The sequence below is a fragment of the Phaseolus vulgaris genome, chromosome 8 (assembly GCF_051622355.1).
Source record: "Phaseolus vulgaris cultivar YP4 chromosome 8, ASM5162235v1, whole genome shotgun sequence".
Taxonomy (NCBI): Eukaryota; Viridiplantae; Streptophyta; class Magnoliopsida; order Fabales; family Fabaceae; genus Phaseolus; species Phaseolus vulgaris.
The window spans coordinates 46221711-46293799 of NC_143505.1; the positions used below are offsets into that span (position 1 = coordinate 46221711).

Consider the following 72089-nt stretch of genomic DNA (forward strand, 5'->3'; position numbering starts at 1 on the left):
TAAAACCAGGTCCCACTCACAATCGTGTTAAGAGTTTACTAGCAATATGAGGAGTACGAGGCAAGGATCTGCTGCGCCCTCTGGAGGGGACAACGTCACCATGCAACAAATCATGGAGACCATGCGCGCTCTCCAGGAGGCAGTAGCGGTGTCTAGGGTTGACATAGCCGCGTCACAGGCAGACAACGAAGAGCTGCGCAGAACCAACGAGGAACTGCGCAGGAGTTTGCAACAGGCAGGGGAGCGCGCGATGGATGAGCATGCCCCACCCAAACCACCTAGGGCACGCCCGATGCCGTTCTTGATGACTTTTTACGGCAAGTGCACCGCGTTTGTCAAACGTAATAATTGTCCCTAAGGACGGATATAAACATTTTCAAGATCACCTGATTGAAAACCCATTGTTCCTACCAATTCATAAAATGTATCCAAATGTGAATATGGATCCTCATGTTCTATTGCTGTAAATTGATAGGCACGGATGAGAGTGAGAAAATCGGGATTTATTTCCAAGGCCTTGGTAGTAGTAGGTATTGCAATACTAGAAAAATGTCTTGGTCCTTGGTACATGACATAATCTCCAAGTGAAGTGTCTTCTTAGTAGGTGGTGCTTGCTGTTCTGTCATGTTGCTTTCTTCCTAAAACATATTAGTGGAGAGAAAAAAACAGAGAACTTTTTTTTTTCTTTAAAAAGAATAAAATAAAATAAATTTGAAGATAAAAATAAAAACAAAATATGTAAAATAAATAAATAAATAAATAAAACCAAAAAACAAAAATAAAACAATAAAATGACGAAACTTGATGACTTTTTACGGCAAGTGCACCGCGTTTGTCAAACGTAATAATTGTCCCTAAGGACGGATATCGATCCCACAAGGAACAGTGAATTATCGAGTACAATAATCGCTAAATATAAAAACAGAACAATTAAAAGAGTTTTGAATTAATTGTGTTGGCACTGATCAATAAGAAAACAAACAAAGAATTAGTTGTTTCAATTGGAAAAATAAGGATTAGTTTCATCTCTCTCACTCTCAAGTATTTTGATTAGCATGTCAATATTAAGTTCTTTGATTGAAATTGATGCCCGTATAAAAATCATTTATATCGATTCCTCGCATATAAAATCCTTAAGAATGTCCCCTAACTATCGATCCCTCGCATAATTATAAGAACAACTTAGAACGAAGCTCAGACGTTTAATAGCAATTAACATTTCAAGTCTATTCCTAGCACTCAAATATGTTAAGTATTGTTGTTTAGGTCCGAACCCTAAAAATACCTCCCGGTCAGATTTAAGATTCTCAATTTGTCACGAAAAATTAAAAGTAAAACAACAATACCAATAATCAATCAAGAACTGAATATTAATATATAAAATATCACCTCAATACATAAGAGTTTGAGCAGATTACTCTCAATCCCAAAGGGTAAAATTAGCCACGCATACTTCTATCACCTTCCATTCTCCCAATTGGGTTACAATTCACTCTATGGTGTTTTCCTCTCAATCTGGCACACTAAGGTTGAGCCTCTAGCCCTCTATTTATCCTAGTTTTCTAGGGTTAGGTTGTTTATTGTGTCGCGCTAATGGGCTAAATGATAAAACATAAAAAAAGGCCCAATCTTCCTTTGCATCTTTTTCCATTCTGGGACCTTCTATCTTTATCTTTTTAGCTCAAATCATTCATCTTTAATCCAAATCTCCAATCTTCCTTAGAAATCTGCAATTAACACCAAATTTGGGAATAAAATACTCTTATTCAAATAAAGATCATAAAAAATGTAAAAAGGTATAAATTCATAAATTAGGGATTATTTTATATGTAAATTAGCAATAAATCCTCATAAGTGCCTATATTTTAATATGAAATATTACTGAAATTAGACACTTATCACTCTCCCCAACTTAGAATCTTGCTTGTCCTCAAGCAAAGTAAATGAATATATTTGAATTTAAATATCAAATAGCTTAATTCACTAAACAACAGATCAAATTAGAAACTTATGATGCTTCCAAATTCAAATATAAAAAATTATAGACACAATCAATTTCCAGATCAAATCAAAACAAATAAATGACAATTCATCAAGGAATATCTTCTCATATGCTCACGGGTAAGTGTTTCTCTCTATTTTCACTGAATCATAACAAATCACAGTTGCTTTTCATTTCATCTTCAAATCACAAACATATTAGAAACATGAATATTAAGGTCTTTTACAGGGTTGTAATGAGGCTGGGCTTCCAAAAAATATTGGTTTTTCTTAGATAACAAAATGCACATCTTAAAGAAGAAGAACATACCTACAATTCAATTATAGAGAACATATATGTTATCTAATTCCCACTTTCTTTCGATGTCACCTTTTTCCTCATTTTCTTTCTTTTCATGATTTTCATGAAATTTTTTCTATCTTTCTTTTTTTTTTATTTCTTTTTCTTCTTCTGTTTCTGTTTTTTTTTCAATAATAGGAAAAGATTCTTCATATTTTCAACTTTTTGAACTTTCAAAATCAGAACCAACCATTCCCTTTTCTATATGTATTGCATCTATGTTCTCCTTCCTTAGAGATGCTAAAGGGTAGAAAATTATATCAATAAAGGTTAAGGTGCAATATTAACAAAAAATTTCTTAGCCCAAAGGGGATATAAAAAAAAATTGGAATTCTAATATAAAGGTTGGCTTTTTGGCCCTGGCTCCTAATTAACACAAACAAATGCCTCAATCATCTTCATGATCTTTTATGATGCAACAAAAATAAAAATTAAGCAACCACAACTGTCAATTCATCAGTAAAACTCTCAAAACTGTTTAAGGTTCACACACTCACTTGGTTTAAATGGTCCCATTCCTTTTTGTCTTGTCATTATTTGTCCTAATCAATCATCCTGTTAAATTTTCATGTATCATAATTTTAACTACATTTGAATAGGGATTCAATCATATTTTCTTTTCTAACCTGTGTCTAATTCATCTCACTGTTTAATATCTAAACACAAATTCTTTTTTCCACAATTCAAAATTAATATTCTAGTTCTTTTTAATTTGAAAAAAAATAAACTAGAAAACAAACAAATTAAAACTGAAATTTAGTCAAGAAAGATAATTCAAGACTTAAAATTACCAAACTAATAAAACAGGAAATTTATTCAAAATAAGCAATAAAAACAAACCAAACAAATAAGCAAATAAACAGAAAACAAAATAACCGAAAAATAAAATAAATAAAATAAGAAAAAATCCAAATAACTGAAAAGAAAAGAGAATTAGAGAGATAAAACCATATTTTTGTTCAATCCTCTATTCTTAAGAAGTCATCCAGCATTTTGTTAAAATTTTTATCTACAGTCTTGCTTCATTTGCTGGATCTGCCCCCTGAATAATAGAACCTGTCCCCAGGTCAAAAATACATAACCTGCAAAATGATTAGGAGTCATATAGGATTTTTTTTTTATTATTCTTATTTACTTTTCTTTTTTATTTTTTATTTTAAATAAAATCAGCAAAGGTAATAAAACAACATAAAACTAAAATGTGGACTGGGTTGCCTCCCAGTAAGCGCTCGTTTAACGTCATCTAGCTTGACGCCTGTTTATTTCAAGGTAGAATATCTCTGTGATCCATCCTTCTGTACACATTCTTCCCCTGCATTAAAATTTTTAAGACCATTAAAAAGATTTAAAGTTACCTCCTCATCTTGAGTTCTAACTTGAAGTTCTCCTTTGTCGACATCAACTATGATTCTAGCAGTCTTCATGAAGGGTCTTCCAAGTATCAAGGGAACCTCCTCATCTTCTTTCATGTCCATCACAACAAAATCCACAGGAAATATGAATTTATCCACCTTGACGAGAACATCTTCAACCACACCATATGGATACTTGGTTACTTGATTAGCTAACTTTAAAGTCATCTTGGTGGGTTTAATCTCCAAATCACCTATTTTCTTCAGCATTGCCAAAGGAATTATATTTACGCTTGCTCCCAAATCCAATAAAGCATTGGCTACTAATAAAGCACCTATAGACACGGGAAGGTTAAAACTCCCTGGGTCCTTGAATTTTTTAGGCAAGCCTTTTTGAATAATGACACTGTATCTATCCTCCAGCTCTATATTTTTTTCTTCAATATAGCTCCTATTCTTTCGAAATCTTTCAAATGTTGAATCTTGCTTCAAATTTCCTGCAAAATAATTTTTAGGGAGCAATTTATCAAAGAATTTTCTTTCCTTCTCGCTTTTTGAAGGAGAATGAGGATATGATAAATCTTTTTCAAAAACTCCTCTCTCCTTATTTTCACTTTTCTTCTTTATTTTTTCCTCCTCGGTTCTCTCTTTCTCATCTTTTTCTTCTTTTTCAGCCACTACATTATCGCAATGCTCTTTTGAATTGGTTTGCCTATTGACTGAAAACTGGCCACTTTGTTCCTCCACAATTTGTGAAATTTGTTTGGTCAGCTGTCTCATCTGGATCTCTATACTCCTAATCATGGCCATGCTATTGTCCTGCGCTCTCACAATATTGTCCTGCGCGCTCACAATCTTTGTCAGAGCGTCTTCAACTTTATTCATTCTTTCAAGCATGGATGGATCCTCAACTTCAGGTGAATTGTTCTGATAAAAACAGTGACCATTAGGATGAACACCTCCACAAAAATCACACCTGATTGACTGACTTTGGCTTTGAGATGAATGAACAACATATAATTGTTGGGGCAATTTAGCCATTTGTGCAGTTAGTTGCTCAATCTGCTGTGTCAGAATCTTATTTTTAGCCAAGAGTGCATTTTCTAACAACCCTTTATTCTGAAGATCTTGTCCATCATGTTGGGCTTTATAATCAGTTGATGCCAATGCATCAATAATTATTGTCGCTTGTTCTACATCAAGGGTCATCATTGTGCCACCAGTTGCAGCATCTAGGAGCATCTTTATGTCAGATCTGAGACCATTCAGGAATATGCTCAGTTGAGAAATATCTTCAAACCCATGATTTGGGCATTTTCTCAATATCATCTTAAATCTTTCCCATGTATCACAAAAGACTTCATTTGCTCCTTGTCTGAACATAGAGATTTCAGACTTTGCTTTGATGTAGCGAGAAATTGGAAAAAATCTTTGCAAAAATTTTTCCTCTACATCCTTCCAGCTAGTGAGGCTCTGATTTGGAAGTGATTTGAGCCATTCCTTAGCCTTTCCTGCCAATGAAAAAGAAAACAAGCGCATATAAACATTTTCAAGATCACCTGATTGAAAACCCATTGTTCCTACCAATTCATAAAATGTATCCAAATGTGAATATGGATCCTCATGTTCTATTGGTACATGACATAATCTCCAAGTGTCTTCTTAGTAGGTGGTGCTTGCTGTTCTGTCATGTTGCTTTCTTCCTAAAACATATTAGTGGAGAGAAAAAAACAGAGAACTTTTTTTTTTCTTTAAAAAGAATAAAATAAAATAAATTTGAAGATAAAAATAAAAACAAAATATGTAAAATAAATAAATAAATAAATAAAACCAAAAAACAAAAATAAAACACTAAAATGACGTTAAGAGAAAATTAACAAAAATATTCAAAAAACAAAATATAGATAAAATAAAAACTAAAAACAGAATAAAAGAAAACTCTAAAAACAAAAAATAACGTACTAAAAAAAATAAAAAATAAAATAAATACCAGAAATAAAATAAAATAAAATAAAGTTAAAAAAAATTGAAAACTATAATTATAAACAACTAATATTCTAACTAACTAGCTTGCGTAGAAATAAAAACTAAAACTAATAATAAAATATAATTAAAATAAATAAATAACAGTTACGTAAACATAAATAAAACTACCTAAACTAATCCTAAAAAAACTAGAATAAAATATAATAAAACAAAATCAAAATCAAAATCAAAACAAAATAAAATAAAAATAAACTAAATTAAATAACGTAAAAAAAAAAGAAAATAATATAAAATCAACAACTTTCTTTTTTTTAAACAGCAAATCTATACTAAAATCAAATCAAATCTAATTTTAATAAAATAAACAAAATCAAAACAAATAAAAAAAATAAAATATTTACAATATTTAGGAAATTATACTCAACAAATCAAATCTGGTCCCCGGCAACGGCGCCAAAAACTTGATGACTTTTTTACGGCAAGTGCACCGCGTTTGTCAAACGTAATAATTGTCCCTAAGGACGGATATCGATCCCACAAGGAACAGTGAATTATCGAGTACAATAATCGCTAAATATAAAAACAGAACAATTAAAAGAGTTTTGAATTAATTGTGTTGGCACTGATCAATAAGAAAACAAACAAAGAATTAGTTGTTTCAATTGGAAAAATAAGGATTAGTTTCATCTCTCTCACTCTCAAGTATTTTGATTAGCATGTCAATATTAAGTTCTTTGATTGAAATTGATGTCCGTATAAAAATCATTTATATCGATTCCTCGCATATAAAATCCTTAAGAATGTCCCCTAACTATCGATCCCTCGCATAATTATAAGAACAACTTAGAACGAAGCTCCGACGTTTAATAGCAATTAACATTTCAAGTCTATTCCTAGCACTCAAATATGTTAAGTATTGTTGTTTAGGTCCGAACCCTAAAAATACCTCCCGGTCAGATTTAAGATTCTCAATTTGTCACGAAAAATTAAAAGTAAAACAACAATACCAATAATCAATCAAGAACTGAATATTAATATATAAAATATCACCTCAATACATAAGAGTTTGAGCAGATTACTCTCAATCCCAAAAGGTAGAATTAGCCACGCATACTTCTATCACCTTCCATTCTCCCAATTGGGTTACAATTCACTCTATGGTGTTTTCCTCTCAATCTGGCACACTAAGGTTGAGCCTCTAGCCCTCTATTTATCCTAGTTTTCTAGGGTTAGGTTGTTTATTGTGTCGCGCTAATGGGCTAAATGATAAAACATAAAAAAAGGCCCAATCTTCCTTTGCATCTTTTTCCATTCTGGGACCTTCTATCTTTATCTTTTTAGCTCAAATCATTCATCTTTAATCCAAATCTCCAATCTTCCTTAGAAATCTGCAATTAACACCAAATTTGGGAATAAAATACTCTTATTCAAATAAAGATCATAAAAAATGTAAAAAGGTATAAATTCATAAATTAGGGATTATTTTATATGTAAATTAGCAATAAATCCTCATAAGTGCCTATATTTTAATATGAAATATTACTGAAATTAGACACTTATCAGTTCTCTCAGGCGATTATGGATACTGTGTTACCAACCATGTCTATGGGTCCGAAAGTCACCTTCATAGGTGTAGAGGACCCAGAGGCTCACCTCATAGCGTTCCACACCCAGATGATGCGTACAGGAGGATCTAATGTTGTGTACTGCAAGTTGTTTATGAGCACATTGGCAGGCACAACGTTGGAATGGTTCATCAGTCTCCCTGATGGACACGTTACTACCTTCAACCAATTCGCAACGCTGTTCAGAGAGCAGTACCTTATCAACAGGGCTCCCCCTCCGATCTCTTACGATGTCTTTGACATAAAACAGTACCAGGGAGAGTCCTTGAAAGAGTTCTTGAACAGGTTTGGGGTCCAAGTGGTGAGGCTAAACCCCAAGGATGAAGCCATGACGATGCATGCCTTCACCAAAGGAATGTTACAAGGGCCCTTCAGTGACTCGTTGCTTAGGTATTACTCGAAGACGTTCTGCGAGATCAGGCGTCGAGCTATGGCGCACATCGCCGCGGAAGATCGAGTCACAGAAAAACGCGGCAGTGTCGGTCCTGTCCGACCTCGAGCAGCAGGTCGACCTCAACCCATGAGGGTGCACGAGGCAACAACAGAGAAGAAAGGCTCGGGAAAGTAGCAACCTTACGAGAAGCCCCAGAGTAGAGCGTGCACACGAGAAGACCTGCCCCCCAAGCACAATTTTCTTGTAGAGCTCAAGGAGCTGACCGCTATTCCTAACATAGCAGCAAGGCTGAAGATGCCCCCAAAGACCGACAAAAAGTTGGGGCCCAGCAAGAACACTTGGTGCGAATTCCACCAAGCATATGGCCACACCATACGAAATTGCTTGTCATTGGGATACCAGTTGGATGAGCTAGTGAGAAACGGCTTCTTGAAGGACTTCCTCCTAGAGCCATAGGGGGATCAGGCCTTAGCAGCCACGAGAGTAGATCAGGGGCACGAGGTGCCCATGGTGAGATCAACACCATCTCTGGAGGGTTCTCAGGAGGAGGATGCATCGCCTCCTAGTGGAAGAAGTACACACGAGAGGTGATGGCAGTAGAGGTACAGGAGGCAGATCAGACTCCCGATGTCGACCTCGTCTTCACCAAGGCCGACCGTCAGGACGTCGTTCCACATGACAATGACCCGGTGGTGATTTCGGTAGTGACAACAGGAAAGAGGATGCATCGCGTCCTCGTGGACCAAGGAAGTTTGGCGATGTGATGTTCTGGTCGACCTTTAACAAGTTACAGTTGTCTCCAGACCAGTTGAGGCCTTATACCGGTTGCTTGTATGGTTTCGCTAGAGACCAGGTGGAGGTGCGTGGACACATAGAGCTGAGGACGACCTTCATAGATGGCATGACTTCACGCACTGGAAACATCAGCCTACAATATAATTTTGGGTAGACCTGCTTTGAACAGGATTGGAGCGGTGGCCTCTACGAGGCACATGAAGATGAAGTTGTCTTCCCTCGAGGGTATGGTGATCACCATCAAGTTTGATCAGAATGAGGCTAAGATGTGCTACGAGAATAGCCTCAAGACGAAGAGAGGAGTGTTCACTGTTACCACTCAACCTCCGAGGGAAGAAGGGGTCACCTGCGCAGAGATCGCTCGGGAGAGACGGCCCAAACCTGCCGAGGACGTGTTGGAGAAGGAGATCGGTGGGAAGAAGTTCAAGCTTGGCAAATCCATAGGCCAAGAGACACAGGACCAGATCGTCGAAGTCATAGCTAGGCACCTTGATGCTTTTGCATGGTCCGCCTCAGACATGCCTGACATAGATCCTGACTTCCTGTGTCATCGTCTCACCATGGAGCCCCAAGTCCGACCTGTTCGCCAAAGAAGACGAAAGTTCAGTGACGAGAGGCGCCAGGTCGCCAGAGAAGAGACGGAGAAGCGGCTCAGGGCTGGCCACATCTAGGAGATTCAGTACCCTGAGTGCCTGGCGAACGTGGTGCCAGTGAAAAAGGCTAGCGGGAAATGGAGAATGTGTGTCGACTTCACAGACCTCAACAAAGCCTGTTCGAAGGACTCCTACCCGCTGCCTAGTGTTGACGTTTTGGTGGACAGTGCGTCTGGTTGCAGACTACTCAGCTTCCTGGATGCCTTTTCTGGTTACAACCAGATCATAATGCACCCTAGGGACGAGTGCAAGACAGCGTTCATGACAGAGTTTCCTTGCTATTGTTATAAGGTGATGCCCTTCAGGCTTAAGAATGCAGGTGCGACTTACCAAAGGCTGATGGACAGAGTATTACCGCCCATGATAGGGTGGAATGTCCAAGCATATGTGGATGACATGGTGGTCACCTCACAACAGAGGGAGCAGCATGTAGCAGATCTAGAAGAGCTATTCACCACAATAGCTAAGTACAGGCTGAAGCTGAACCCTGAGAAGTGCGTGTTCGGGGTAGAAGCATGCAAGTTCTTGGGGTTCCTCCTCACCGAACGTGGGATAAAGGCGAATCTTGAGAAATGTGTTGCGATCATAGCCATGAGGAGCCCGATCTCAGTAAAAGAGGTACAACAATTGACAGGGTGCATGGCCGCTCTCTCCGGATTCGTGTCGGCAGGGGGAGATAAGGGGCATCCTTATTTCCAATGCCTGAAGAGGAATAACAGGTTCGTATGGACTAGGGAGTGTGAAGAGGCGTTCCTAAAACTGAAGGAGTACCTGGGCAGTCCACCAGTGTTGTGCAAGCCACAACTGGGTACTCCACTTTGTTTGTACTTCACAGTTACAAAAAAGGCGATCAGTTCGGTCCTGGTGCAAGAGCAGGACCAGGTGCAGAAGCCAATCTATTTTGTTAGCAAAGTATTGCAGGAGCCTGAGGTGAGATACCAGGCCATAGAGAAAGCAACCCTGGCGGTAGTGTTCTCAGTGCGAAGACTTCACCACTACTTCTAGAGCTTTACCGTAATAGTGATGACAAACCTTCCAATTCGCAAGGTCTTACAGAAGCCGAATGTGGCAGGAAGGATGATGCGATGGCCAGTAGAGCTATCAGAGTTTGACGTGCAGTATGAGCCCAAAGGCCCTATTAAAGGCCAAGTTTATGTTGACTTCGTGGTAGAGCTCTCCTCGGCGGCCATGCACCAAGAAGGAGTGGGTTTCAGATGGGTACTCTTTGTAGACGGTTCCTCCAACCAACAGGGTAGTGGGGCTGGTCATCTTGGAAGGGCCAAATGGGCTACTGATTGAGCAGGCCATGCAGTTCGCTTTCAAGGCCAGTAACAACCAGGCAGAGTATGAGGCCCTGATCGCTGGAATGTTGTTGGCTAAGGAGATGGGTGCGAAAGGTTTGTTGGCAAAGAGTGACTCCTTGTTAGTCATAGGTCAAGTCACGGGAGAATACCAGGCTAAAGACCCTCAGATGGCCGCATATCTGGAGTACATCCAGATTTTGAGGGAGACATTTGAAGTGTTTGAGTTAGTCCACGTGCCCAGAGAACAAAATGCCCGAGCTGACTTGCTAGCAAAGCTTGCCAGTTCAGGAAAGGGGGGAAAACAGAGGACTGTCATTCAAGAGACCCTGAGAACACCTCAAACTGCCACAGATAGTACATCAGAAGTCCAACAGATCAGCATTTCTGAGGAGATAAAGAGGAGTCATCGGTCGTTGACTCAGGACACGTTAAAAACGCCCAAAATAAGCGCGTACACAGTTGTTGGGGGGAGAGGTTGTTGCAGGTTTGCCTAGTTGAAGCAGGAGAAACTTGGATGACACCCTACCAATGCTACTTGACTGATGGGGTACTCTCGCTAGAGCCTACGGAGGCTAGAAATATCAAGAAAAACTCGAGCAAGTACACCTTGATCGATGGAAAGTTGTTCAGGCACGGGTTCACTCACCCTATCCTGGTGTGTGTAAGTGGTGAGCAATGTACGCGCATCGTGGCAGAACTTCATGAAGGGATATGCGGGAGCCACATCGGCGGTCAAGCCATCTCATCAAAGGCCATTCGCGCAGGATATTATTGGCCAACCAAGAGGGAAGATTGCACAGGGTATGCATAGCGATGCAAGCAGTACCAACAACATGCTGACTGGCACAAGGCACCTCCAGAAGAGCTCAGGTCGATGTATATCCCATGGCCATTTCATTCTTGGGGAATCGACATTCTAGGGCCTTTCCCTTTAGCGGTGCGACAGATGATGAAGTACCTCGTGGTTGCCACAGAATACTTCACAAAGTGGATAGAGGCTGAGCCAGTAGCACGTATTACAGCCCACAAGATCCAGCACTTTGTGTGGAAAAACATAGTATGCCGCTTTGGAATCCCAAAATGGTTAGTGTTTGACAATGGCACCCAGTTTGCGAGCCAACAGTTGGTCAAGCTATGTACGAAGCTGGGAATAAAGCAGGTGTTCGCATCAGTCGAACACCCCCAGACAAACGGTCAGGTCGAGTCCGCCAACCGAGTCCTGCTCAGAGGTCTGAAGAGAAGAATGGAGAAGGCCAAAGGGACTTGGGCAGAGGAGGTTCCTAGAATTGTGTGGGCTTACCACACTACTCCCTAGTCTACTACCAAAGAAACACCCTTCAACTTGGTGTATGGTTCGGACGCAATGATTCCTGTAGAGATCCAGGAGAACTCACCACGTTTCCAGAACTTCGTGGTTGAAGAGTATAATGAAGAAAGAAAGGTGAACCTGGACCTACTGGATGAAGTGAGGGAGGAAGCAAGAATCAAGGCTGAAGCTTTGAAGAGAAGGGTGGAGTACAAATACAGCTCCAAGCTGAGACCTCGAAAGTTCCAGGTCGCTGACCTGGTAATGCGGAAGGCCCACCCATACCAGCTAGAGAACAAGTTGTCTCCCAAGTGGACTGGTCCCTTCAGAGTGACAGAGGCCCTTGGGAATGGAGCATACAGGCTCGAGACATTAGAAGGTGGAGCGATCCCTCGTACATGGAACGCAGCTAACCTTAAACTTTATTTCAGTTGAATTATTGCATTGTACACAGTTTTTAGGGGACACTCTTTTTCCCTTATAAGGATTTTTTAACGAGGTCACCCAATAAAATTTTAGTTACTCAGTTAAAAGAATATATCTTCAGGCGTTTTGTACAGTGCAGTTACAAATCTCTCATTTGGGTTAGAAATCTCAAGATTGGGATATGATGGTTCGCAAAGAACGCATATCTCTTGAGTAAGAACGCCAAGGTTGAACGATATGGTTCGCTAGTTAAATCCTCCCTTGCCTTACGGGCGAGGACGAGGTCAGTTACGAACCTCTCACTTGGGTTAGAAATCTCAACATTGGGATAGGATGGTTCGCAGAGAATGCCTCCCTCTTGAGTAAGAGCGCCAAGGTTGAACGATATGGTTTTCCAATTAAATCCTCCCTTGCCCTAAGGGGCGAGGACGAGGTCAGTTACGAGCTTTTCACTTGGGTTAGAAATCTCGAGATTGGGATAGGATGGTTCGCAGAGAACGCCTCCCTCTTGAGTAAGAACGCCAAGGTAGAACACCATGGATCAACAGTTAAATCCTCTTTTGCCTCATGGAGCAAGGTCGAGGTCAGAAAGCAAACCTCTCCCTTGTTTGTAAGGCAAGGTTGAGGACAACATGATTCACCAGTATCACTAGTAAGACATCTCCTTTGTCCTTAAAGACAAGGGTGAAATCGCTGGGAAGACCTTTCCCTTATCTTGCAAGATGAAGGGTAGAAGCAGCAAGTGAAGGTTTTCCCTATCTTCGTACAACGAAGGTAAGACCAACCAAGAGTTGCGCGCACATCACCGATACCTTAAGATAATGAAGGTCGTACGAAGGTAAAGTAGGTGACAGGAAGCGTGCTACCTAAGGTGTAAATATGCGTTAAAGGCGTTGTTAGCAAAGTTAGTACAATACACAACAGGCGTTCTTCAGCTTTGTCCTTCAGCTCGATAACCTCATTTCGGAGGGGCAGAATCTTCGACTGAGCTTGAAGGGCCTCTTGAGATTTGTCAAAAAGGAGCTTCTTGGTCTCCTTCTCAATTTGGCGAAGATTTGCCAACTTCTGGTGCAAGGGAGCTTCGCGTTGGGAGAAACTCTTGGCCTGGAGGGTTGATTCCTCCCTCAGCTGAAGAATCAACTCATCATCTTTTTATGTGTTGTATCTTTGCACAACGTGTTTGGTCACTCTGTCTTAGGTGGATAGGTATCTTGTCCGTTCAACACAAGGACCTTATAAACCACTTTGAGAGCTTTCACCTAGTTCATTTATCTACCAAACAGAATCAGGTCTGGAAGGGCTTATGGGTTGCTATTATACAGAGTATATGGGATCAGAGAAACTCAGTTGTGTTTAAACAAGGATAGGTGATGCTGAAGAAATCTTTCTTCAACCCAACTATCTGCGTGGTTAAGTTTGAAGCATGGGACTTATGCTCTTAGCTATTCTTTCTCGGATTGGATTCTCAATCCCGGCATTTGTATGCAAAGCTGCTGAAGTGGAGGATGTTGTAGAGCGTTTGATTCTTTAGGTTATGTAGAAGGTACATGGGCTAGAAGGGAGTGGGATGCTGGGAGGTTGCTTTAGTGATTAGAAATTCAAGAATACAAACTAGGTTTGTTTGATTAGGAGCACCCTCTCTGGTCTGTTATCCAAGAGCTGGGAGGCCTTGATGGATCATGTGTTGCGGGGATGCTGGTTCGGCACAAGGACATGCTGGGCAAGGTGATTTTGCTGTTTATCACAGGTTGAGTTGAAACAGGGTTTATGCAGGAATATAAGGTCGACCAAAGGAGTTAACCTCAAGAAAAGCTAATGAGCACTTGTGGCCAGCATATGTAGGTTAAGGGAAGCAGAATGGAAGGAAGCGAAGTGATGGCGTGGTTATAGGAGTGCTAGAAAGGAAACAAGGTGTTGTTTATTCTGGAAGGTAGGATAAATAGAGTCTGTTATTCTGATTAATGGTTTTATGGAAGCACTAAAAACGTTGCTGAGTCATGGAAGTGTTTGGAATTGGAAGCCGTATGGGGGAGTAGAAGAAAGGGTACAAGCTTCTCTTTTTGGATCAAAAGCTGATGGTTCTTCTGTTACATGTCCAGCTGTTAAGGGCTATAAAGAAAACTCTGTAGTTCTGTCTTCTCTGTGGCGTTATGATTTTGTTAGATGTATTTGTGTTGGTTGTATTACGAGGAGGCACGTGTTGGCACCTTTTAGGTCTATATACCTCTTTAGTTTGTAATGTTTAGCGGTGCAAAACAGCTTCTGCAGTCACAATCTCGGTTAACCCTCTTGGCTCTGAAGAATGTGGTTTAATGGGAGCTGCCAGACATTGGTTTTTTATTTCCTTTTAATATGTTTGGGCTGGTTGTAGGGTGTTAAGTTTAGAAACCAATAACTAATGTTGTTTTGGGTTGTTTAGATCTTGTACAGAGGTTGAGGTACCCTAAGTACCTCATTTATTTTATTTTATTTTTTGTTGAGAAAAAAAAATGTAGGTTCTGTATAATATACAAATTGACTGAATTATTTTATTATATATATATAAAAGAGTATTGTATAAAACAACTAAGCCATTTTCTCCCCTATTTTGATATCATCAAAAGGGTTCGCAAAGAAATCATCATTGTTGAAATGTAGCATGGCATATGGAACTTTTTGATCAGCACTAACAAGTGAAGATGGTCTAAAAGAAAGCACCAACTCCAAGCACTGAGAGACCTCTGCAGGTTCTTCAGACTCTTGCTGAGGAGCTTCATCCAGAATCTTCAAGATCGAGACTGATCATCAACAACTTCAGCCACATGCTCATGAACAATAGATGGCTCAAAGGGCTCAAAAGAAGCCTTCATATGCATATCTAGAACCTTCTCAGCTTCTCGTCTAATAGTATCTAACTCAGCCTTGCGTTAAGGAAAAAACTCTTTATTTACCACATGTCATTCCAGAACAAATCCAGATCTCCTTTAGCAACAACTCCCTCAAGCATCTATGAGCAACAACGTCCTCTCTTTCCAGAAAATGCTTTAATTTAACAAAAGAGGACTTGTGTAGATTATAATGACCAGTGACACCACGTGGTATATTTAAACCATTTGCCAGAAAGTAGAGTTAGGTTTACGAAGGAAGATATGTGAACAGAGAATATAACTTTTATTTCACTACTACTTTTCAAATGAGAATACAATCGTTTTAAATAGTTTTACAATAGACTTCTCAAATTCTACCTTCTCTCTCATAAAACATATACTATAAATTACATTTAAAATCATAGTATAAATGACACTCAAAACTAGAATTAAAGTTAATAATTATTGACCCATTCAAATTTCTAAATAAAATTGATGACGACTTTGAGTTTAATGCTAACAAATTCTCCCTTAAACTCAAACCTTTCATATTTTTCATTTAGATTTCTTTTCTGATTATCATCGTCCATACTTCCAATTTTATATTTTTCTCTACCCAACTGCCCCCATACTGTTCTAGATTAGAAGCAACTTCAATTTTCCTCACTGCACCAATCCATGCTGAATTTTGAATTAAATTACTTTTAATTTACCAAACAAAATCTTCTCCACTTTCACCCTTTGAATTAAAAGGATTTAAGAAAGATTCTAGCTTCAATGAGATTGGAACATAATGATTAGACCATATATCCTTCTTAGATAATGCCTCAACATCATTCCATCTATCATCTTCTCCCAAATCAAAACCACTATTTTCAAGGGAATTTGAAAACTTACAAGGGACTTCTAATTTGGACAAGAATTCATTCACCTTTTCCTTTTGTTCCAAAAGCAACAAATGGAGTTCTTCTACTTGATTGACTCTACTTTATTTTTCTTTCTCCATATCAACATATTTTTCTTCCAATTTTGTAAACCTTGTTTCCAGGTTATCATATTTTGCTTAAACACTTTGCAATTGAGATACCAGGACACTCCTTTCATTCAGAAGATTATGCTTTTCATTAGTCAATGAATTGCACAATTCTTCCAAGCTACTTGATTTTTCCCTTAAACCTTTAAGCTCAATTTTTTCATCACAAAGGGACTTCTTTGGTAATGTACTCTTTAAGTTGAGTTTGAACATCCGGTTCTTCGCCATTTCCACGTTTGCAATAACTCGTCTATTTTTGTCCTTCAAGTGCAAAATTCGATCTTCATAAAAACCGAATAACCTTTGTCCAATAATTGTCCCATACTGAGAATATTACTCTCCATTGTACCTTCTTTTCCGTCCTTTTGGGAAAAAACATATTTTTTCTCGACCTTTGATTGGAAGTTTTATTGAGTCTCCAAAAGACACATGTCCATCTTCTATCTTTTGTATATCAAGAAATAGGTGTTTGTGCCCACACATATGATTACTAGCACCAGTGTCTAGATACCATATCATGTCACTATCTAGAGTGACGTCTTCATTGGCCATCATGAGAATTCCTTCATATTTTGTCTCATCTTCCTGCACTAAATTTGAATTTTCTTCCACATTTTCTTGGCATAACACTCATTTGCATAGTGTCCATATTTTCCGCAATTGTAACATTCAACATTTGAACGATGTAAGCGACCACCACGATCACGATCTCGTCCACACCAGTTTTGTTGGTTCATTTGTCCCATATCTTCATTGTTGTTTCCATGACCACGACCTCCGTTGTGATCAAAACCATGACCTTTGCGTCCATTTCCTCTTCCTTGGTTATGTTGCATGTACATCACCTTGTCTTCTTTAATAGTCATATTTGTTTGTAGGGCTTCCTTCAAGACTTCTTGTTTCTTTTTCTTCTTTCATTGTTCATGTGCTTTAAGAGAACCCGCGAGATCATCAATGGTCATCTCTTCCACATTTCTTAACTCTTCGATTGCACATACAATATTTTCAAAGTCATCGGTCAATGACCTAATAATCTTCTCCACGACCCTTGCATCTGTGAGAGTTTCTCCATTACGTTTAAGTTGATTGGCTATCGTTTGCACACGAGTGATGTAACTAGATACATCTTCTGAATTCTTCATCTTCATGGCCTCCAACTCACCTCGTAGAGTTTGAAGACGCATTTGTTTAACTCGTCGAACTACACCCTTGAACACCTTTTCTAAGATGTCCCATGCTTCCTTTGAAGTGGATGCATAAGAAATCTTCTCGAAAATTTTACTCATCGACAACTCTATACAACATGTACAAAGTTGCCTTATCTTTCGATCGTGTCTCTTTCAACACTTTATTTTTGGCCGTTGAGTAACGAGTGGTATTTTTTGGTTCTTCAAAACCTTCTTGAACCACCTCCCAAAAATCTTGGGATCCTAGAAGAGCTTTCATTTGGATGCTCAATTTGTCATAATTGGTCATCTTTGTTAATTGAGGAAGGGACAAATTATTGTTTATACTGGTCATAACTCTTATACCAATTTATGAACAAAGAATATAACTTTTATTTCACTACTGCTTTTCAAATGAGAATACAATTTCTAAATAGTCTTACAATAGAGTTCTCAAATTCTACCTTCTCTCTCATAAAACCTATACTATAAATTACATTTAAAACCATAGTATAAATGACATTCAAAATTATAATTGAAGCTAATAATTATTGACCCATTCAAATTTCTAAATAAAATTGATGACGACTTTGAGTTTAATGCTAACAATATAGTGGTGAAGTCATCTGGTGAGAAAGTTTGTGCAGGTTCGAGACGATAGCTAGTCTTCAAAACGCCCTACCACTTGGATCGTGAGGACCTTCACTGTAGTAATCATAAGACAAAGAAACACTTAGAGTGCTTTTCCAGATCATTATGCCAAGCTGCAACAAAAAGTGATACATGAAGCAAGGTAGAATAATAAGGTAGAGTAGGATGCAAAAAGCACGAGGAAGTGTTTGTGCTAATGTTGCACAAACTGTCATAGTTAGGAGCGTAAACACAATTTTCTCCAATGTAGACAAGAGTGGTCTTGCTAGACTAAACATTAAATAAAAAAGTATTGATGAAAATTTTGAATACTCAATAGGAAAACCCGAAGGAGAAGATGACAAGTAAGTGTGGCACTATGTGGATAATTGAAATGGAACATCTAATCATATGATAGAAAATTTAAGAGTATGTATGAGTTGCATGATATTTAACAATTTCGAGTGTGGCTCCCAAATGGAAAAAGCACTTTGCAACCAAAGAAGGAGAGATGGTGCTAGATGGGGTCTAAAACTCAAATACTTTCTATGTTCACAATGTTAAGACACTTGATGGTCACTGGTGTTAGAATATATGGCCTTTAAACAAGAGGGGGTGAATTGTTTAAAAGAGATTTTCGATTACTTTTGAAGATTTAATGAAACTCAGTGAAGAAATCCAGAAAAGGAACCAAGTTAGCCAAAAATAAAATCTGTTTTAAAGTGAAACACAGAAAAACAACCGGTTGTTTCTTCGATTCAATCAGTTGTTTATACCAATAGAATTTAAAAAAACTTAAAAACAGAATCTAAAAGAGATCAGAGCAAGAGAAATGCACACAAGCAGTTTATACTGGTTCACTCTTAAACCCAAAACTACATCCAGTCCCCAAAAACTTCTGGGTTTCTATTATGCAACCAAAACTATATTACAACATAAACCACCAAAAGAGTGACCTTGAGCCCATGAAGAAACACACTCCTTTTGGCACAACAATCCTTAGAAATTAGAACATCCTCTGATTCTGCACTTACACCCAATTACAAAAATACAGTAATTAAGGAAGAAGAGAATAGAATCCACCTGGGTATTACAAAGCTTAAAGATCAGAAGAACACCTCTATCCTATTCCACACACTTGAAAATCCAAAGCTTGATGTGAATCTTGAAAACTTGAAATTGAATTTGCACTGTGATTTCTCAAAACTATTTTTCTTACTTTCCAGGAGCATATAACTAACTTTTTATACTCCAAAGAATAATTAAAAACATTTAAAACAGAAGCGCATTCAGTTAGAAATCATTTAAGAGAGATTCACAAATTAGAACTAAATTCTGTTAGGATTTTCAAAGAAACAATGGGTTGAAAACACGAAACAACCGATTGATTTAGTTTGACAGTTAAGTCAACCAAGTCAAACAAGTTTCAACCTTTTTCAAAACCATCTAAGAACAAAACAACCGGTTGATTCGATAAAACAACATGTTGTTTTTTACTTAGTTAAAAAACATTCTATTTTAAAAAAGTTTTCAAATCAAATCAGTTCTGGATTCAAACAAGGAGTGAATTACACTTTAATCTACCCAGATCCCACCCATACACAGCAGCAACACCAGCCTTTCATTAAACATCTTGGATTTGGATTCTTCAAAGCTCTTGATCACTCTTGATCAACAACTAGATGGTCTAGTAGCTAGATGTTCTAACGCCCATTGGACAATCTTATGAAAATAATCTATAAGTTTTGATATAACAAACACTATAAGATGTGTTAAAAATTCTAACAAAGCTCACTCATGTGCAGATTTAGATAAATACTCATTAGATGTTCTAGGTTTACTAAACCTATTAGACGGTCACGTGTCAGACGATCTTATTCTCGATATACTAATTAGACAGTCTTACAATATGAAGAGTATAAAGGTACTCTAGATGGTCTCGTAAGACATCACTGGAGAATCAACATGTTAGCCAGTCCATAATGTAAATATGATAGAAGGTCTCATTGGAGTAAACTGACTAGACGATCCAACATTAGAAGGTTACACCAAACAGTCTTGACAAACGGTACCTAAGGCTATATGAAGTCAAAAGACTTAAAAGCTCAAAGAAAGCTAAATAAGATAGAGCTCATAGTCACACTAGACGATTAATGGAGCTTGTACATGACATGCAATCACTTCGTCTTCTACATGTTAGACGATCTAACATTTCAAGGAATGTATATACTTCATCTTTATAATCTTTTAATGTTCTGACGTTGCTTTAATGTTTCTGAACCTTATTTGATGATCTTAGTTCATATAAACCAAAGCTTTTGAAATAAAACATTCAAATCTTGAATAGAATTAAAAAGTTTTTGAAAACACAATTACAGTAGAGTTTTTGGAAATGAAGGTTTAGATAATCAGAAATAGTAAAGATAATGTTTCAGTGATAGTCGTTCATTATTATGATCTTTATTATTATCTTTGATACTCGTAATGTTTCCAAAAATTCTTGAAGGAACTTAAAAGACAAGTATGAAGATCAAATATGAAGTTTTCTATTCGAGCATAACAGGAAAACTAAAGTGCTACAATGCAAGATTTGTGCAGACTGAGACTAAAGTAGAATCAAGCTTCAATATTAAATATATAGAAATGTGGAAGGATTTCAAAGTGCAACATCAATAAATAAACGCTCAAGATACGAAGAAATATTTATATTAGAAGTTTCTTCTTCGAGTGTCTGATGACAAAAAGATGAAGTGTTGAATGAGATTTGTATAAACGCAAAGAGTTTCCACGAACAATCTAAATATGGAAATTATTCAAAGATTAAATCATGTAATATTAATTGGTCAAGACACATATTATTAAAGCTGAAGTTTCCTTATCAAGCGTCTTATGACATAAAGATGAAGCCATTCTGTGAGATTTGCACGAATGAATTTTAAAGCATTATCAAACCATTGTGAATGAAGATTTAGAAAGAAAAATATGATTCAAAGTGTAAACAAGTGATAAAATTCATTAAAGGCTCATAACAGAACATTCTGATTTTAGTGTCTAGCACAAGGGAGACAGTGAATCAAAGATTTGGCCAAAAAGTGTTAAAGCCTCAAAGTTCAAAATTTATACCGATAAAGAAATAGTTTGAAAGTGCAAATATATGTTGAAGACGCACATATTCCATTAGAGCATATGTTTCCTATCTAAGCATTTTTTGCATTGATGAAGAAACAACGTGGTAGATTTCATCACCAAATTGAGTTAAGAACATTAAAGCTACAATGTTCCAATTTGAAGAATAAAAAAAAAACAATTTAAATTAATCCACACGTTAAAGTCATGGAAGAATCAATCAGAGCAAAAGTTACCATTTTGAGCGTCTACCGGCTATGAGAAAAATTTCCTCACACGAAGCTTCAAGGGTCACATTTTATAAGGCTATTTAAAGACCTTGAAGATGAAGAACACACAACGAACATACATAGAACGAGATAGAAATGCCATTGTCAAGTGATATATACATGTGTAAAAAAGTTATGCTTATACAATTTGCATCTGCTATTGTAGAGCATCTTGTGAGTTGGGTTGTGTTTTTAACCATTGTAAATCCTTCACTCAATGAAGCATACCCTTTGAGCTTTCATTGTTACCTCTTTAGAGAGTTTTGTCATATATTTGAGAGGTCTTGATCTTAGGGGGAGATTGAGACTGATTTGTCCAAAGAGGTGTAGAATATTTGTGTACCTAGAGAGGTGTATAATACTTGTGTACTTGAAGAGGTTTTGAATACTTGTCTTACCTGGAATGGTGTCGAATACTCCTGTTACATGGAGAGGTGTCAAATAATAGCGATGCCTAGAGAGGTGTTGAATTCTCGTGTTAGTGAATGCTCTTAAGCAGGTTGTTTCAGGGTACTGAATGTATCCCAAGTTGTTGGATGAACCAGTATAAATCTTTTGTCTACTTCTCTATATCCTTTACTTGTTAGACATTGTAATTGCTTTGCTTTTCAACTAAGTGATTTGAGTTCAAGCTCCATTCAACCCCCCTTTCTAGAGTCAACTGTCCTTTCACACAAGCTAAATTGCAACTTAATATTTATCTCACAATTAATAGATGAATCCAATTACACTCTATAGTTCATTAACATATTTTATGTTATGAAAAACCATGTTGATGCAGTTGGAGATGTTATATTTGATGAACCCAAGTCTGAAGTATTGAAGAAAGAAGACTTAATTTACATAGTGTGTGTGAGAGAGAGAGTCTATTTCTTTTTTATGAGTCTATATGTTATGTTATCAGGGTTGATAATTCATTAAGATAATTCAAGAGTTGTTTCTAAAATTACTATCTAAATATCATTTTAGGAAACAACATAAAACTATGGCCTAAAGCCTAAAAATCGTGGCCTAAACTTTAGGTAATGATTGATGCAATCTTGCTAACCACCAAGAACGACAAATAACACGAATAAGGAGAATAACTATCTAAATAAAGAATCATGCTTTCAAAGAATTGTAAATACATAGAATAAAGTTTTTAGGGCTTTGTATTCTAAGCCATAAATAGTATAGGTTTTATTTGGACCAAAACCTAGAGTAGGTCATAAAACCTGACCCTGTGAGAGAGGAGTGTAATGTACTCCAAGTTAGGATATTTACCCTAGCTTACGATGTAGGTTATTCTCCATCCTTGCATATGACTCTCCAAGGTAATCCTAGGGTTAGTGTAGGGTTTATCCAGAGTTAGGGTGATGTAGCTTGTGCTACAAGCTACCTTCCCCTATAAATATTGTTAGAATTGAAGGCCTTAAACAAGAGGGGGGTGAATTGTTTACAAACACTTTTTTGCAAAGATTGAAGGTATGAAGAAAGTCAAAGAAGAATAATAGCCAAAGAAATACAAGAACACAAGATATAAAACAATTTTAGTCGAATTCCAGAAATTCAACTAGTTGTTTCTACGATTCAACCGGTTGTTTTTATCAGCAGAATATAAAAAACAACTAAAAGCAGTTATAAAAAAGTTAAGGTAGAGAAAGAATCACACAAACAATTTTATACTGGTTCACTCTTACACTAGAAACCTCTGGGTATCCACTAAGTAATCGAAAATCAGATTGCAAACACACAATCACCAAAGAAGTGATCTTGATCCCCTCAAGAACACATACTTCCTTTGGCACACCATAATCGCACCACAGATCAGAACACCCTTTGACACTGTGAACACCAGTACTTACAAAATTATAAATGAAGAAAGAAATAGGATTGATCACACCTTGTACAAATCAAATCAAAGTACACAACAAGTCCCACTTCACTCTTAAAGAAATATCCAAAGCCTTAAGCAATCTTAGAGAAAATTTGATTTCTCAAACTGATCTTGTAAAGTTTAATGCTAGGAGAGTAAAACAGAACATTTATACTCCAATTAGCAGTTGAAAACATTTATTATAAAGCCAAATCAGTTTCAAATCATTTAAAACAGATTTAACTAACTTAACAGAATTCTGTTAAGACAATTAAAAAAATAGTCGGTTGTTTTGTCAAAATAACCGATTGAATTGGTTTGACAACAAAGTCGACCAAACTCAAATCTACTAAAACCAGTTTCAAAAACCTTAAGTATGAAACAACCAATTGAAACAACAAAACAACTGGTTTGTTTTTCTGCTTCTACATAAAACACTCTTTTCAAAAAGATTTGAATTAAACTAGCTTTAGATTCAAACTAAAAGTGAATTAACAAATTCAAACTACCCTAGAACACACACAACTAAGCTACAATCAGCCTTCAAGCAATGCATGGAGATTTGAAGTCATCAAAGCTCTTCTTCAACAATTACATCATCCATGTACTTCTAAAATAGTTTTGAATACAATTCACATTTGATGCCAATGAGTGCACATATATTTATTGTTCTTAGCTCCCCTTAGGTTCTTTCTTCTTTGATAATTCAGGTTAGAACCTCCCAAGTGTTGGCTTCCTCTTTTGGATTGAAGAGTTGGCCAAATCTCTCTTCCTCCACCAATCAACACCATAGAGAAATACTGGTTACTATTGAGAATACTGGTTGATATCAAGATGCTCTTCATTAATTTCCCTTTTCTCTTGACCATGTATGTCCATGATGTATTTGTTTATCTATGTATATTTTAGCCAAAAAGAGGGATAATCCATTGTCTGTACAGCAAACAACACATTTTAGTTCTTATGGACATATTTGGGTAAGGTTGTCTTGTTGAATAATGCATATATACCGATGCTTGGTTTATTCCAATCCTTGAGCTATTTTAGATCGAGTTGCGATAGTTATGTGTATTGATAGTTGCATATTGTATAGGAACTACCAAGTGTGATGAATGAGTGAGAAAGAGAGAAAGCCTATTGACAGAACAATATTGTAGGACAATATTTACATCAATTCAAGCCATTTTGTCTTGTAAGTTATCGATCAAGATTCAGGGAGATAACTGTTTCAATAGCTAAGGCGTACGTTGTCACAGTTTCAATAGCTAAGCCAGTTGGGTTGTTATTGTGTGAATAGGCAGTGACTACCAAGGCCTACTTTAATACTAACTTGAGATTATTGACTTTTAGAAATAAGGCTTGAGTGTATATTTTGACTCAACAATTTGTATATGCAGAAAAAAGGTCTGAATAGATGTGCACAGGATGGGAGAAAATTCCACTACCTATGTCACCCTGTGGTGGATCCAAAATCCTGGACCAGCAGGACGGAACAAAAAAATTAATCACTCTTATATAGGTTGCAACTGCCCACCGTAAAATGTATCAAAACCCGCTTTTTATGACACTTATTAGTTAGATTCAACAAAAGTGAACTTTATGAAAACATATTGATAATACTTTCATATACCTACCTACTAGTATGTTTCCTGAATGTTGTTATTCAGCATGAAGTTTATTATCAAACAAGAGAGTGTATGTGCTCTGCATAGTTTTTAAATAAAATTAAAAGAAGAGCTGGGAGAAAAAAGTTAGCTCCAATATACTGTCCAGCCAATAGGTGGTGTCGGGTGGACAATTTTTATATTACAATAGATAGCACAATACAAAGAAAGTATCTGTTATAATAGTATAATAAAAAAATAGGATAGTAAAATGAAATTTATAAATGCCTTTGGTAAAAGAAGATAATACCTTCGAAAATATAGGAGTGTATTCAGTTTTCCCATACCGACAGAAAGTTAAGTATACTGAATATGAAAATTAGGATGGGGCATGGGAATTTAACGCAGTGACTACACTAGGTTTGTGGTGGTGAATAAAGCTTAATTGACTCTCGGGATTTGGCTTGTGTTTGTTGTTAAAGCATGAATTGTGTCTTGTACGAATATAGATATATCTAATGCCATTCACATACTAAAAAATTAGTAAGTAACTAGTACTAGCACAATCTAATAACATTACTAAAAGACTCATAAAACTGTAAGAATAATAATTATATTTTAAAATGAAGTTATTTTTTAATTTTGTTGGGGTTTCTTTTTTCATTACTTTCTGTCTTCACTTGGGAATAAAGTGACTGGGGTGCTTATTGCACCTAGATAGGGCACTTGACCATTTGATTAAGAAGGTAGTTTCAATTAGGAAGCATCTGGAGAGGAATAGAAAGGACAAGGACTCCAAGTTTAGGTTGATTCTCGTGGAGTGCAGAATCCACCGTCTTGCTCGCTATTACAAGAAGACTAGCTCCTACCTATTTGGAAGTAGTAAGTGTCTTCAAACCCCTCACCTATTTGTTGCACTGATCACCATTTTGATTAATGATTGCTTTGATTTGAATTGATCTCCTAGTATATGTTTGCAGCAATTAATTATTAAAACACTGTCTGAAGATTATTAAAAATGCGTTCTCTTATGTTTTTCTAGTTCATTCACACTCTTTGTTCTCTTTCCTTTCTCTCTCTTTCTGGCACACACATTCTCTCTTAATACATTCGCATAACAACCTTAGATAGAATCAAGAAGGTTCTCCATGGCAACAAGCTTACCGACGAAGAAGTCCAAACACTAGCCAAAAAAGATACAACATGACAACAATTTCTTACTCTTTGTCAGATTTATAACTTAGATCAAATCTGCTAGTGTTTTTTCCCTTTTCTCTATTTCATTGATCTGCTTTAAAACTTTATAACCTTAGGAATTTTTGTGAATTGAAGTAAACTAATTGAGGAAAGTGTTAGAATTTGTGTAGGGCTACAATGTAGTTGGTAACAGAGATGGTAACATTTGGTAGGAAAATAGGTAGTGGTAATTGATTAGATTCTCGTGGGCATGTGTGATTGTGACACCTTCCCATATCATGATGATGCAGAGTAACCGTATGAGTGGGAAAAAGAAGCAGAGTAATAGTACTTATGGTAGTTTGTCATTTCTTCCAGATTCTATGGATTATAATGTACATTTGAATATTCTTACCCTACTCTTTTAATACAAGCTATCAATATAGTGTGTAAGGTGATTATTGTATTTTATGCACTAATCTGAATCATTTTGTGAATCAGGACTTCTTTGGATTAGTTAGGAGTCATAACAAGGACAAGAATTGCTCTTGTGGCAACATCCAAAAGGGTACGTTCAAAGACAAATTACTCACCAATTATATCAGATTTTATAAATTAATGTATTTTGAATATTGCTTAATACAATTCATATAGTTTATTATATGTTGTTTATATAGTTTATTCTTTTATACCTTACTCTCATTCTATGTTGTAGTTGTAGTTGAGAGTTCAACCATTTCATTATGTTTTCTGCTGCCATGATATATTTTCAATTTTATCCAGGAAAAAATTGATGAACTAATGTTGACAAATCCAAAAGGTGGTTCAAATATATCTCCGGAAGATCCAATTGGTGTCATATTTGCTTGCATATATTGCTTTAAGAAAAGACGTTCCAGAACATTTTGCTGCAATAGCAGCTAATTTGGTTCATGCATCCAGCAATGAGGTATTAATATATTTAAATATTTATTGGTGTCTTTTATTTTATAATTATAAACATACAAATTCATTAACTTAAAATTATTTGTTTCAGGCATCAGATTATGGAAGTGATGCTCCATCACCTAATCAAGTAATAAGATCAAGTGCCGGAAGCAAAACTGATTAGGAATGTGTGTTTTAATTTTAAACTTGATTAGGGATGTATGAACTTTTGAACAACTATGTGTTGTAATTTTAAACTTGATTAGGGATGTATGAACTTTTTATGTGTTTTAAACTTTTGAACATTATTATGTGTGTTTTAACTTTCAATTATATATAAACTTTTGACCATTATTATGTGTGCTTTAATTTTTAATGAAATGAATGGATGATTATAACTTTATACATTATTTTATTTTATTATGAAAAAGTGGTGGTTAAATTTTATAATTGTATAAAATAGATTATAAAAAAGATTATAGAAAAGTAGTGGTTAAATTTTATAATTGTATAAAACAAATTATAAAAAAGATTATAAAAAAGTGGTTAAATTTTACTTATTCAGTATTAAAATTACGTCAGTTAAAAACGCCGTTACTTACGTATATTATGGTGTCAGAATCTTCTTCAATGATTGTAAATTGCAACAGTTATAACTGACACTACTTACAAATAAAAACCGCCACTACTTACACTATGTTTAAAGTGACAAGTGTTGCGACGGGTAATATAAAACCGCCTCATTAAACTTTGTGGCGGCCAATTCTATGGCGGTTTGAAAAACCGCCAGAATCATATATTGTGACGGTTATAAACGCCACTTTATACGAAAAAAACTGTCACAATATAATTTTTTTTTTTGTAGTGTATCTTGTTATTAAACTGCTACTTAACTAGACATACCTTCTCGTCGTATTTATGATTTTTCTGCCAATAACTATCTCATTAGATTTCTCAAGACCATTCAAGACTCTGGCCTCTATTCTGTTCTTCGCATTGGTCCATATGTTTGTGCCGAATGGAACTCTGAGTGGGTACATTATTTTATCACCCTTTTATTTTTAATCTCTACTGTCATATTTTTCTCAGAGTTTATAAATATTTTTCATCTTTCAGAGGGATTCTGTGTGGGTTTACAATCTACCTGGTGTCGAGATTAGGACTCTCAATAGTCTGTTTATGGTAATGTTTATAATTTTTCTTATTTTTTATGTAATCTTATACAAAATATATCAGTGTTGTTGACTTCTTTTTATTTTCTTTACAAAACCGCCAATTCTATGGCGGTTTGAAAAACCGCCAGAATCATATATTGTGACGGTTATAAACGCCACTTTATACGAAAAAAACTGTCACAATATAATTTTTTTTTTTTTTAGTGTATCTTGTTATTAAACTGCTACTTAACTAGACATACCTTCTCGTCGTATTTATGATTTTTCTGCCAATAACTATCTCATTAGATTTCTCAAGACCATTCAAGACTCTGGCCTCTATTCTGTTCTTCGCATTGGTCCATATGTTTGTGCCGAATGGAACTCTGAGTGGGTACATTATTTTATCACCCTTTTATTTTTAATCTCTACTGTCATATTTTTCTCAGAGTTTATAAATATTTTTCATCTTTCAGAGGGATTCTGTGTGGGTTTACAATCTACCTGGTGTCGAGATTAGGACTCTCAATAGTCTGTTTATGGTAATGTTTATAATTTTTCTTATTTTTTATGTAATCTTATACAAAATATATCAGTGTTGTTGACTTCTTTTTATTTTCTTTACAACTTAAGAATGAAATGCAAAATTTCACTACTTTGATCGTTGATATGGTTAAAAAAGATAAACTTTTTGCTTCTCAAGGTGGTCCCATAATTCTCACTCAGGTACTGTTTTTTCGATCTTCTTATGGGAATGATAATGGTTCCATTTTTTTAAAGTGTTTAGTTGCAATAACACGGTGAATGATATTTTAGATAAAAAAAATGAATACGGTAACGTAATTTCACATTATGGAAAAGCTTACATAAATTGGTGCGCAAACATGGCTGAGTCCTTCAACTTGGAGTTCCATGGATCATGTGCCAGGAGTCAATGGTATTTTCTTATACATTTTATGTTTTAGAGTAAAATACTTAATATATATGTGAAGTCAAATACTTAATATTTTTCAATTTTCATGTGTAGATCAATACTTGAAATGGTTGGTACTGCGACAACTTTGAACCCAATAGTCCTGGCAGTCCTAAAATGTGGACCAAAAATTGGGTTGGCTGGTACGTCTAAAATTCTTCTTCAAATTCTTATTTTTTGAAAGAAAAATTATTAGTTTTATCTCACATTTTCATCATTAGAGCTTATATCCATGTTTTTATTTTTTTGTTAAATTTAAGGTTCAAGAATTGGGGTGGCAAAGATCCTCACAGAACTGCCGAAGATGTTGCCTACTCTATGGCTAGATTTTTCCAATCCGGTGGTACATTCCAAAATTATTACATGGTAACAACAATTCACAGTTGAAAACATCAATCATTCATTCATGGTGTCCCTGATCTTAGTTAATTTATACTAAAGTGTGTGTACATGTTTTGCTTTTGTTTAGTATATCTCTGCACATGGACTTGTTGATCAAAAAGATATAGCTAGTGATACCAGTGACTATCTTTGGTACATGACGAAGTAATCACCCCCACTTAACTTTTTTCTTGGTTTTTAGGTTCCCTTGTCCTTCTTCATTGTTGTTGATCATACCTTCTTCTCTTTTTGTGACAGAATTTATCTCAAGAATGATGATCCAGTTTGGAGTGAAAATATGATTAGGATTGTTTAATATACATGTGTTAATTAACATTGTATTATTTGTGTAAAGAATTTTTTGATAACAAGTTCCAACCACTCTTTATTGAATAGGTTCCCATTGGGCCACATATGGAATTCACAATGATAAATTTGAGACAAAGATTAAGTTGAAACGTGGAACAATACCATAAGCTTGCTTAGTGTCACAGTCGGACTCCAGGTTCTTACTTATTATGGACCTTCATGGTTTAATTTGTCATTATAATAATAGTATTTTATTTTTTGCTATGGTACTGATCAATAATATGTTTCTATTATGATAAAATAGAACTATGGACACACTTTGATACATGACATTCCAGTCTTGTTGGGCCAATCGAGTTGGTGAGTGAGAAAGGTGATGAAACTATCACTAAGGATTTATCATTCACACAAATAAGGGATGGTCATGGATTTTGGAATATCCAATCCAAATTCAGATATTTGGATAAGTTTTAAATCCAAATCTATATTTTCTGTAAAAATAATTTGAATTTTTATAAATCCAAATCCAAATATTTAGATCAAGTTTTAAATCTAAATTCATATTTTTTAAAAAAAATTTGGGTTTTTATAATTTAAATTTAAATATTTGGATTGAATTTTAAATCTAAATTCATATTTTTTTTAAAAAAATAAATAAATTGGATTTTAAAAGTATATCTATATTTTCTAAAAAATTAACATAATATTAATATAATAATATGTGAAAAAGATAGTTTAATATTATATAAATATTAAGAAAATATAATAAAATTATAATTTAATAATACTGAAAATTAACATTACAGATAATCATTATTTAGTGATACAGAAAAAGTAATTGTGTACAATTACAAACTATACATAAAATTGGTGATTTTTTTTAATATTATTGCTAAAGTAATGAGTGTAAAAAATCAACCATTGAATTTATATTTTATTGTATAGAATATCTTTTAAATGTAAATATATATTTTGATAAAAAAAATTTGGTAATATTATTGCCTGCATATGGTCCCTCTCACGTGTATATAACTAAAGAAAATTGAAAATTTATGCATTATTTAAGTGAAGAAAATAAAATAAAAAATTGTTTATGAAAAAAAAGTAAAAAATCCAAACAAATTTTTCAAAATTTTAATATATGATTTTGTGACTGTTGAGTTTTTTTTTTTTTTATAGAAAGAGCTTTAGTTTTAACAAAATAAAATAAAAATAATATAAATAAATTATTCTAAGAATTAAAAAAGAGGATAATAAAGTATAAATGAAAAAGGAAGAAGAATGGAGAAGTATGCGTTAAGAGTTACTGTGTGGTATTTCTAAAAACATCTTCCTTATTAACTGGTGCAGAGGAATGTCCGTAGGTGATTGGTAAGTTAATAAAAGAAATAAAGCTTCATAATATACTTGACAAAGAATTAAATATAGATTGGAAATCTGGATTTTTTTAGTTTTTAAGATTTGTTTAAGTAAAATGGATATCTGATCTGATAAAATGTGGATCAATATAAAAACTAAATTTAAATAAATGGATATTTAATGAATCGGATCAGTATCAAAATAGAGCAGTTTTGTTATAATTGGATTTTTTGTCCACCTCTACACACAAATGGTTATATAAAGTTGGAACCACAAATTCTTTAGTGAAAGAGCATAGAGGGAGTGAGAGAAGTTTCATATGGAGTTTGTCCTATCCTTACTTTCAAGAAATCTGCAACAAGGTTAAACAATATGAATCATGGCTCCTCTAGTGGTGGAGAAAAGGTAGACCAGATGGCAACCGAACTTGCGTAAGGAGCCAAATTAGGATTAAGAGTTTAGTTGTAATATGTTAAGAAAGTGAAACAATTTATATTTTGACAATTTAATTTACTTGTTGTTTGGATTAGTTTGACATTATCAAGTTTGTTCTCAATTAATGAAAGAAGTCATCTTTTGATTATTATATTTATCAATTTTAATTATATTATGAAATTAGTTTATGTTACAATTTAATTATATTATGAAATTTAATTATAATATGAAATTAAATAATATTATGAAATCAAATTATAAAACAAAATAGAATAAATTATTACAAATATTAAAAATAAAATAAAATATTAAATACTCGCATTATGACAGTTGTAATGATTATTATAAATGACATATTATACCTATTAAGTGGCGTTTAAAATTGTCGTTATTTACACTGAAATTGGTTTAAACTCAATTTCAAAATTACGACATTTATAACTGACATATATTACGTGCTTAAAACTGCCACTTTATACAATGTATTATATGGCGCCTGATACAATGATTCTCAATTGACAACCACATTAAAATTTGTGTATAATGTGGTGGTTATAAACGCTAGGTTATACGAAAATAACCGTCACCACATACACGTTTTTTTGCAGTGACTTAACATAAATTGGGGGTGTACTTAGCATAAATTGGACTTGTGCCAAGCCCACCTTTCATGACAAGTGCACCTAGGTTTAAGGGTTTTGTGACCTACCTTCTAGAAGGTTTCTCACAAATGACACCCCTACCCCTCTCACTCTTACTCCCCAAGTCACTCTCTCTTATATAAAGGGTGTCTTGCCTCATGTAATTTACACATTGAATTTTGAATAGAAAAGAAACTCTATTAGAGTGTTTAGTGAGTCGAGTCTCCTAAAGGTTCTTGGGTCTTATCTTGTGAGTATAGTGCACTTAAAGTGGCAGCTCTTCACCATTCATCTTGGAAGCTCCCATCCTTCCAAGTGGTGTGATCCATCTTCCATTCCATAAGCTTTCTCTCATCTTTCTCTTTTCTTTTCTTCCATTATGCCTTCCATAATTCCATTTCCATTTGCTTATTTGTTCTTCATTTTTTATTCGGCAATCATCTTGCTTCCTTCCATCAGATTATTAAAGAAAATTTGATTGAATCCCTTTTCAAATGTAGTTGAAATTGTGATACATGAAAATTTAACAAGATGATTGATTAGAACAAAGATTGACAAAACAAAAAGGAATGAGACTAATTAAACGAAGTGAATGTGTGAATCTTAAACAGTTTTGAGAGTATTATTGATGAATTGACAATTTTGGTTGCTTAATTTTTATTTTTGTTACATCATAAAAGATCATGAAGATGATTGAGGCATTTGTGTTAATTCGAAACCGAAGGCCAAATAGTCAACCTTTATCTTATTAGAATTCATGTTTATGTATCCCCTTTGAGCAAAGAATTTTTGTTATTATTGCAACTTAAACCAAGGAGAAAATAGATGCAATAAATATAGAAAAGGTAATGGTTGGTTCTAAATGTTGGAAGTTAAAAAAAGTGGAAAATAGGAAGAATCTATTCCCAATGATGGAAAAAAAAAGAGAAAGAAAAAGGGAAAGAAAAAAACAATTTCAAGTTGAAAATCATGAAAAGGTAGAAAGAAAAATGAGGAAAAGTGTGAAGTCAAAAGAAAATGGTGATTAGATAATACATATGTGCTATAATTGGATTGTAGGTATATTCTTCTTCTTTAAAATGTGTACTTTGTTGTTTGAAAAAGCAATACTTTTTGGAAGCTCAACCTAATTATAACCCTGAAAAAGACCTCAAGATTCATGTTTATAACATGTTTATGATTTGAAGATGAAATGAAAAACAACTGTGATTTGTTATGATTCAGTAAAAATAGAAAGAAACACTTACCTGTGAGCATATGAGAAAAAATTCCATGATGAATTGTCAATTATTTGTTTTGATTTGATCCTGGAAGTTGAGTGTATCTATATTTTTATGTATTTGAATTTGGAAACATCATAAGTTTCTAACTTAATATGTTGTTTAGTGAATTAAGCTGCTTTGATATTTAAATTCAAATATATTCATTTACTTTTCTTGAGGACAAACAAGATTCTAAGTTGAGGAGAGTGATAAGTGTCTAATTTCAATAATATTTCATATTAAAATATAGGCACTTATGAGTATTAATTGCTAACATAAATATAAAATAATCCCTAATTTATGAAGTTATACCTTTTTACATATTTTATGATCTTTAATTGAATAAGAACATTTTATTTCCAGATTTGGTGTTAATTCCAGGTTTTTAGCGAAAAATGAAGATGACTAGGATAAAAAAGAATAAATAAGCTAAAAGGAGAAAGCTGGAAGGCCCCAAAACACACAAATGCACAAAAAGCCCAAATGCACCACGCAAGAAGTCACTTAACCCTAGCAAATTAACAATTCTTATCGAACAATTACTACCTATTGCCATACGTAATGTTTTACCAAACAATATGACTGGAGTGGTAGTAGAAATGTGTTCATTTTTTCGACAATTATGTAGGAAAATTTTAAGTCAATTTGATCGTAATTAAGTCAATTTGATGTAGAAGTTTGTGAAGTAGAACGATGTCCACAATAAGACTTAAATGATTTTTTTTAGCAACTCTGACCAATTGACATTATTTAGAGAGGATAAAGACGAGTAATTACTAAATGAGGACAACAATGATGATGAACTTCATGAAAATGACTCATTGTTAATATGTTCATTCATCTACTATGTGCATGTATGAAGCTTTTAATATGTCTTCACTTTTAATATATCTTCACATTTAAATTATGTTTAAGTTTATTACCTTATTTTTATGTGCAGATATGCCTAAACATAAAAGAATCAAGAACTTGCTTAAGTCAGTTGTTGGTTCATACAAATCTGTGGCCAACCATGTAAACATTGATGATGTTGTCAAACCTTTGGTAGAATATTCAGCAAAAACTTTGTATATTTTTTCCTTGATCTTTTCTAATTTTAGTTCCCAAGTAAGTGAATCAATTTTTCCAAAGCAAAAACCCAATGTTTCTAACTTCATCATTGGGTCTAAAATTGCACCAAATGCAAGTACAATGTTATATTCATCCCAATATTTCTAAAATTTTACTATAATCAATTTAGTCATGTTCTTAATTAGTACATCTTCATCCTTCACATTTTCCGTCAACAAACATTGAATTTTCTAAACTTGTAAAACATATAAGTTGGAAGTAGGATAACTTGTAGCGGAAATCAAGTTAGTTATATCATAAAAGGGTAACAAGAACTTGCAAATTTTTCCATCTCTCTCTCGCTCTTCCTCTGAAAGGCAATATTTATAAGATTCATCAACCAAATGCAAGCTTCCAAAACACGTTGATATTTAAGAGCACTTTTAATCATCAAATATGTACAATTCCATCCAGTAGGGACATCAAGACACAACCCACATGATGCATCAATATCACTAAAAGTTTCAAGGCATTGTTTGAATTTCACCATTCTACTTTCTGAACCCCTCACATATTTGATACTATTTCTAATTTGGTCCAAAGCATCACCAAGCACCTTTAATCCTTCTTGAACAATTAAATTTAATATGTGTGCACAACAACGAACATGAAAGAATTCACCACCACATATCAAACCATTTTGTAAAAGAAGTTGACTTTTTAAAGTATTTTGGAGAACATCATTAGCAAAAGCATTATCCAAAGTCATAGAAAACACCTTTTTCTCTACTTCCCAACTTGTAAAAATTGTTTAATTTTCTTAGCCAACTCAAAATCTGTGTGAGGGGGAGGCATATGACAAAAGTTCAATAGCTTGTTATTTAACTTCCAATTCAGGTCAACAAATTGTGCAGTCAATGATATAATCCCTCAGTATTAATAGATGTCCATAAATCAGAAGTTAAGCATATCCTACTAGGAATAGAAGGGAGCAATTCCTTAAGCATTATTTTGGCTTTCATATACATTCTCTCAATATCAGCCTTAATAGTGTTTCTAGAAACCATAATTGCATCAGGACACAAGTAGTTTATCGAAGTCCTAAGTTCGGGATACTCAACAAATTTGTAAGACAAATTTTGCCTAATAATTATATTAGACAACAATTTTTGATGTACAACTTGATCTATTTTTTTTGCCTTCAACTTTTCCTGCATATCTAAAATCATTTTACCCACATCTTCAGTTTTTCTTTTAACACATTTCATACCATGACGATTTAAATGAGAAGTACCATATTTTGTTCCACCAGTTACATATATTTTGTTGCAACTATTGCACTTTGCCCTTTCTTTTCCATCCTTACCCTCCCCAATCTTAGTAAAATACCTCCAACAATCATATGTGTTAGCCTTATCCTTTTTTTTTTCAAGTTCAAAAATTTCAGATTGTTCCTCCATTTGAAACTCATAAAGAGGCATGCTAGTACATTCCTCATACATTACAATCCAATTTGCAAATTGAGATCCTATAAGAAAATATAGAATAAACATATAATCTAAAAATAATTCTATAATCTAAAAATAATTTATAATTTGGAAACAACTACAAAACAAAATGGAAACGAGTGACTTATGAAAATGTTTATACGAGAGTATCATCTTCCCCTCCACGCTCAACTTTAGTCTAATAATAAGAATACAATCATTGCTATAAGATAATGTGGAATACCCATTGATGCAAACCCTATTGTTGTTAATAAATGGTTGTCTCTCTCACCACTTCTCTCACATGTACCTTTGTTTCTTGTCCTATGATTGATATAAAGAGGTTAGTCAAAAGCTTGAAAACCAAACAAAACATAAATCAACCATCGATGTGACATGCTATAAATCTAATAAAAAGAAAACAAGTAATAGTCAAGTTCTAGGAAAAACAAAAAACTTCTCAATATCATATGTTGCACATTCATTGTCTACAACTTTGCCTTTACAATCATGACAAATTACTCTCAAGTCTTAAGAACTTCCATCTTAGGTCAATTATAAATTTCCTGTTTTTCATCTTGTTGTAGACAACTTTTGGACCATAAGAGATGTACATCATGTTGGTGCATTTGTGGTATCATGAAATTTTGTGTTTGTTTGATAATGTTTTTCTTTTAATTGTTTATTTTTCAAAAGATACTCAAAAAGTTCTATAAAATGAACGATTACTTTTTAAAAATAATTAAACTTTACATGCATTTACATTATCTCTTGGTGTGAAACAACATATAGAGAAATGAATAATAAGAAAGAAAGGTGCAAGGGCATTTATGTTCTCACATAGGAAGTACGAATACAATCCAAGAACTAAAACATTGCATGTTGTTATTCTCCAAATATGCTTATATTAGAAAATATCAACTTCTCTAAAGACTAAGTACGTGCTTGAGTACAATTTCTCTGTTCTTTTTCAAAATTTTGACATGAAAAGTTTGGTGAAAACACATTGAAAACTTGAATTGAACTCAAACATGCACTGATGGGCTAATGAATGGTTATAACTTTGGTAGAGAAATGATAGGAAAGCAGGAAAAGTCATACAAATCAACAACAAAATACATTGAGGATGCTACCGTGGTAAAACATTGATGAATAAACATTTTTCATCCTTAAGAAATAACTTTAAGAAATTGATAGAACGGTTATCCCTGAATGATGAAGGGCTTTGAAATCAACAAGGGCAAATAACCTGCGTGGAGTGGAGCCAGCGAAAAAGGCGTCGTTGTGCGTGGAGTGAAGGTAGCAGAGGGTGCAGGAAAGGAGGCTGGTGATTGTGCCACTGTGCGTGGACTTGAGGCAGTGAAGGCGCCATGCGCGCGCGTGTAGTGGAGGCAGCGGAGCGGCGATGCCGTTTGTGCATGCAGTGGAGGCAGCGAAACAAAGCGACGACACTGTGCGTCATGGTGAAGGCAAGGAAGGAGGAGCGTGTGTGTGCGTTGGAGGAAAACCTAATTTAGGTTGTTTTAATTTGTGTATGATGATGAGAACAAAGAGCATTGAGAAAGCAACACAACACTGCCACTACCAACACACACAAAATTAACTTTTTGTTTAGGGTCAGCGAGCCAACCCACCTCTTCTTGCTATTGACCCGCGCAGGCTACGATTTATGCGGGGTGGACTAAAGTGGGTCGGCAGGTTGAAATACTGAGCCCACCCTGCGTTTTTTAGTAGTGGGTTGCGGGTCGGCCCGCATGGCCTACTTGCATTGCCATCTCTACTTATGCAAACAAAGTTAATCCAATTTCAATCCATTATGTTCAATAATGGTCATTCAAGTGTTTACTAACGAGTGTTAAAACTCACGTTTACCGAGGGTCGAACACCCATAGACTCAATACCAACACATATCAATTGTCGAGGTCGAACACCCTCGGACTTCATACCAACACGTATCCATTGCAGAGGGTCGAACACTCTCAGACTCAATACCAAAACGATAATTTTATTCTAACCTAACAAATAATATAATATAAATTAATAATAAATATAAATTATAATAAATACTAAATATACAAATTAAAATTCATTAAATTAATTGTAAATACTAAATAATATAAATCTATTTACAATTTAACAATTTAATAATTTTATTCTAACCTAACAACTAACATAATATAAAATTCAATTAAAAATAAATACAAATTATAATAAATACAAAATATACAAATTAAAAATACTAAAAAATATTAAAAAAATTAAGAACACCACCCACCTTATGCGTGAAGGCAAAGATGGTAAAGAGTACCGGCGACGAACGGTAGCAACGGGCGAACGACAACGAAGGTGGCGACTAGCAGTGGCGAAAAACAAATGGAGGCACAAGAAAACCAATGAAAACATCGTGCAAGGCAATGAAATAGTAATGAAAGCAAAGAAAACCTTCACCAATGGAGCAAAAAAACGAATAAGAGAAACAAAAAAAAAAAAACAAATAAGCAATGCGTGAATGAGTGAATGAAAGAAAATTACAATGAGTAGAGAGCACAAAGATGAAGAAGAAGTAGAGACCACGAAAGCAAAGCACGAAGACAGCGCGAGAAGACAAAGGAAATACAAAAGCGTAATTGGTGCGCTACGAATTAGGATAATAAAATGAGTGTAAAACGGCGGTTCCTTGGTAAAACTGTCCTTTTACACCAAAGCTGCTTGGTCTAAAATGGCAGTTGTGAGTTAAATCAATGTTTTAGACCAAAGCGTTGGTATAAAACGACGGCTCCACCCACAACCGCCGTTTTAGACAAAACAGTTTTGGAGTAAAATGACGGTTTAACCTTAAACCGCCGTTTTACACTCCCTTTAATTTAAAAAATGTCAATGCATTTTGATAGACAGCGTTTGATAATAGAAGCATTGTGAATTTATTATTGTAAAAGGACTTTTTTTTCCACTAGTGACCATAAATTTCAAAGTCATTCCGAATTTTTTTCAGAAATAGTTGGGACAAGACCTGGTGTATTACTGAGGATAACTTGTAAAAATCAGTAGGAATATTAGAAACGATATACAGTAGAGTATAAACTTTTTAATTAAAATAAATATATATTTTATATGTTCAAGTTAATTATTTCGTATTCATTATTCTAATAATAAAAATGAAATACTTTATTCATATATATTAGAGTAATATTAACTTTATTGTAAAATATAAACATCTATAATTCATAAATGCCGTGTTCGAAAAGGAAGTGAGGTATGGGAGGTGAGAGGATTTATTTTGTTCTTATGTGTTGCCAAGTGTTTCGTAGCGATCCTTCTTTAGCTTTCCTTTGTCACATGCATACCTTAAACATACTATGCAACGCAAATGATTCTTCAGACAGTGATGATATATTTCAAGCAAAAAGTTGTGAAAATATCAATTTTCCTCAAGTCACTTGAAAATATCTAGATATTTATGTAGCACACCTTTTGGTTATTATAAATACACCGAGCTAATGAGATTTTATATCACACAAAGTTACCAAATTATATATGGAAACTCAGGTTGAAGAGCATGCTTCAAAGTTGTTTCGAGCTCAAACCCATATTTGGAATCATATGTTCAAATTCATAAACTCTTTGTCTCTTAGATGTGCTATTGACTTGAGCATACCAAATATCATACACAACTATGGCCAACCTATGCCACTCTCAAAACTCATTTCTTCATTACCACTCCACCCTTCCAAAACCTGCTTTATCAGCCGCTTGATGAGAATTTTGACTCATTCTGTGGTTTCTTCTCTGAACACCATGCCACCCAAAATGAGCCTGAAGTGATGTATGTGCTAACTGATGCATCTAAATTACTCCTAAAGGACCAGCCCTCCAGCATGGCATCTTTGTTACAGCTCATAGTTGATCCAGTTTATATTAATACATGGTATCAACTCTCTACTTGGTTCACAAATGAAGACCCTACACCATTTCACGCTGAAAATGGGATGACATTTTGGGATTTTGCTAGGTGTAAGCGTGAATTCAATAACCTTTTCAACGATGCCATGGCTAGTGACTCTCATTGGGTTTCTAGTGTAGTGATTGAGAAATGTGAGGGGGTGTTTAATGGATCAAAGTCATTCGTTGATGTTGGAGGGGGAACAGGGACTATGGCTAAGGCCATTGCTAAGTCATTCCCTCAACTAAACTGCATTGTATTGGATCTGCCACATGTTGTTGCTGACTTGCAAGAAACTGAGACCATAAAATATGTTGGAGGGGATATGTTTGAAGCAATTCCTTCAGCTGATTCCATTATGTTGAAGGTAAATATATATATATATATATAAAAGTGTAAAATTGTCTTTATTATTGAATAATGGATTTTTTCATGCATCTAACTCATATGTATGCTCAATAATTATGTAATTTGATATGGCGTGGGTCACCTATTTATTGGAGGAATTAGGTCTTTTAGTTTGTGTGATTATATTAACACGATTTTTTCTCTTAATTCTATGATACTCCGCATAATTTGTCTTTAATCCTTTCTAAATCTTGTGTTTAAGGTTTATTGTGTCGAGGGATCACAGCCCGATGGTACAATAACAGTGCTGATTTTTATTTTTTTTGGTTTGAGATTCTTATCATTTGTACTTTGACGATGAAGCAGTGGATAATGCATAACTGGAAGGACGAGGAATGTGTGAAAATACTGAAAAATTGCAAGGAGGCAATAACTAACCAGGGAAGGGTTATTATCATAGATATGATCATGGAGAATAAGAAGGAAGAGGATGAATTAACTGAGACGCAGTTTTTCTTTGATATGCAGATGATGATGTTGTTCGGTGCAAAAGAAAGAAATGAAAAAGAGTGGGCCAACCTGATTTTCTCTGCTGGCTTCACTGACTACAAGATTATTATTCCCACTCTAGGCTTACTTTCTATCATTGAGATCTATCCCTAGTATGTTATTGCTGCTAAACAACTGCATGAGCAGAACTAAACTACCAATGTTTGTCAAAAGTTTCTGTATTTTTTATTTTTCTGTTTAAGTTTAATTTTCTTGTATTAGAATAAAATATAATTGTTTGTTGTTGTGAGTTAATGTCATTATATGGTAATGAATATTGTTCTGCTAACGTTCACGTACATTTTCTTTCAAAAGTAGTTTATGAGATGTTGATTTAGATGTTCCTTTTTTTTTTTCATTGCGGTGAAGATGTTAGAAAATGACTTACCCTAATGAATTAGTGCTAAGCATGGAGATTGAGGTTATTAAAATTATCTATTGTTAGCTAAATGTGGGTAACACCAATTATTGGTGATATAGCGCAAAAACATAAGAGTCTTTCTCATGCCAATCAGGCAATGCTTAGAGTATATTGCCTTGTCTCTTCCCGTCGCCTTCCATAATCCTGCTTTTGTAGCTCTATTTGTCCGACTTCGAGTTGGGTATTTCTTATCTTTATGACTGAAGAAATACCAGTCACTTTGTTCATCTGTTCCCATTTTGCATAACTCTGTTTACATCATAGTAACAAATCTCATCATTATACTATTTTGCATACTATACATCTTCTTTTATATGGAGGGAAGCAGAGCAAACGTCACGGTGAGATGCGGAGGCCATGGCCTTGGCTGTAAGCCTCCTGTGATGTCTAATGATTTTACAACGTTTTTCTTCTCTAACTTCCCCACGGATTTGGAGAAATGGATATGTTAAAAATTTTCCAAAGATGGGAAAGGGTGAAAGAAGTTTTCATTTCGCGCAGACTGAATATGTGGGGTAGAAGATTCGGGTTTGTGAGGTTCTTTGATGTAAGAAATGTGGGGAAACTGGAGAGGGAGCTTGATCAAATATGTGTAGGGAATAGAAAACTCAACGTGAACGTTCCGAAATATCGTCGTCACCAAGAGGAGCGACCCAGGGTGGAGAGAATGGATGCTTGTCATCTGAACATGGAAAGGCCCAAGTATGAGAAGATGAAGACAGCGGTTACAAGTGAAAACATACACAAGAAAGGGAAGGAGGTATGGGTGGATAAAAGGGAGAAAAAATATTTTGTGGACGCTGTTAGAGGCCACGTACGAAGAGACTGGAAGGCTTTAAAACACAGACCCTCACCTTGCCTTGGATGGAGAGTAGTGTAGTTGGCCAATGCATTGCAAGTCTGAGTTTTGAACAGTTAGAAGAAGAATATATAAGAGGAGGGATGAATATGGTTAGAATGAGATCTTTCGAGGACAACGTAGCACTCCTAACACCTAGAGAAGGAGAAAACATGGAGGAGCTGATTAAGTTGAATAGAGAGTGGTTTGATAGCTTTTTTGTAAGTATCGAACCTTGGACTGTGTCAAGGGTAGTGAGCCACAAAAATTTTTGGGTAAGGTGCTATGGATTACCGATCTCCCTGTGGAATAAAGATTGCTTTGCACGAGTGGTCGGTGAAGCAGCCACTCTCATCACTATCGACAATGCTACACTGCTGTGGGAAAATTTACAGTTTGCTCGTTTGAAAGTTCGTCTAGGGAATGAACGATATATAAGGGTGGCAAAGAAGATGAAGATGAACGACCAATTGCTTAGTATTTCTATTGTAGAGGAGCTTCCGCTTTTCACAGTAGACCATTGCAAAGGTTGCCATCATTTCTATGAGTCTTCTGATAGTATCTCCTCATAAGATACCTATGTTGAAGAATCTATCTTCTATGTGGAAAGTGGTAAGGAGGAGCACAGTCACAGGGTTGGGGAGGATTTCCGGTTAATCGGAAAAGAGGTTGGGAAAGGGAAGGGGGTAGGTGAAGAAAAGAATAAGTCAAAGGTTCTAAAGGAGGAAACTTCTTCTGGCAACAGGGTGTGTTAGCAGAAAGGTGATAAATCTGTCATGGATGTGGAAACGCAGAAGCAGAAGGCTTTTGAGGAACCTAGGCTTGTCAACTCTTTTGATCAAGCATGCGATTTTGCCTCTTACATACCCTGCACCCATGCTGACCTGGCAAGGGTAGTGGTGGACTTAGAAAGCATGAATACTTTCAAAGTAAATGAAGCGGTTTTGGGCCTAAGTAAGAAATTGGAGGCCTACTAAGTGGAGGGACAGGCGGAAGCGAGATCTAGTGGATCCGGGTCAGGGCCAATGCAAATGGATTACGGGTCAAAGTGTGAAGAAGGAAGTAGTTCGGATGGTAATGGTGGTTCGCAAGGAGGGTCGAGTGGGAACTCCTTTCAGGAGGAGCGGAATGGCATGAAGAAGAGAAGCAACTTTGGTAACACTGGAACGGAAAGTGGGACGGTGGAGAAGAACTTGGCACATATGGAGCTACAAAACTGCGGCCAGCCTTGCGAAGCCGAGGAAAACGCAATCGGGCCAGGGATGTTGTGCGAAGGAGGAGGTCTCTCGTCAAGCCCAGAAGAAGGTGAAGCGTCAGTGGGAAAACTATAAAAAAACCTACCAACGTCGACGCAAAATGAAAAGTCTAATGGAATTGGGAGCATCAAACTCTCACCCTAGGTGCTCCGCAAGACTACACCCAAAAATCTCGCAGGCTGGTAACTCTGTTCAATTCAGGCAAGGTATGTCCTCTACATCTCTATCTGATGGGGATATCGACAACTGTAACCAACGGATTTTTGTATCCGACTTGGTGGTGGAACCGTCAAACCTCTGGGAGATCAGTAGACGGTTAGGGATCAGGTGCCGTGGGGATGAACAGGAGGTTGTCAAGGAATATTCGTGTATGGAAACAAGAGATTTGGAGTTTATGGGAAATGTCGAGGAGGGTAAGAAGGATGGGTCTGTATGATTATAGTAAACTTAAACATTAGAGGTTTGGGGGGAGCTACAAAAGCACGGTATATGAGACATATTATAGGAAGGGAGGGAGCAGATTTTGTCTGCGTGCAAGAAACTAAGTCTTAAGAACTCTCAGATGCAAGATGTTTTTCTCTTTGGGGGGATAATAAGGTGGGGTGGATGCATAACAAAGGAAACGATGGAAGTGGAAGTGTGTTGTCTATGTGGAATAAAGAAGCCTTTGAATACGAAAATCATCTGATGGGAACAGGCTTTATTATCATATTCGGCCATTACATAAAATCTTCCTCTAGGTGTGTGGTGGTAAACGTCTACTCTCCATGCACGCTGAATGGTAAAAAGAGTTTATGGGAGGACCTTTCTAAAGTAAAAATGGCTTTCCACAAACCAGTTTGGTGCTTTTGTGGGGATTTCAACGTGGTAAGAAGCATAAGTGAAAAGAAAGGTGTCAGTGGTAGGGGAGAGCAGACAAGTGAGTTAATTGGCTTTAATAGTTGCATTGACTCCATCTTTCTACTGGAGTTACCTCTAGTAGGTAAGAAGTTTACGTGGTTTAAACCTGATGGAACGGAAAAGAGTAGAATTGATAGTGTTTGTAAATGAATAGTGGTTACAGCTTTGGCCCATGAGTAAGCAATATGTTTTAAGAAGGGAAGTGTCAGACCATTGTGCTCTGGTGGTTAAGTCTGTGGAGAAAGACTGGGGTCCCAAACCCTTCAGAACCATTGATGCTTGGCTCCTGAAGAGAGGTTTCAGCAGGATGGTGCAAGACAAATGGCAGTCCTACTCGGTGCAGGGGTATGGCTTGACGAAGATTAAAGAAAAGCTTAAACTCCTCAAATCAGATCTGAAGTCTTGGAACAGGGATGTTTTTGGTAACCTTGACACTACCAAGAGGAGGATTCTACAGGATCTGGAGGCTCTAAACAGTCAAGATTGCTTTGGGGGCTTAGTGGAAAACGATAGATTGAAAAGATTGGAGTTGGTTAGTCGCTTGAAAGAGAATGATAAGAAAATTGAATCCCTCAACTGTCAGAAGGCGAGAGCTAACTAGTTCAAGAATGGTGATTCCTGTACTAGGTTCTTTCATTCTTCTTTGAGGTGGAAAAGGCTCAGAAACGAAGTGAAGGGCGTCCAGGTGGGGGATCATTGGTGTGAGGAACCAAGCATTGTTCGTTCAAAAGCGAAGAAGCTTTTCGAAGCTATATTCAAAGCAACGAAAGATTTAGGGGTAAGACTGGATGAAGTTGAGTTCAAGTCGCTATCTCCGATTGATAATGAGGGCCTCCTAGCATTTTTCTTTGAGAAAGAGATTAGGGATGCAGTATGGCAGTGTGAAGGTACAAAAAGTCCTGGACCAGATGGTTATAACTTCAACTTCATCAGAAAGAACTGGGAGTTGCTAAAAGAAGATATTGTGGCAGCGCTGTCCCTGTTTCATGAGACGGGGAGTATTCCGAAGGGCTGTAATGCCTCTTTCATAGCTTTGGTTCCTAAAGTTAGGGACTCGTCCAAGCTTGAGCAATATAGACCCATCTCATTAGTTGGAGCTTTGTACAAGATTATTTCGAAGGTTTTAGCTAGTAGAATGAAGAAGGTGTTGCCCTATTTGATAGATGAATGCCAATCAGCCTTTGTGAAAGGAATAAGGATCTTAGACAGTGTTCTTATGGCCATTGAAGTTGTCAATGATTTAAGGAGAAATGGGAGAAGAGGGTTGTGCCTAAAGGTGGACTTCGAAAAGGCATATGACTCGGTTAGATGGGCATTCTTATATGATATGCTATCTAGAGGAGGGAAGGTGGAAGGAGATGTTGTACTTAAAGTATGGGCTGGAGCCTAGAAGCGTCCATACACCAGTCAAACTCCAATCTTGGTGGTGGAGAGATCTCCACAAAGTATGCAAGGAGGGAAGAGGAAAAGGATGGTTTCAAGAAGAATTAAGCTGGAAATTAGGGTATGGAGACAAAGTAAAATTATGGGAGGAGGTGTGGGTTGGGAGTTTTGATCTCAAAACCTTGTTTCCTAGACTGTTCTCCCTATCCTTAAACCAGGGACAAACAGTGGGTGAAGTTGGTGTGTGGATTAATTCGGAATGGAGATGGAGGCTGACATGGAGGCGTGCTAGATTTGAGTGGGAATCCTCATTGGAAGCAGACCTCTTTACGCTGCTATCAGGGGCACCAATGAAAAGGAATGACGTGGACGTGCAGGTGTGGGGGAAGGAAGTACCAGGCTTATTTTTTGTGAATTCTGCTTATGAGTGCCTTGCCAAACAGTCTCGTGGAACCCAATCCGACGTGTTTAATATTCTTTGGAAGGCTAAGGCATTCCCAAATGTGATCGTGACAGCTTGGAGAGTGTTGTTGGATAGAATCCCAACAAGGGTGAGTTTGAGCAGGAGAGGAGTGATGATGGACTCTACGCTATGTGCAATGTGTCAGGTTAAGGAGGATTCTTGTCAACATCTCTTCTTGGAGTGTAAATACGCTCAAAGTGTATGGTCCTTATGCTTCAAATGGATAGATATCTCTTCTGTTCAACAGAATGACTTAAAATCTGCACTTTATGAGTTTCTATCCGAGCAATGCTAGTAAGAAGCAAAATCTGGTATGGAAAGCTGTTTGGGCATCTGTTATTAGGTGTATCTGGGATCAAAGGAACCTGATTGTCTTCAAAAAAGGGTTAGTAAATGCGGAGGAGGTGTTTCAGAAGGCTCAACTCAAATCCTGGCTTTGGATGAAGCACAAGGTGCATTCCTTTACTTATTCTTTCGTAGACTGGATTCTAAATCCAGTGCTTTGCATTAGAAGTTATAATTAGGACTCCCAGGAGCCAAGAAATGTTATGTTTATGGCCTATGCTGGATTTAAATCTGGTTGGAGGTGTTTGTGGGTTTGTCACGTTTTGCAGCTAGTGTAAGATGGAAAGGGCATATATCCAATCTGCCCTTGTCACTGTGGTGCTTGTAATTTTGATCTGGCTTATCTGGTATTAGGCTTATACATCACAAGAGAACCTAATGCATGGATTATGTTAAGCCAGAACTGCTTGTCGGTACCTCTGTATCTAGGTGAAACCATGGACTGTGGAAGCTGCTGGAGAAGGTCATGTAAGGAATGTTATATCACTCATCTTATGCACGAAGTGAAAGATAGAGGACATCCAGCTTTTGTCACCGCACCCTCAAATTCTTGGCCTGCACTGAAATGGAAGGAAGTAAAAAACTAGAGGAATCAAACCGTTGTCCATAAATTATGTTAACTCTCAGTGTAGTTGTTGGACCTTTGATTGTTTTAGGGTGAAGCTAATGCCTTAACATGGAGCAACTGGAAGGAGCTGAAGAGCCACTAAAAGAAGTAGTTGCCTAGTTTTGCAAGGGAGTCAAAAGGAATGTTAAGGACATGATGGAGGTATCTTTTATGGTGTGTTTTGGTGTTCCAATCTGCACCTCTTATAACAGACCAATAGAGGCAGGGTGTTTGCTGGTGTAGGGTTCTTTATGCAGAAAACAACAACTTTGTAAGCTAATATAATTCACATGGTTGTGTAAGTAAGAGTGGCAAAATGAGTTAATTCGATCCGCTTTGTCCTAATCATCATTAGCCGACCAAAAATAGGGTTGGGTAAACTGAACTGTTATGGTTAGGCAGGTTCAAAGTTACAACTTATCCTACGAGTTTACCAATTTTTTATTGAATATATATATATATATATATTTCATAATATAAATATTTATATTTTCTAAATCTTTAATAAGTTAATTAATGTCTCTAAATGAATAAATTAACTAATGTTGTAATATCAGTTGATTTTAGATTTATCCATTTTAAGGGTGACAATTTGTTTATGATTTGGATTTTAGCAAATATAAAGGTGAGACCTAGCGAAAATCCTCACTGGACAAGAACTTAACCAAGTTAAGTAAGTGTGAAGGTTCACTTCCAAAGGTAAAAGGAAAAACACATTATATGGTGAAGATGATGCATATTGCGGAATTGAAACTCATGAAAGGAAACAAATGTAATGGAGAAAACCGAAAAAGGAAAAAGGAAGCAAAAATAAGGACACAATTATAAAGAACAAAGGCGCAATGGAACAATGGAAGAAGAGATTAAGGAAATAAAGCTTATGGTGATGGAAAAGAGAAGAACACCACTTGGAGTGTGGATTCTCCAAGCTAAGTGTGGAGGGCCGCCACTTGAAGAGCTATCAACTCTCACAAGATAAGACCTAAGCTAAGAGAACACAAGTCTCACACAAATTGTGCAGAGCTTTCCTTCTATATCAAAATTCAACATGAAAAATGCAAGGAATAAGGCACCATATTTATAGGAGATGGTTCCTTGGAAAACAAAAAGCAAGAGTAGGAGGGGAAACTTAAAAGTAGGGCAACCTTAAGCATTGACTAAGGTCAATGCCACACCCTAGGTCACTTCTTCTACAAACTAGGTAAAAAAAAAAAGCTAAAGTGATAAACACACCCTCTATTATGCTAAAGAAAACCTATTCTACTGAAATTACAAATAAAGACACTAGATGATGTTCAACCCTCAAGGCTTGTGCTCTACTCCTCGTGATCCTCTGGGGCAAGTTAGGTGTTGAGGAATTGTCTAGAGATGAATCCTGACCTAGCCCTGTGTCTTGAGTCATGCTCCTAGTGATCCTTCGGGAAGATTGGGCTTGGTCAGTGGGCACACTTCCTTCTAGATCCTCATCATGTTGGGTCATTAATCAGTTTCGTTATTGATCATGTCGGTCGACTTGGACCAGGTGTCGAGTCTCTTGGTCGGTTGTGCGAACCCTACCAGTATGCTTGCACCTAGGTTCGAGGAATTTTTGAATCCGAAGAGTCTTTGAGACGGTTGGGCTTTCTGAGGTGCGATGCGACATTAGCGGCGTCGAATATTCAACTGTCTTAAGCTGTCTTAGGTGGGCGTAATGACGACTTAGGTTTTTGGCATCATCCGTCTTAAGCTGTTAGATCGAGGAAGATTCAACTGTTGAGATGAGAAAGACGTTTATTGTTCCTCTCTCCCCCCCACCTATAAATAGTGGTCCCCCACCACTCTGTGTCACTGCTTATCTGCTCCGACCTCCGAAACCCAATCGTTATGGCACTGTGCTTTCCTTAAACTCTGAGAGGTTAGTCATGTCTCTCCTAACTCTTTTTCCTCTCCCTCATCTTTGTCTTTTTCTTCCTCTTTCCTCAGCTCCTCCACGACCAAACCTTTGTCGGTCGGGGCAATTCAGACGTTGCCCCCTGTGGACTTCTGTTGCTCAACCTCCTTGTTTTTCACTGTTTTGATTTGTTTTTGTTGTTTTCCTCAATTTAATCGGCTAAATTTGTGTTTTCTTCGATGTTTCACCATTTAATATCTCTTATACACTATTTAAATGATTTACATTCCTTTTTTTGGTAAAATTTACTTAAACTTGTTCACATATTCATCTCCATTCAACCTTGCCTGCACTGTATGTTCTTGCTATTTTCTTTTAATTTAGCATGTGGTTCTTGTTGTTTCTTGTGTTTAATTCATTTTATATGTGCATTTAGGTGTTTTTAAGGGTTTCTCATTCTTGTATGTTCATTGTTAAGTTCAGATATTGCTCAAGTTTGTCCAAATAATTTATATGTTGTTGTTGTATTCCATGTGTTTGATCCTTTTCTCTAGTGCACATAACCTGTTTGCTAAAATTCCTTTTTTGTTTTGCTGAGTCTTTGCTTTGGTGTGTATACTGTTTACCTATTTTTGAGTCTTGAAACTTGCTATTAGTTCATTAATGAGTTTCTTTCATCAATTTCTACTTGTTGTCATGATGTTTTGCTCAAATTTTCTTTCACTTCTTTAGGTTGCTATTTCAGTTTCTAGATTTGTGTGTTTTTCACTTAGTTCAAAAATTATATTTTGATCTGGTTCTGCATCCAAAATTTGTGCAAATTTTTCTATATAAAACTAGTAAAAAATGCACGTCCTAATTTCAACTACAACAAAAAATTATAAATCACAAAAGCCATGACGTTTCTATTGTATCAAATCTTGAAGCTTTGAAAGTCTCCAAATCCATGGTGTTTGATGGAAGGCTGAAGTTGCTGCTTATGTGGGTGGGATCTGGGTAGATAAATGTGTAATCCACTCTTTGTTTGAATCTAAAACAGTTTGAATCAAAACCTTTTTGAAAAAAGATTGTTCCCTGATCTCACATATATCTGTTTTAAGTTGTTTTTATTATCTGCTGATAAAAACAACCAGTTGAATCGCAAAAACAATCGATTGATTTTCTGGAAATCAACTAAAACAGCTTCGTGCATTATTTTCCATAGTTTTCTTGTCTGTGATTCTTCTTTGGCTTTCATTATACCTTCAAAGTTTGGGAAAATCTTTCATAAAAAATTCACCCCCCTCTTGTTTAAGGTCATATATTCTAACACACTCTTGATAGATGTGAGAAAAATGAAGGTCATCTTTATAGATTTCCTTTATGTGATCAAAGCCCAAGTGATGAGAATCAAATAAAGGAGGCTTTTATTAATGGAGGAAGAGGACATCCACCCTCACATTTGAAGTTCTTCCTTCTAGTCTTCTCAAAATTAAAAGAAGAAATAAAATAAAGATGAGGCCCAAGCCCAAAGCCCAAGCCCAAGCCCAAGAAGGCCAAAGCCCAAAGAGCCCAAGTCCATCCCATGAGGGGCAAGGCCAAGCTTTGAAATACTCTTGTATAGTTTTAGGAGGTTTGGTTATTAAATAAAGGTGTGTGAAAATGTAAAATAAAGTCACATTGTCCATGTGACTTAGGAGAGTGGTGTAGGTGTAGTTTTTGGGAGGTGTCATAGTAGAAAAAGGTCACACCTCCCATGTGACTTGTTTTTGGTGGGAATTTCAAATGAGTTTATTTGAAATTTCCCACCTATTTTTCAGCACCTTAGGCTATAAATAGAGGTGCTTCCTTTGTAAAATTCAGATTTGAATTTATCTAGAGAAACTATACTCAAAATTGGAGTGAGCATTTGGAGAGCTTTTGAGCTTCTACTCTAGTCTTATCTTGAAGGACCATGGTTTCCTCAAGTGGCGGCTTGCACACTCATCTAGGAGCATCCATACTTCTAGTGGCGTGATCATCCAACCATTCTTCCATCTTCATGAGCATTCTCTTCTCCTTCCTTTCTTCTTCTTCAATTTGTTCATGTTGCCTTGAGTTTTGAGTTGTTTTTGTTTCGGTTCCTTTAATTTTCCAGCACCTACATTCTGTTTGTTTCTTAATTCTGTTCGGTCTCTTCTTTTATTTTCCTTTGTTGATTCAATTTGACAATATTTGGTTCATCCAAATGAGTTTGGGAATTGGTACTTGTATTGGTGAGTTCTTGACTTAGAACCATGATCCAACTTCTAAGAAAGTGCCTCTATATTTTCCAGCTCAAGGTGATTCCTCAAAGTGTCAAGAATCTTGTTCTATGTGGCTATTGGAATCACATCATGTGGTATCATGAGTCTTAGGTTCATTCTTGTTTAATTGTTGAGTTGTGTGCACTTTAATTTCAAGAGCTCTTTAATTTTTCTTGCAATTTAAGTTTCTGTTTTAGAATTTTAATTGAGTATTCTTGCTGTTTTTCTTTTGCTCCAAGTGTTTGTGGAAAGGTTTATGGCACTCATAATTCTTATGAGTATGGTTGCTCTTTTGGAATGGCATTATCCTTCCTAGAGTTTACCTTAAGCTTCCTTCCACTTGTTACAATTTGTGTTGTGTCTTTTAATTTTTGAATCATGTTAAGTTTTGTCTTAGTCATGTTATTCCATATATGTCATTACTTCTAGTAGTACTTTTATTGTTTTGATTGTTTCTTGCTTTGGTGTCATATAATTTTCTGAATTGATGTTGATCCTTTGTGCATTTTCTTTTTAGTATTGAGTTCATACTTGTATTCTAGACCTATACAAGTTCCAATACATTCATTTTCTATTATGTCTTTGCTAGTTCATCATCCTGTTTTTTATTCCTATTAGGATTCCTCTGTTTCTGAAAAAAGTGCTTACTGTTTTTCCTTATTGCAACTGATTTACGTACTGTAAAATTCTGAAATTCTGGATTTGAGATATTCAAAGTGTTAGAAAAGAATAGAAAAAAGAATCATTCAAAAATATGAAGCACACAAAAAATGATAAATAAAATAAAAAAAGTGTACATTCCTGCCGAAAAAAATACGGTAATCTGGCAGTGATTTTGAAAAATTTATTTCTCTCAATTGGCTTACTGTTTTTAATTGATTCCAGTGCCATTATTGAGTTAACATCTTGAAGTTTCTGTGGTATAAATTTCATAATCCAGTTCGCTCTACAACGTTCCAGTTAAATCAGTGAATATCAAACACAGTTTGCATTAAAAAAAAAAATTTTCCAGTAGCTAAATTTTTTGTTTTCTTCATCTACTCTAGTGCTTTTCCTTAGGTTTTCTTTTGTGTGCCTACTTTTCTCATTGAGTTCTTTATTTTCTTGATTGTCTTTCATTCTTACTCTTTGAGTTTGTCTCACATATAGTTTTCCTTTTGCAATTACCTTTCTTTGCTTATACCTTTTCTTGTTTGTCTTTATTGTTTCATTGGTTTTGTGGTGGTTGCTTTTGAGATTGGTGTGCTTGCTTTGATATCTTTCATTTGAGGATTCCAAGGCCTCAAGATCAGATTGGTGCAAGAACATTATTTCTTTGAGAGTGATCTCTTTTTTCAGCCTCATTTCATTTCGGCAGTTTCATTGCCAAGCTCACTGTTTTTGCTAATTTTGTTTCTTAACTTGTTTGCTGTTTTTGTGTGTTTGCTGTTTTTTATTTGCAAAATGGCTGGCTATTCAAGTGGTGCATATTACAAGCAGCATTCTCCTTGCAAAGTTTCAGTCCTTGGTGAAGAAGAACATAGAAGAAGGTGGCATCACCATCATTCTCATGAAGAGAGCTATAACCGTGACCAAAGATATCACCAAGTGTTCAACATTGCTTGTAAAAAAGTCCCTAGTTTTAATGGTGATAGTGATCCTAATGTGTATTTAGAATGGGAGACTAAGGTTGACCATTATTTTCATGTGTATACGGTCCAAGATGACCAAAAACTTAGATTAGTTTCTTTATCCTTTTTGGGCTATGCCAAAGAATGGTGGCATAAAATTGTAATGGACATTATGTATCGCAAGAAACCTCCCGTGGTTTCTTGGAATGCTTTGAAAGAGTGTATGCGCGCGAGGTTTGTTCCTCCTTCTAGGAAGGAACACTTGTTGAAGTTCCAAAGGCTTCCTCAAGGACATAGGATGGTAGAAGAATACTTTAAAGATTTTGAAACAACTTTGACTAAAATGAATATGCATGCTAATGAAGAGTCAAAGATTAAATGGTTTGTACGTGGTTTGAAAAGAGATATTAGAGATTTTGTAGAATTAAAAGAATATTCTTCTTTAAAGAGCGTGTTTCGCAAAGCCATCAAGGTAGAATCATATCTTTTGAACAAAACTTTCAAAAATACTCATGATGATGATTTCTACAACTCTTCTAGGAAGGATGCAAACAAAAACATTTAGCAAGGTGTGCCTTCTTGAAGGAGCATCTGCAACCACATTAGCTTTACCTTGCTTATGTTTGATCACATAAGGAAAATGCTCAATGAACTCTACCCATTTGGCATGTCTCTTGTTGAGCTTGCATTGGCCTTTCAAATAGTTTAGGTATTCATGATCCCTATGTATCACAAATTTCTTTGGGAAAAGATAATGTTGCCAATTTCGCAAGGCTCTCACAAGAGCATAAAGTTCCTTATCACAGGTTGAGTAATTGAGATGACTCCCCTTGAGTTTTTCACTAAAGTAAGCTATGGGGTGACCCTCTTGAAGGATAATAGCCTCAATGCCTATGTTGGAGGCATCACATTCAATTTCAAATTTCTTAGTAAAGTTGGGAAGTGCTAAACTAGGTGCCTTGGTCAATTTATCTTTCAAAGTTTCAAAATCTTTTTCTTGTTCTTGGCCCCATTTAAACACCACATCCTTCTTTACTATGGTATTGAGAGGTGCGACAATGGTACTAAAGTCTTTCACAAACCTCCTATAAAAACTAGCAAGTCCATGAAAGCTTCGTACCTCACTAACATTGGTGGATGTAGGCCAATGCCTAATTGTTGCTACTTTTTCTTCATCCACATGCACCCATTTTGAACTCACAACAAACCCTAGGAAGTCTATGTGGTCTATTGCAAACACACATTTTTCTAGATTAGCATACAATTTTTCATTCCTAAGGGTTTCTAAAACTTGCCTAACATGCTTCTTATGGTCTTCCAAAGACAAGCTATAGATGAGGATGTCATCATAATAGACCACGACAAACTTGCCAATGAAAGGTCTTAAAACATGGTGCATAAGTCACATGAAGGTGCTTGGAGTATTGGTTAAGCCAAAGGGCATGACTAACCACTCATACAACCCAAATTTGGTCTTAAGGGCGATTTTCCATTCATCTCCCGGTTTAATCTGAATTTGATTATAACCACTCTTGAGATCAATTTTGGTGAAGATTTGAGACCCATGTAACTCATCCAACAAGTAATTTAATCTAGGGAGGGGATGCCTATACTTAATGGTGATATTGTTTATGGTGTGGCAATTCGTACACATCCTCCAACTCCCATCCTTTTTAGGGACAAAAATCATAGGCATCGCATAAGGACTCGTGTTATCTTGGACCCAACCCTTAGCTATTAAATCCTCTACTTGTTGTTGAATTTCCTTGGCCTCAGTTGGATTGGTCATATATGCTGGTCTATTTGGTAAAGAGGCCCCAGGTATGAAGTCAATTTGGTGCTCAAATCCCCTTAGGGGAGGTAATCCTTTAGGGGGATATTGGAACACATCTGCAAACTCTTTTACCAAAGGGTCCAAACACATAGGACTATCTACCGCCGACTCACTCTTAAGGTTTTTCTTTGGATTAGCTATGAAGATAGCTTTTTGAGAAAGCATTACCTTTTTAACATCTTTTGATGAAATGAGAAGGCTTTTCTCATAACTATTTTTTTTCTTTCTCATTTTCTCTCTTTTCTTTCATTTTGACTTGGTCCTCACGGACTTCTCTTGGTGGGAGAGATTTTAGTGTGATCTTATGCCCATGGAAGGTAAAAGAGATTTTGTTGGTAAGGCCATCGTGTAAAGTTTTCCTATCAAATTGCCATGGTCTACCTAAAATAATGTGTGTGGCTTCCATAGGTACAACATCACACAAAATCTCATCCTTAAATTTTCCAATAGAGAAGGCTGTGAGAACTTGTTTATTTACTATTATTTCCTACTCTTCACTTAGTCATTAAAGCTTGTATGGTGTTGCATGAGAGATGGTGGGTAACCCAAGCTTTTTCACCACTCTTGTGCTTGCCACATTTGTACAACTACCCACCATATCCACAATTAAGGAACATAATTTGTCTTAATGAGGCACCTTGTGTGAATAATGTTTTCCCTTTGACTTTCATCAAAAGGCTTTTGGACTTGGCCAAGCATGCGCCTCACTACTAACAATCTCCCTCACATGGCATTTCATACTCTTCCTCACTTTGGCTCATAGAAGAGGTAGGGGACCTAGACCTTTGAGAGCTATGATCACTCATGACAACCCCCCTTTAACCATCATGTTTCTTTTAGAAGGAAAATTGGCAACTATGTGCCCAAAACCTAAGCATTTAAAACATTTTTGGTTTGAGGTTTTGTTGGGTGACTTAGGAGTAGAGCTTGAGGGGTTAGAAACTATAGGTTTGTAAGTGGTATCTTTCACAAATGGAAGGAAAAGTTTCTAAATAAGTTTTATTTTTTTCCTTCCATGATGTTTTGTAGAAACCATCATTATTAGTAGTTTTGAAATGGGTTTTCTTTAAAAATTGTGATTCAACCATGATAGCTAGGTGAACCAATTTTTCCAAAGGGGAATGCTCATATAATTCTACCACATCATGCATAGTGTGGAAATTAAAAGACATGAAAGAAAACACAATATCATGATGGAAACCGAATTGAACAAATGAAGCAACACAATATAGAAAAACACAATGAAAGTGGCGTATGGAAATGGAAGAAAGGATGAAAGAAGGAATGCTTATGGTTGGGAATTGAGAGGGGACTCACCACTTGGAGTATGGTTTCTTCAAGATAAGTGTAGAAGGGCCGCCACTTGAGAGCTCTCAAGTCACTTAAGATAAGACCTAAAGCTAAAGAACCAAGCCTCACACAATTTTGTGCAGAGTTTTCCTTCTATATTTAAAATCAACATGCCAATACAAGGAGTAAGGCACCCTATTTATAGGAGATGGTGCCTTGGTAAACACCTTCACAAGGTATCTCACATTCATTTTCACTAGGGGTTTTTGAAGGGGTAGGGGAGTTAGACCTAGAAGATTGATCAGTATTGTCACTTACTACTATCCCCCCCTTTTACCATCATGGTTCTTTTGTTAGGACAATTTGCAGCGATGTGGACAAAACCTAAACATTTAAAGCATTTTGTACTTGAGGTTTTGTTTGACGATTTAGTCCTAGAAGGAGAAGGATTGTCTTTAGAAGTTCGTGGGATGGATTCTTTAGAGGAATTGGAAGGATTATCTTGTTTTGAAAAAATACTTTTACCCTTCCAATATGAGTTATAAAAACCATCATTATGAGTATGTTTGAAAGATGTTTTCTTTAAAAGTTGTGATTCAACCTTGATGGCTAGGTGAACCAATTTTTCTAAAGATGTATACTCATAAAGTTCTGCAACATTTTGAATTTCTCTTCTTAATCCACTCAAAAATCTAGCAATCTTTGACTTTTCATTTTCAGGCATATTAATCTTTTTCAAAGTTACTTCTAAATCTTTGAAGTATTCATCTACACTCCTAGGTCATTGATGAAGTCGTTGGAGCTTCAACAAGAGTTCCTTCCTATAATTAGGAGGAACAAATCGCACGCGCATGCATTCTTTTAAATCATACCAAGAGACCACGGTTGGTCTCTTGTTTAGCCCAATGTCCATTACAGTTTGAGGCCACCACTGCATGGCATAGTCTAAAAACTCTAGGGAAGTTAACTTAACTTTTTGGTCCTCTTCGACCTCATACACATTAAAGATTTGTTCTACTTTAACTTCCCATCCTAAATATACATTTGGGTCATTATCCCCACTAAAACTAGGTAACTTTACAAAAGGAAAAGAATTCTTTGGTGGTTGGTGTTGATGGCGCCTTTCTTCAAGGTTGTGCACTCTCTAATCTTGTTCTTCTTCTTGACTTCCATGGTGCATGTAATTTCTAGTAGCTATTCTAGGCTCCCATCTACTTTCTCTAACTTGTCTCTCTTGAGCCTCCTTTAGCCTTTGCCTTCTTTCCACCAGTTGTCGCATTTTCTCTTCTTTGTGGACCAATCTCCTTTTGGCATCCTCAAGCTCTTCCGTGTGCCTTTTGAGGAGATTGTGATTTAGAAGATTCCCCTGAAGATAAATTATACATGATATTGTACAAATGAAAACAAACAATTAGTGAAAATAACAATTAATGCACTCACTCACGTATATCACTCGACTTTTTAGTAAGGATGGAAAAAAAGGTTAACTTCACTAAAGAAAGGTTTTGCAATTTTTTCAAAAGGTCTACACTTGGTAGCAAAGTGAAAGAGGTCAAAGCTCTTAACACATGTTCACCAAAGAACCCCCAATAAAACTTAAGAAAGATTTTAATACAAGTAAGAAAAGTTGAAAGAAAGAAAGCTAAACCAAAATGGAAGATAATGACAAAACTTAGCGAAGACAAACAAGAAAAGCACTCAAAAAGACTCAAAGAAACTTCCTTAAACTTTTAACTATGAAGTTTTGATTTTCTTATAAATTGTAAAAGGAAGGATAAAATTCCACAAATATGAAAACAATTTGCCACATAAAAAGAATCCTCTTTTTAGTAATTTTGAACTTGAAAAGTGAATTGCACTAACCTTTTTTTTTCTTTTGTTTTATGGAATCAAAATGTTATAATCTTGGCATACATATTTTAATTCACTTTCAATTTTCACAAATAAATTAGGATTCAATTCATATGATCACTTGAATTTTTTTGTTTGAAACTAAATCAACTTCTACTCAAACAAATTCTAATTAATTTTTAGTTCTTTACAATTAAAAATCAAAATAAGCATAATGGATTTATGACTCCTAGAACACTAAGAACATAAGACTCAAGCAAAAGATGTAAGGAAAAAATAATTGACAAAAAAATAAAATCAAAAGCAAAATTTAAAGTGCTTAATGAATAAAAGACCGAAATTGTAAATGACAAGTAATTTAAAGACTGAATTGAAAGGTGTTGAATTGTAAAGAGGAATTGAAATTGATGGAAGATAAAAGAAAATTTCAAATGTGATGGAATTTTAAAGCAAAACATCAACTTATAAAAGATAAGCACAATTAAAACCATGTTTTGATACCACATGATGTGAGTTGATTTTAGGATTGCACGTTTTATTGTTTACTCTTTTGTTTAAGATTTTTTAGATCAACAATTTAAGGTGAGAATCCAAAGAAGATCCCCACTAGACACGAACTTAACCAAGTGGTTAAGTAAGTGTTAAGGTTCACTTCTAGAGGGAAAAGAGAAAAACACAATATGGTGATTATGATGATGAAGGTAAATTGCGAAAATGGAAAGAACATAAGATGAATAAAGACAAGTGATAACCAAAATTAAAATACAAACATGATATTAAAAAGGGAAATGGAATGGATGGCGCAAAAAGGAAGATAAAAAGAGGAAGGGGTGAAGAAAGCTTATGGAAGAAGAAGGGATGTCATGCCACTTGGAGAAGGAGACACTCCAAGATGAGTGGTGAAAGAGCCACCACTTGAAGTGCTCACACACTCAAGATAAGACCCACTATAAAAACTCTCAAGTCTCACAAAAACATCCCTACAGAGTTTATTTACTATAAAATGTCAATGTGTGAAATACATGAGGCAAGACACTTTATTTATAAGAGAGGGTGTCTTGGAGAACAAGATAGAGGGGTAAGGGTGTCATTTGTGAGAAACCTTCTAGAAGGTAGTTCAAAGAAACCCTAAACCTAGTTTGTCATGAAAGGTGGGCTTGACCCTACTCAAATTACTAAGCACACCCTACTCTAGTTTATTCTTCTATTTGGACCTCCGAAGTGAGCCCAATTTATTTACATAACTTCTCTTGTGGAAAGACAATAATGAAGAACTTCTGATTTTTTTTTAATCAGCAAAGATAAAAATTAATTAGATGGGATACTTCAGAGGTATCCCAACCCTTATACATAACCCAAAGACCGCATAAACAGGTCTCCAGATCAACTACAACATGCCAGAAGCAAGGCTGGTAGCTGCACAAGTTACAGAAACCTGCATCAACAAGCACCCTGCAATTAGAAAAACAGCCTACAACTTCTGAAAAGGCCAGCTCCTCAACACCTAAGCGCGCCCATTGGAAAGCATTCCTACATTTCCATATTTCTAATACTGTTACAGATTCTGTTATGTAGTTCCCTTTTCACAGCAGTCCTCATGCACCTTTGACTTTGGTTCACCAGCACACCAGCACCCACCCTGTCAAGCCACCAACTTCACATTGACATTGCTTTGGTATCAATACACTTTAAGAAAACAATTCACTCACCCTCCACATCTTCACAAACATCCAACCATACAACTCTTATTAGCACCCCATCTGAAAAGTTGTGCAGCTCTAACCATACCAATGGCTCGCACACCAGTACGCCAGAATCATAACTACTTCTACGTGAACAAGTAAGACAAAACTCATTACTGAAGATGCCACATCCTCCCTATCTTAGAAGAAAACTGCCCCAACTTGTTAGAATAAATGGCCTTAAACGAGAGAGGGGGTGAATTGTTTAAAGGGGTTTTTGCAAACTTTTTAGGCTAGAATGAAATCCTTTGCAAGAAAATAGATTAGGAATTTAGTTAGCTAAGAAACAAAGCACAATTCAGCAAAGCACCAGAAAAACAATCGGTTGTTTCTTCGAAACAATCGGTTGTTTATACCAGCAAATCAACAACAACTGAATTTAAATGAGTTTAAGGGAAGAAAGAGATAAAAAAAAACAGTATATACTGGTTCACTCTTAAACAAAGAGCTACATCCAGTCCCTATAATCCACTGGGCAATCCACTTAGCAATCAAATACAAATTACACACAAAACCACCAAAGAAGTGAACTTGAACCCCTCAAGAAACACACTTCCTTTGGCACAGCACACACCAAAAATGTTGATCTTGACAACCTCAAGAGGACACAACACTCCTTAGCTTACAACACCAGAATTTACAAAGTATTCAGAACGAATTACACTTGTTACAGAATGAACTGAAATCAATACAGATGTAATCATATTCCACTCTTTCTTGAGAAAACCAAAGTTGAATAGTGAATGTTCAAATCTTGAAAGCAATCTCTCTCAAATTGAAAAACTCAAATCTGTTTTTTTTTTTTAAATAAAACATAAACAAACTATTTATAGCTTTCAAAGACTGGTCAAAGCATTTAAAACAGGAGCGCATTCAGTTTGAAAATCATTTAAAGCACACTCAACTAACAAAACAGATTATGTTAGGATTTTCAAACAAACAATCAATTAAAAGCACGAAACAATCGATTGTTTTGGTTTGACAGCAAGTCAACCAACCAAAACAGTTTTCAACCTTTTCAAAAACACCTAAGAGTAAAACAATCGGTTGTTTCGACAAAACAACAGGTTGTTTTTCACTTAGTTTGAAAAACACTTTAATCTTAAAAGATTTGAAAACACTTTAGCTTTAGATTCAACAAAGAGTGGATTACACAGATAAACTACCCAGATCCTACTCTAAACACAATAGCAACTTCGGCCTTCCATCAAACACTAGGATTTGGATTCTTCAAAGCCTTTGATCACACTTGATTCAACAATCTCCCCCTATTTGAGGAAGACAAATCCCTGGTTGATTGTGTTGGACTTGTTTGAATCTGAAGCAGTTCCTGCAAAACAAAATTTAAGCAATATACAACATCTATGGCAGCAAGTTAAAATAGCACATATAGATTGTGTTCTGCTTAACCAAACAGCAGAGAAAAAACAGCCAAAAAGGCAAACCATACAGCATCAGCAGCAGCAGAAATAACAATCATTTAAACAGATAGAGTTTGCAGATTTTAAGACAACACAGCATAAAATTCTCCCCCTATTTGTCTTCACAAATAGACTATAAGAAGAGATAAAACAAAAATTGTTCTAGATAAAACAAAATTTAAAAGAAATAGCAATAAAAATTTTACAGAGAAAAAATAATCGGTTGTTTCGAGCATTCAACCGATTGTTTTTCTTCAGTCATCATTGCCATATTGCAGCTCAAAGATCTGGTTCTGAACAACTTCAATCTATTCATCCAGGGTCTGAAAGCGTGAGTCCATGCTCTGGAATCCATTGTCAATGCTCTGGAAATTTGTCACACAAAGATCATGGAGATTTCTTTGATTTTCAGCAAAACCATCAAGTCTATCCACCATGTATCTTTCAAAAGAAGACATTGAGGGAATCTCATCCCCTTGATGTCCTGTACTTATTCCAGCATCAAAGTTAGTTGCAGACTGTTCTTCATTGTGGATATCCATATCAGCAACTTGATCTTCTTCATCAAAATTAGCAGTTGCAGCACTTGAGGAACCACCATGATCACCCATCTTCCATTTATCTTGGTGAATCTGATATGATTCCAATAGCAAGATATAGATATCTCATAGACATTATATGGAATCAACTTGAGTTGGAATATGATTAGGCACTTTTATAGAATTGGATCACTGTTCTTTCATTCAAGAACTCACCAAAACTTAAGTAACCAAGCCAAAACTCATGTAGAAATCCATTTATTGTCAATTGAACCGATTAAAAAGGCACAAGAACTCAAATGAACCGATTAAAAACAGTAAAACAGAAGATGAATCGAACAAAACCAAGAAGAAAGCCAAAGAACCGAATAGAAATGCAAGAAAGGACCTAGAACATGTTTTAAGAGTTTATGTGGACATGGAAATGGAGGAAATAGATGGAAAAGAGAAGGAGACTTATGTGGTTGGAGTCCTCGGAAGAGAAAACGCCACTTGGAGGATGCAAAGCTCCAAGATGAGTGAGATGCCGCCACTTGAGGCTCCAAGTTTACTCTCAAGATAAGACTAGAGAAGAGAAGACACAAGTCTCTCAAATGCTCACCAATTTTGGGAGAGTTTCGGTACTAACAATATCAATTCTGCATTCAGAAGGACCCAAGCCCTCCTTATATAGGAGAAGGACCGGTCATGAAGTTTACAAAGCTTACACAACAAGCTAACCAAAAGTCCCTTGCATGCTACCCACTTCTAGCGCCTATAGTGAGACATGAAGGGTCAACTTCTAGAAAGTTCTAAACTAATGTCTAAAGATGCTTTACAAAAAGAGGTATCTTTAGGTTTCCTTCTAAGCACCTTCCTAAAAGCTATATATTTAAACATTTTATATTTTATACAAAAGATACTACAAAAAGAGAAAACATTTTACCACTACTTCCTAATTCTTTAAATTTTCTCCTTGTAATTCTTTGAGGTAAGCTAATATCCTCTTGAGCACCTTCAACTTCGGCTTCTACCTCTTCTTGATCTTGATCTCCATCATACTCCCCGAGTTGGAGAGAATTCGACCACGAATTTTGGAGACCTACAGAAAAAGGAGTTAGATCACTAATATTAAATGTATGACTACCAAGGAATGTATCAGGCAAATCTAACTCATAAGCATTATCATTAATCCTCTTTAGGAATTGAAAAGGTCCATCTCCACGAGGCATAAGTTTGGAATTCCTTTGAGTAGGAAAACGATCTTTCCTCAAATGAAGCCAAACTCAATCACCTTCATCAAATAATAATGCTTTTCTCCTTTTGTTGGCAAGTTCAACATACTTGCCAACCTTCTTCTCAATTCTCATCTTGATGTCTTTATGCAAATTTTTAATAAAAGAAGCTTTGTCCTCACCATCTTTGCACAAGACATCCTCAAGTATGGGAATAGGAAGAAGATCAAGAGGTGTTAAGGGATTAAACCCATAGACAACCTCAAAAGGAGAATGTGAGGTGGTAGAATTTACTACACGATTATAAGCAAATTCAACATGTGGTAGTAAATCCTCCCAAACTCTAAGATTCCCGGAAATAAAGCATCTCAATATTTGTCCCAAAGTTCTATTTACCACTTCGGTTTGACCATCGGTTTGGGGGTGACAAGTAGTAGAAAATAAAAGTTTAGTACCAAATTTACCCCACAAGGTCTTCCAAAAGTGACTCAAGAACTTGGAATCTCTATCGGACACTATAGTTCTAGGAATGCCATGTAAGCGAACCACTTCTCTAAAGAAGAAGTTTGCAATATGACATGCATCATCCACCTTGTGGCAAGGAATAAAGTGAGCCATCTTTGAAAAACGATCCACTACCACAAAAATGGAATCCTTACCCTTTGATGTCTTGGGTAATCCTAAGATGAAATCCATAGAGATATCAACCCAAGGCATTGAAGGGATAGGTAGAGGAGTATATAAACCATGGGGATGCATTCTAGATTTAGCTTTACGGCAAGCTATGCATTTATCACACAAACTATGAACATGTTTATGCATATGAGGCCAAAAGAAATGCTCATGTAACACATCCAAAGTTTTTGCAATCCCAAAAGGGCCCATTAATCCTCCCTCATGAGCTTCTCTAACAAGAGATAATCTAATGGAACTTTGGAGAACACAAAGACGTTTTCCTTTAAAAAGAAAGTCATCTTGTATAAAAAAATCTTTGTGTCCACCTTTGAGACACTCTTGATAGATAAGAGAGAAATCAAAGTCATCATGATAAAGATTCTTAATGTGATCAAAGCCAAGAAATTGAGAACCCAAAAGATTGAGCAAGGCATAGCGTCTAGAAAGTGCATCGGCTACAATATTATTTTTGCCTTGCTTATGTTTGATCACATAAGGAAATTGCTCAAGGAATTCCACCCACTTAGCATGTCGCTTGTTGAGTTTGTTTTGGCTTTTCAAATATTTAAGAGATTCATGATCACTATGAATCACAAACTCTTTAGGAAAAAGATAATGTTGCCAAGTAAACAAAGCCCTAACAAGTGCATATAATTCCTTATCATAAGTGGAATAGTTGAGATGACTCCCTTTTAATTTCTCACTAAAGTAAGCTATGGGGTGGCCCTCTTGAAGGAGAACAGCCCCAATGCCTATACTTGAAGAATCACATTCAATCTCAAATGTTTTAGCAAAATTAGGAAGTGCTAAAATGGGAGCTTTAGTCAATTTTTCTTTTAAAACATCAAAAGCATGTTGTTGTGCTTCTCCCCATTTAAAAACCACATCCTTTTTCACTATATCATTGAGTGGTGCAGCTATGGTACCGAAGTTGGGCACAAACCTTCTATAAAAAGAAGCAAGGCCATGAAAACTTCGGACATCATTCACATTGGTAGGGGTTGGCCAATTTTGAATGGCTATGACCTTAGATTGGTCAACATGAACCCCTTTAACACTCACAACAAACCCTAGGAATTCTATATGATCAAGTGCAAACATACATTTAGCAAGGTTAGCATACAAATGTTCTTTCCTATAGGTTTCTAAGACTTGTCTAACATGCATCCTATGGTCATACAAAGACAAGCTATAAATGAGGATATCATCAAAATAAACAACAACAAACTTGCCAATGAATGGTCTTAAAACATGATGCATGAGACGCATGAAAGTACTTGGAGCATTAGTTAAACCAAATGGCATAACTAACCACTCATATAAGCCAAAGTTGGTCTTAAAAGCCGTCTTCCATTCATCACCCGGTTTTATACGAATTTGATTGTATCCGCTTTTAAGATCAATCTTTGTAAAAATTTGGGAACCATGCAATTCATCCAACAAATCATCAAGCCTAGGTATGGGATGCCTATACTTAATTGTAATGTTGTTTATAGCCCTACAATCCGAACACATCCTTCATATTCCATCTTTTTTTAGGGACAAGTATAATAGGCATAGCACAAGGGCTCATACTATCTTGAACCCACCCTTTAGCAATCAAATCCTCAATTTGTTGGCGAATTTCCCTAGTCTCACTTGGATTGGTCCTATAGGCCGGACGATTGGGTAAAGAAGAGCCCGGAATTAAATCAATTTGGTGTTCAATCCCTCTCAAAGGTGGAAGGCCTTTAGGAGGATCTTGAAACACATCTTGAAACTCCTTTACCAAATTATCCAAACAATGGGGACTATCCACAAGTGATTCTAACTTAAGAGGTCTAGGAATAGCTAAGAAGATAGGATTGTGAGCAACTATATCCCTTTGGACCTCATGTCTAGAAATAAGAAGCAAATGCTTAGGACTCTTTTCTTTTTCATTCTCCCTCTTTTTCTTCATAAGAATTTGGTCCTCATGGACTTCTCTTGGAGAGAGAGATTTTAAAATGACCTTGTGTCCATGGAAATCAAAAGAAATTTTATTGGTAAAGCCATCATGAAAAACTTTTCTATCAAATTGCCAAGGCCTTCCCAAAAGAACATTTGTAGCTTCCATGGGCACAACATCACACAAGACCTCATCTTTGTATTTTCCAATAGAGAAATTAATGAGGACTTGTTTATTCACAATGATTTCGCCTACTTCACTTAACCATTGCAATTTGTAGGGCTTTGTATGAGAGATAGTAGGCAATCCAAGCTTATCTACTACTCTTGTACTAGCCACATTAGCACAACTACCTCCATCCACTATTAAAGAACAAATGTTGTTTTGAATAAAACATCTTGTATGAAAAATATTTTCCCTTTGACTTTCATCAAAAGGTTGTAAAACTTGTCCAAGAAATCTTCTCACAACCAACAAATCTCCTTCAAGTGGAATCTCACTCTCATGCTCACTAGATGATCTAGAATGCGAAGAATTCTTAGGTGAATCCGAATCATGCTCACTAACTACAATGCCATTATGCACAAACATATTCCTTTTAGAAGGACAATTAGCCGGAATGTGACCATAACCCATACACTTAAAGCATTTCTTACTAGACGATTGATTGGAGATTTAGTATTACAATTTGAAGGCCTAGATTCCTTGGGTTTGAAAGAAGAATCCTTAGAAGGAAGTTTGGAAAAAGATTTTTTATTTTTCCAAGAGTTGTTGTAGTAACCATCATTGGGAGAATTTTTAAAAGCATTTCGTTTAGCAATTTGGGCCTCAACCTTCATTGCAAGATGAACCAAAGATCCCAAAGATGAATACTCTTGAAGCTCAACAACATCTTGAATATCCCTCCTTAGACCACTTACAAACCTAGCTATCAAGGCTTCCTCACTCTCTCTCAAATTAACTTCAAGTAAAAGCGTTTCCAACTCCTTGAAATATGCATCCACACTTAGCGTGCCTTGTTGAAACCGTTGGAGCTTCAACATGAGGTCTTTCCTAAAGTGTGGTGGTACAAACCTAAAGCGCATACACTCAACCAAATCGTTCCAAGAGACCACGGGAGGTCTCTTGTTATAACAAATATCCGTTACATATCTATGCCACCATTTCATGGCATAATCAACAAATTCTAGGGTGGCTATCTTCACCTTTTGATCTTCCTCAACCTCATAGGTGTTAAAGATTTGTTCACATTTAGCCTCCCAATCTAAATACACATTAGGATCACTATCACCATTAAAACTAGGAACTTTAACAAAAGGAACTTGAGGCTTTGACTCTTGGTGAGGTCTTTGGTCACGGTGATGGCTTCCCCCATTGGAATGATGATGATGTCTCCTTCGTCTAGGCTCATCTCTATGGCCGTGAGCAGATGCAGAACCCTTTGAAGAATGTCTTGGAGAAGGTTGTCTCTCATGCAAAGAATGGACAACTCCTTCTTGCTTCAATTCAATCTTGGCCATATGTTCTTCCAATCTTTGCAATTCTTCATCCTTTTGAGAAAGAGCCTTCCTTGCTTCTTTCAATTCATTAAGAACATAAGCTCTATGAGTAGAGCGTGGCTTTGAAGACTCAGCACTTGAATATGTATCCATGATAAAAGAAAAACAGCAAACACAAGAACAACCAAAGTTAAGAAAACAAGGTTAGCAACAACAAAATATAACAAAGTGCCGAAGGGAAAAGTCAGTCAAATCACTCCAAGAAAGAATACTTCCCTTAACCAATCTGACCTTGAGGCCTTAGTAACCTCAAATGAAAGATGTCAAAGCAACAACACTCAATCTCAAAGCTAAGCACCACAAAACCAAAGAACAAAGAAAGACAAACAAGAAAATGTGTAAACAATAAAAGGCTAGAACAAAAGGAATACAAGATATATGACAAACTCAAAGATTAATGAAGAAAAGACAAGCAAGAAAATAAGGTACTCAATGAAAAAGAAGGCACACAAAAGAGACCTAGAGAAAAGCACTAGACTAGATGAAGAAAACAAAAACAGAATTACTGGAAAATATTTTTTTGTACAAACTGTGCGTGATGTTTACTGATTTATCTGGAATGATATAAAGCGAACTGGATTATGAAATTGTAACCACAGAAATTTCAAGATCTTATCTCAATAATGGCACTGGAATTACTTAAAAACAGTAAGCCAATTAATTGTGATAAATTTTCTAAAATCACTGCCAGATTACCGTATTTTTTTTGGCAGAATTACACACTGAACATATTTCATTTATCATTTTTTTTTGTACTTTGAATTTTGATGTACTTCTTATTTCTACTATTTTATAACACTTTGAAGAACTCAAATCCAGAATTTCAGAAATTTCCAGTAAGTAAATCAATTGCAATAAGGCGAAACAGTCAGCACGTTTTCAGGAAAACAGAGGAATCCTAACAGGAATGAAAAACAAAATTAAGAACTAGCAAAGACATAATAGAAATGATGTTTAGGAACTTGTATAGGTCTATTACACAAGTATGAACTCAATACTAAAAAAAAATGCACCAAAGGATCAAGAAACAAACACATAAAACTGTACTTAACACAAAATCAAGAAACAAAAATTACAACAAAAGGACCACAAAGAATTGATAACATTTTTGGAGAAACATGACTAGACTATTGACAAAACTTATAAGGATTCAAAAATTAAAATGACACAAACACAATGTAATAACAACAAGAAAACAACAAGAAATACTAAAAAATAACCTAAAAACATAAAGGAAACGACAAGAATGTAAAGTTCTTGAATTAAAAGTGCCAAAACAACTCAAACACAAACAAGAACAAACCTAAGACTCATGATACCACATGATATGATTCCAATAACAAGATATAGATGTTTCATAGACATTATATGGAATGAACTTGAGTTGGAATATGATTAGGCACTTTTATAGAATTGGATCAATGTTCTTTCATTCAAGAACTCACCAAAACTTAAGTAACCAAGCGAAAACTCATGTAGAAATCCATTTCTTATCAATTGAACTGATTAAAAAGGCACAAGAACTCAAATGAACCGATTAAAATGTCTAACTAATGGATTAAACCGAACAAAAGCATGAAAGAAGGAAGATGAACCGATTAAAAGCAGTAAAACAGAAGATGAACCAATAATAACAAGAAGAAAGCCAAAGAACCGAATAGAAATGCAAGAAAGGACCTAAAACATGTTTTAAGAGTTTATGTGGACATGGAAATGGAGGAAATGGATGGAAAAGAGAAGGAGACTTATGTGGTTGGAGTCCTTGGAAGAGAACACGCCACTTGGAGGATGCAAAGCTCCAAGATGAGTGAGATGCCGCCACTTGAGGCTCAAAGTTTTCTCTCAAGATAAGACTAGAGAAGAGAAGACACAAGTCTCTCAAATGCTCACCAATTTTGGGAAAGTTTCGGTACTAACAATATCAATTCTGCATTTAGAAGGACCCAAGCCCTCCTTATATAGGAGATGGACCAGTCATGAAGTTTACAAAGCATACACAACAAGCTAACCAAAAGTCCCTTGCATGTTACCCACTTCTAGCGCCTATAGTGAGACATGAAGGGTCAACTTCTAGAAAGTTCTAAACTAATGTCTAAAGATGCTTTACAAAAAGAGGTATCTTTAGGTTTCCCTCTAAGCACCTTCCTAAAAACTATATATTTAAACATTCTATATTTTATACAAAAGATACTACAAAAAGAGAAAACATTCTACCACTACTTCCTAATTCTTTAAATTTGCTCCTTGTAATTCTTTGAGGTAAGCTAATATCCTTTTGAGCACCTTCAACTTCGGTTTCTACCTCTTCTTGATCTTGATCTCCATCAGAATCCCATTTTGCTTAGTGAACCATTGTTCACCTCTTATGCTGATTTAACCAGCTCAGAGGTTTCATCTTCAAGATTTACTTCAAAATAGAGCAGAAATTTAGAGATTAAAACAACATAGGGATAATGGTAGTCACTTAACCTCATGGACTTTTGATATGCTTTTTGATGATATGAATCCAGTTGATCTTGATCTTCTTCATGATGCAGTAGATATAGACAAGATCTTCTTCTAGTAAAGCAGAATGGTTGTTCCCCCTTGAAGTTAGAATTCAAGTAACAATGAGAACCAACACCCTTTCATCTAACTTCAAACCTCCAACAGAACAAGTTCTCACTTGAGCTTGTTGATTCTTCAAACAACTTTTGTAGTATTGAACCTTGTTGAAATCTTCCACAACACCAAGATTTCCTTTATTGATTCTAAGACCAGCATATTTCAACCCAGTTACAGTAGCCCATACATCATGGGTAATCTCCATGTCTACACCTTTAACATGTGAAACAAGATTATTTCCTTCAAACTTTAAGTTTATGTAGAATACCCGAATTAAATCTGGATAAATGTTTCCCTTCATCTCCAAGAATCTTTTCAGCAACTGATCCTTGAGAAGCCTTCTCACATTGTCCAGCTTTTGGCTTTTCAACCAATTAAAGGAGACAACTTTTGGATTGTTGATCACTTTTGTACTTGTCTCAAAGCGATACTTCTCAATAAGTTCATTATCCCCTGAAAACAACCCTCAAGCCTTCCTCCTGACCTTACAACCCTTGTTTTAATCCTCTTGGATGTAGGTGGAGTGAACTCCATGACAGCAGAAAAAAGAGACAAAGGCACACACACAAGGAGAGAAAGAGATGTTGCAAGAGATGGCTCAATTGGTTGTTTTTGTGAAAGAAAACAGCTGCAACAGATTTTATAGCAAATTAGATACTTTCTTTGAACCTTTGGTGATTGTGGGTTCCAGTCTTCAAGACAAGAGACTGGTCCAAGAATTGCACAGATAACGTCAAAAAAGAGCAGAAAAACACATGGTCAGCACATGTGATCTTTGACTAGACATAAAGGCTCTTGAATTTCCAAGATATGGAATATATTCCTTTATGACATCTTGTAACTTCCTCCAGAACACAATCAGGCTTTCAAGACTGCTTTATTGACTCAATATCCTTTCATTATTGAGATCTGCAACAGACAGAAAGTATAGAGAAATTAATTCAATTCTTTCACAATGCTGTCAGAGAAGAAACAATCGGTTGTTTCGAGGAAACAATCGGTTGTTTTTCTGTAACATGTTGACAAATTGTGATTTTCAAGCATAGACTGAGAAAGGTTCAAAACAGATGTAATTGCTTATTTGAAAAAAAAATATGAATCAGTAATTAAAAACAAAGGCAAAGATAAGGAAGGTCTTATCCTTTTATGAAGTCCCTTTAATGAGTCATTGTTTGTGATCAAGAATGCTTCTTTTGGCTTTTGAAAAAGCTTGGACTTGTACACACCCTTAATTCAGTTCCAGTCTCAATCTTTTTCTTCCAAGAACCTGATCAGATGACTGAAAGCTTCATGTTCTTCTAGTATCCCTGCATTAAAATGAATTCAAGCAACAAGATTTGGTCCCCTTACAAATGTGGGTCCATTTGATTTATTTTTATCATTTGAAACCTCACAACCTTTGGGAATCCATTTCATAAAACCTCTGGGAATAGAATATTTCCTTATTTTGCAGAATCTGACTGAATGGCCTCTTTTCATGCAATAAAAGCATGTAACAACCGGTTGTTTCCCCTTAACAATCGGTTGTTTTACTGGCAGTTTTGAAAAATTCTTTGAAAACTTATCTTGCTTGTTTTGTGGATTAAAACCTAATCCAGCTCGTCCAAAAACACAATTTTGAGATGCCAAGACATTCTCAAAGTTGGATTTTCCCTTTGAAAGCTTATCCACAGTTCTAATAAGATAATGAACTTTCTTTTCAAGATTTTCACAATTTTCACAAACAAGAGAGTCACACACATGAGAAGAGTTTTTGCAATTCTTTTCAAGCTTTTCAAAATCAATTTTTGATTTTTCCAGCTCTTCTTCAAGTGTCTTAACCCTTTTTCAAGCCAGTTGTTTAACCCTTTCAATCGGTTGTTTGAGAGAACCAATCGGTTAGCTTCTTCATGAGTTTCTTAAAAAGCTTGAAGCAATTTACTATAATTTTCAGCACTTAGGCTTTGTTTGGATTAGAGGGTGTGGGGGAGTGGAAACTTGAGGGTGAGGGGGAGTGGAAAGTTGAGGGTGGGGGGGAGTGGAAGTGTGAAGAAAGTTGAGGTTGTTTGGATTGGGGTATGTTAGAGTAGATATGTGATGAAAGTTTATTGAAATTTGTGAGTGATGTGATGGTTGTAAGAATATTATAAATTATTTTGAATAGTAAAAATTGTAAGATATCAAATTTACCCTTGTATATAAAAGAAGAATAAATAATGATGAATCATTTTTCATATTTTAGTTAATTAAAATAATTTTAAGTTTCATTTATAAATAAAAAAATGTAAAATTGAAAGAAATCATGAATTATAATTTTAAATTTAAGTATAATTTGATTATTTAACATTTTTTTATTTTATTTTATTTTTTACTTAAGTGAATTTATTTACATAATTTTAATATTATATATGAATTTTTAAATTATGTTATGTTATATATATACAAATATATATAAAATTAATTTTAATAATGATTTTCATTAATATGAATATTTAAATGAATATATTTAAAAAGAAAATAGATATTTAGAATATAACATGAATATTAAGTAGTTGTCAAATATATAATATAAAGTCATTACATTTGATCTGGAAAGAGATATAAAGACATGTTAATTTGTTTGTAATTTTGAAATTATGTAAAAATGAAGAACATAATAATGTTAATTAGAAAAAGAAAAGACATCCCCAGTAATAACATTTTAATCCTTCTTGTGGAGACCTTCAAACGATTTTCTAGAAGACATATCTTATTCCGTTTTATGATAATAATTGCATCTTTTTCATCGACAACGT

The 72089-nt window shown here is 35.7% G+C and overlaps 2 protein-coding genes and 2 pseudogenes across 2 annotated transcripts; 2 read left to right on the forward strand and 2 right to left on the reverse strand.

The window, feature by feature from the left end:
• The first annotated feature begins 4990 nt into the window (after positions 1-4990).
• Positions 4991-5096, forward strand: LOC137838938 (small nucleolar RNA R71; annotated as a pseudogene).
• Positions 5097-16975: 11879 nt separating this feature from the next.
• Positions 16976-17347, reverse strand: LOC137825227 (uncharacterized). The gene has a single exon (XM_068630901.1). The coding sequence runs from the start codon at positions 17345-17347 to the stop codon at positions 16976-16978; it is 372 nt and encodes a 123-aa protein (XP_068487002.1).
• A 22037-nt stretch (positions 17348-39384) lies between these two features.
• On the forward strand, positions 39385-41001 carry LOC137826418 (putative O-methyltransferase 3). Its single transcript, XM_068632379.2, is given in 3 exon segments — positions 39385-39639; positions 39642-40172; positions 40520-41001. Coding segments are annotated over 3 exon segments (1068 nt in total). The 5' UTR covers positions 39385-39399; the 3' UTR covers positions 40817-41001.
• Positions 41002-61105: 20104 nt separating this feature from the next.
• Positions 61106-66804, reverse strand: LOC150025613 (uncharacterized; annotated as a pseudogene).
• Between the last annotated feature and the right edge of the window lie 5285 nt (positions 66805-72089).

Bases quoted from the DNA above. Each gene is read 5' to 3' on its own strand.
- LOC137825227 (XM_068630901.1), bottom strand. From the start codon at position 17,347: ATGAGTAAAATTTTCGAGAAGATTTCTTATGCATCCACTTCAAAGGAA.